A 72,089-nucleotide genomic window follows, 5' to 3' on the forward strand; every position below is an offset into this window, starting at 1 on the left:
TATGCCAAAATATTCAGTCCATGGCTCTAGATTAGGGATTCCCAACCTTTTTGACTCACGGAGCCCTTTTTGGAATCACTATCTATGGTGGAGCCCGTAAGAGGCCTATAATTTCTAGTTTTCTTATTTTGATTCTACTTTCTGTTTCTTATTCTTTAATTTCATTCAATTTTTATTTCTTTCATTTTCCTGGAGCAACACCTGGGAAGTGCAAGCGGAGCATTAAGGGTTCCAGGGAGCACAGGTTGGGAACTGCTGCTCTAGATAATGAAGATAGAGAACTGCTTTTTGAAGACAGGAGCAGATCATGTATTCTGCTATGGTAACCATCAATGTGAGTCTCCATGGTAGTGCCAATGATCCAAAGTCATGCTCTTTCCAAAGCTGAAGTAACTGTTGGTAAAAAACAGAGTGTGATGGCTACCTCGGTTATAGCAGCATCAGGTAAGATAAGCACAATGACTTCTATTTCATCAGCGTCTGTACTTGGATCTTAAAATCTGAGCAAAGATTACCAGAAAAAGTCCTTGTGCTGTAATTTTACATACCCACAAATATTTTTACTAGTTAATTCTCACTTGCCTTTCCAGAAAGGTTTACTGAGCACTGTTTGCTTTTTAATTTATTTACTGCATTGATATAGTGCCTTTATAGGAGCCTGTACTGCAGCCTCTCACTCACAAACCACAAGGTTGTGAGTTCAATACCAGCAAGGGGCTCAGAGCGTAGCATCCTTCTGAGGTCTCAGCACATCCTCATTCCCTCATAGACCTTATGAGTGCCTTTTATTTTTATTTGTAAGGTGAGGGTGCAGGGAGAGAAGTAGGCTGGACTCCTCTGTGCCCATCAAAGAAGAATTGAGAGAATTATCCTCCTGAGGAAAAGACTTTGATTTCTTTTTTGGAAGGTGGAGCAGGATGGAGAGAAGCCAGCTGCACCCCTCCATTACCCACCAAAGAAGAAATGAGAGTGTTCTTCTCATGAGGAGGAGACTGTTATTTCTTCTTTGGGGAGGTGGGAAGAAGTCAGTTGTGCCCGTCCGCACTTGCCAAATAAAAAATGAAAGTGTTCTCCTCATGAGAAGGAGACTCATTTCTACTTAGTTGGTGTAGTGTGGTGAGAAGCTGGCTGCATCTCTCTGTGCATTAATGTCACCATAAGTCAGAAATGACTTGAAGGCACACAACAATAGCAACTAAGCATTGTACACACATACTTTATGCCATTAAGGCAGGGGTGGAGAACACGTGTTCCTCCAGATAGACTGTGAGCCCCAGCAACCTGATCCCACATATCCAATGGTGAGAGATGGTGGGAGTTGTAGACCAACAACCTTTGAAGGGACACATTTTCCCCACCTCTGCAGTAATGAATATTATAAGCTCACGAACACCAAACGAAAATAGAATCAAAGAATTGTAGAGTTGGAAGAGACCACAAGGGCCATCCAGTCCAACCCCCTGTCGTGCAGGAAATCTCAATCAAAGCATCCCCATCAGATGACCATCCAGCCTTTGTTTAAAGACCTCCAAAGAAGGAGACTCCACTATACTTCGAGGGAGTGTGTTCCACTGTCGGACAGCCCTTACTGCCAGGAAGTTCCTCCTAGTGTTGAGATGGAATTTCTTTTCCTGAAGCTTGCATCCATTGTTCCAGGTCCTGTTCTCTGGAGCAGCACAAAACAAGCTTGCTCCCTCCTCAATATGACATCCCTTCAAATATTTAAACAGGGCTATCATATCACCTCTTAACCTTCTTTTCTCCAGGCTAAACAACCCCAGCTCTGTAAGTCGTTCCTCATAAGACATGGTTTCCAGACCCTTCACCATTTTAGTCGCCCTCCTTTGGACACGCTCCAGTTTCTCAATGTCCTTTTTGAATTGTGGAACCCAGAACTGTGGCACTATTACTTCTCTTGATCTAGACACTATACTTTTATTGATGCAGCCTAAAATTGCATTGGCCTTTTTAGCTGCAGCATCACACTGTTGACATGTTCAATATATGTCCATATATCTGAAATAAAATGCACCTATGAGAGCATAATGCTTTAAGTGTTAGACCACAACTCTGGAGACTCTGGTTCAATTCCCAACTTGGTCATGAGACCCACTGGGGGGCCTTCTGCAAGTCACATGCTCTCAGACTCAGAGGATGGCAATGGCAAAAGCCCTCTGAAGAAACTTGCCAAGACAACCCCATGATATATTTGCCTTTGGGTCACTATATGTTGGAAATGACTTGAGGATATGCAACAACAACATCAGTCCCCCTAATTATGATAAGATCTGGACATAGAAAAGAGGCTTATTTGAACTAAAATTCCCAAAGTTTTAGTTTAAAAGTATCTTTTTCAAGTTCTGAATAGAAGATGTAAGAGACTTGGGTCTGTGCTCATCTAAATAGAAGAGATTTCTTTATGGCATTGTAGAAAGCAGATGGTTTGGATGTTTATCGGCACAAAATGTTATGTTACCACTTTTCAGGAAACTATATGCTACAGTTCTTAAGTCTTTACACTGGGTTTCTGTAGCAGTAACAATATTTAAAGTTTTCAAATATACTAAACTTGAAGGAACATTTTTTTAAAAAGCCCCCCCCCCCCTCCGAAGGCACTCCCTTTCATTTTATTACTCTAGCCAGCATACAAGTTTCAACTCCTATGGCTTTGAATAGGAACTAAGAATGGGGAACTGTGGGTTTTTTTCTGATTTAACTGCTCTTATTTTTTGTCTGCTGTTTACCCCCGTGGGAAGTTATACAATGTTTTTAGTGTTAAAATGAAGGTAAAAAGAGTCTTGACTATCAGGCATTGGGTTTATGCAATTAGATTTGTTAGTTGTTCTCCTGTTGTGTTTCATGTTGGTGTTGTCACTGTGTTGCTACACCATAATTTGCTCAAGCTCTGCAGTGCTTCTTTATCGTACATGAAACTGTAAGGGTCAGTGATCCTCCGCACCACCACTTCCATTTCCTCATTACAAAAATTGACCTTCTTTCCGTTGTTTGAAAGGGCTCAGACCACTGTCATTCAGACTTCAAGACTGCTGAGCAGTAATAACAGTATAGAAAGGCGCTGCAATGGCACAAGCTGTCTGGCACTATGCACTTGTCCTGGAATCCATTTTGAATTTTTACAGCACAGTTGGCAGGCATGCTTTGCTCCCTTCAAGTGTACATTGTGTATTTTATGGAATCTTTCGCTTGCCATTAAATCATGTAAATATAGTAAAAGGCAACATACTTCACGAAGTAGTGCCAAACTACTGTTCCTTTGCAGATGACTCTGTGTGTGTGTGTGTGTGTGCGCGTGTGTGTGTGTTAGTACTGACTAAAGAGATTGGGAAATGGCTGTTCACAGCAAAGCTTACAAAGTTATTTTTACAACATAATTACAGCTATAGTTCCAATCCGCTAGTAGTTACCTACCATTATAGCTAACTTTTAAAAAAGAATAACTATGTATTGCGTTGTCAAAGGTGCTTACAATAGTTACTTCATATTGCATTTAAAATTCTAAAAGCTAGGAGTTCCTGGCCTGTGGTAGGAAACAATGCTCTCAAGTGGGAAACATATTAGAGCATTACATTCTATTTCTGCATTGGAAGGCACAAATTGTTTTGAGTAGCCCATTTCTCCAGTGCCTGACTTCCTTCACAGCCACTGCATTCATGACCTGTTTCCTCCAGCCACCTTTCCCTAAGGTAGTGTACTCATTCCAGATTACAGACTCACTCTACTCCCATTTACTTCTTCATAGCCTTCAAAGGGGCACCTGCTAACACTGAAACTATGTAATATTCTTCATCCACCACTTGGTTAGGCCACCAGCATCACTCTAACCTGCAACTATTTAGTCTTCTCTCTCACTCCTCCATTAGACCTTGTATTTCATTATGAACAAGTATTGCAAGTAAAGTTACTTGTACATGTTTTACAAAGCTTATTACTTTTCTCTGCTCAACTATGTGGGTGGGTGCACATGTTTGTGTGCTTGTATGCATGGGTCTAGTTGCTGTTTAGCTTCTTCTTTGCTAGATTGATTACTCTGCTGGAGAGATACACTACGAGCTCTCATATTTTCCAACACATTATGGGTCCAGGCATGAGCAGTTACTCAGATTGTTTAGGCTTTATGAACTTTTCTTTACTTTTGATAGTGCTTTTCTTCTCCCCCTATTTAAACCCACATGCTAACATGAAGTCCCCCCTTTTTTTTGGGGGGGGGCTTCTGCTTTTTGTGAATTGATAGCCAAGTAAAATGTCCAAACCAAAAGGCTGGATTGTTGTTAGAAAACCTATGAAAAGGCTTCATGGCAATGGTATCTCTCCATGTACTCACAGGTAGTGCAACCAGCATGGCTCAGCTGCTCTTAACCAGATCTCAAAAGTATAAACACAAGGAAGCCATAGTCTTTTAAAGGAAAGAGCACCAGCAACTAAATACAATCCGAAGCCACCTTCCAGAATTATAGATTTTGGCTGTACCAGTCACAGCACATTCTCTGATACATTCTTTGGTATTATTGATAGGAACACTGTAGAAAAAGTGGACATTTTGTGAAGATTCAAGATTTTGGATATGATAATATGAATTGTATACAACCTGATATATTGTGAAAAGTACAGCATATAATGTCTTGTTTTTTTCCTGATGGACATTGCAATAAGCTTAGTGTGTTCATTCTACATAAAAAATGGATTTGATATACATATTAAAGGATGAAAGTGCACAATTACTAACTAAATAATGTGTTTGCTCAAGCATTTGAAAATGATGGCATGTGATCTTTAAAAAAATCTCAACAAGCAAATGTGGCTCAAGCACAGAAGCAAGCCTTCATCTGTGGCACGGGACTCTTGGACTCTCCAAAACTGTTCTTCAACTTCAGAACCAGAAGTTGGATGCACTGTCAAAATAAATGCATGAGATAATAACAATGCTAGCAGATGTAAAAAGGTGGTGCCAGTACTGCAGTCACAAGGTTGTGAATTCAATCTCAGGGCTCCAAGGCTGACTCAGCCTTCCATCCTTTTGCAGGTCGGTAACACGAGTATCCAACTTGTTGGGGGCAATTGGCTTACAGATTGTAAACCTCTTAGAGAGTGCTGAGTTCACTATTAAGCGGTATAGAAATTTAAATGCTACTGCTGTTGCTAGAAAACTTGTACTGTATTGAAGAAAAAGCATTGAGGTCCTTGTTTCAGCCAACAATGGAAAGGAAAAGCAGCAAAGTGCTAGATCTCATACACAGTAACCAATGTAATGCATTGAGTATGTCCTTATTTGGCAGAAACAAATGTGCTTTAATGTTTATGGATGATTTTTTAAATGTATTGTGTCACCTACCTGTTGAGAGAGAAAAGTCAAGCCCAAGGGATGCTGCAGAACTACACTGCATGGTTAGCACCATATTTGGGAGGACTCCAAAAGCAATCCAGACAAATTCTGGTGGTGAGTATCTCTCACACCACATGTGCACATTCCTCAAAGAGCATGGCATTTTGCACAAAAGAAATGTCAACTGAATCTCTGAGCAGAATGGGATTGCTGAAAGAAAACTGAATTTTCCACTAGAATTGATAAAGTGCATGTTGGCAGATGTTCATCTTTCCAGCAGACTTTGGTGTGATCCCATGATGACTGCAACATATCTTTAGAATAGTTTTCCAGTCAAAGGCACCACATAAACACCATTTTTATAGTATGGGAGAGTGTCAGATATAAAGCACATTAGAACTTGTGACTGCAATGTATGTGTATACATACCAAAACAAAAGCTGCACATGCTATATGCCAGAACAGCTTCTTCTAATTAGTTGGATATAAAGTAATAAACTTTATAGGGATGTGGCGGGCAGTTCATGGCCCAGGTACCGCATGATGGGGTGAGCTCCTATCACTAGTCCCAGCTTCTGCTAAACTAGCAGTTTGAAAGCATGCAAATGCAAGTGTTCTGTGCAGTCATGCTCGTCACATGACCCACAGAGTAGTCTCTGAAAACACTGGCTCTTCAGCTTAGTAATGGAGATGAGCACCTCCCCCTACAGTCGGACATGACTTGACAATCTTGTCAAAGGGGAATACCTTTACCTTTAAGGTAATAAACGCTGATGAAATCACTGCACTACTAAACACATTGGTAGAATTCAGAGACACAGCCATGTTAACCTGGAATATCAGTATGCAAAGGGATCATGCAGCATCTTTGAAACTAATTCAGGTGTGCATATTACAAGACCCATGGTTCACGTTGATGAGTGAAGGAGAGTTGGTAGGAGAGAAAGCTGTAACAGATTTTCTTGAAAATAATAAATCTCTGCCAAATAATAATTTGTACAGAACAACAAAGGAAAATGTCTGTACTTATGTACTAATACAAGCCCTGACTTAATGCACCCACAAAGAAGGACTAGAGTTCAAAAGGTAGCTTGGTACCTAAAAGGGAATATGGGCTTTATACTGAAACTAACTTAGGAGAAAGGCAGGATAAAAATAAAATAAAATAAAATAAACTACCACTATTCCCAAACTGGTATGCCGCATTCATCTAGACTGGGCAGGAGATGAAGCAGACAATCCATCTGCTTCTTGGGTATTTTTTTTTAATGGGAATGGGCCTGTTTTGGGGGCCAATCACAAACAGTAGTGTTATTTTCCAGTGTCAGAATACATAGCAACAGCAGTGGCATGCAGATATTTGTTATGGCTTGATCAACGATTGACTTTGGATCAAATAACCAGAAATCTGTTGAAGTGATGGTAGAGAACAAAACTTGTATTAGACATGATCGAAACAGAGAAGATGATGCAACATGGCAAGCACATTGGATCAACATATAGCAACGTGCTTAAATGGACTGAGAAAGGAGTAATCAAGGTCCAGATACTGAAATGACAGCTGACATTTTAATCCTGCCTTCACTAAGAGACAGCTTAGACAACCTGTGAGTCAAGATGGTACTTCAGGGGTGCATGCAGTTGGAAAGGAGTGTTAAAATTAGCAACATTTGCTAATTTCTGATATGTATCATGGCGACTTACTCTTTCTTTGTTTTCCCATACTCTGTCTCCCTCTGCACCACTCTAACTTGCAGCCATTTTCTTTTTCCTCTCCCTCCTCTATTAGACCATGTATTTGATTATGGATGAGTGATATAAATTTACTTTTTACATATTTTACAAAGGAGACTAACCTTACTTCTTATGTATTCTAGACCCTTTGTATGTGCAGACAGGTGTGGGGTTGTTGTTTTTTCCAGCTTTTCCTTTGCCAATTTACTCTGCTTGAAATATCTACTAATATTTCTCACATTTCCCAGCACAACCTGGGGGAGTAGAAAAAGGTCTAAGTCAAGGACACTATGTATATAAAATAAAACAAAAATCATAATATAAACCTATAAAACCCCTTAGTTATCCCAATGCTCATGAATAAAATAAAGCATGTCCCCATACATCATGAAGATGCAGGATGTCTTTGTACAGAAAAGTGCCAGTTGAGCAGGGTTGTTTTTTTATTTTGTTTTTTCTTTTAATATTAGACCAAATGTAATAGTTTTTCCCTTCAAAAGTGATTTAATGGGGTCAGGTCAGCTAGATTCTCTTGCCTGCAGTGTGACTATATTTGGTTCAGTGATTATGCAAATAAAAGTACCACTAACCAAGATGTGCATTATATATAAAAACTGCTGATATTATAAGCTGTGTGAGCTCAGCTCAGGCAATTCACAAAGCACCATCAGAATCTCTTACTTCAATTGCTGCTCTAGAAGTCAATCAAAGGCCCAATAATAGTTATTCAGAATCAAAAAGGAAATTAATTGCACAACGTAAAATGGATGCAAATGATAAATCTCTCACATGTGTGACACAGAAGGAGAGAAACTCTTGAAACATGTATAATGATTTAAATGTACGTAACAGTTTTTAAGCAGGAATGCACTTAAAGCTAGAGCATAAAATGCAAAACATCTTTTAATCTTTTTCGAGGGAGGAAGGGCAGAACACTTTTTTTAAAAAAAGCTCATAAGAATATAAATATTTGTGCAAAATTGTTAGAAGTTGTCCCTGCCTGCTTGTGGAATCTTCATAAAAATTGGAAGCATGAAGGGATGCTCTTGTGGAAAATGTGCACCAGAAGATTGTTTATTTTAACAAGTTACCTATTATTCCCCTGACGTTGAGTCCCATATTTCTTCATATTCTAAATACGTAACAAGATAAATACCATAAAATATGTGTTTGTGGGGTGCTTTCCTAGAGTTGCTAAGATTGGTGTTGGTGTCATCTGGTGCGGTAACTCATGGTGTCACCACCACCATTAATCTCTTCCCATCCCACACCATACAGAATCCTTAGTAATGTGTTTTTGTACTAATGTTATTCATAAACCATATTTTTTGTATATCACTGAATGTAATGGCAATAGTTGTGGCATTAAAAAAGGTAAAGGTAGTCCCTTGACATGAATGTTTAGTTGTAACTGACTGTAGGGGGTCATGCTAATCTCTGTTACTAAGACGAAGAGCCAGTGTTGTCTGAGGACTACTCTGATGGTCATGTAGCCAGACTGACTGCATGGAATACTGTTACCTTCCCACCAAAGTGGTATCTATTTATCTACTTGCATTTGCATGCTTTCAAACTGCTAGGTTGGCAGAAGCTGGGACTAGTGACAGGAGCCCCATCATGCAGCTTTCAGGCCTCGAACTGCAAACCTTCCAATCTTCTTATCATCAGAATTAGCATCTTAACCTCTTGAGCCATCGCATCCCTGTGACATAAAACAACTAGCAAAATTAAAATTATGTCTTTAAATTAAAATATTATATGCACAGCCTAAATGTATTTACATGTACATAGATTCATGTGGTTAAAGTGAACATTTGGTAAGATTTAATTTTTTAAAAATAAAATTGAAAAAGAATAATAAAATTAAATTTAAAAAAATTTTTTTAAAGAAAACCTGGTGCCTCTCCTTTTACTGAGCCTCTGCCCACTCACATAATCTCTTCCGCATTTTAAAGGGACCTAGGTAAACTCCACAGCCAGTTTCTCAGATAAGACAGATGTTTGGGAAGCTGTGGTGTCACCCCCCCTTCAGGGTGTCACCTGATGTGTTCCATACCCCTAGTGCCTCCTAATGATGATACTGCCTAGGATTTGTTACAGGGCACCAGCAGTTAACTTTTTTCCAACTTACCAGAGACTGGCTAAATGGAATTAAAAAATTAAATCTTACCAAATGTTCACTTTAACCACATGAATCTATGTACATGTAAATACATTTAGGCTGTGCATATAATATTTTAATTTAAACACATAATTTTAATTTTGCTAGTTGTTTTATGTACCAATTGATTACAATTGTTTTTCTTTCTTTCTTGGAAACTGGCCAGGAACAGGCAGCCAATGGTTCAGGGACTGTCATTAGTCCAGGGACTCCACTTTGAGTAGCACTATTCTAGACTGTGGCCTCAGAATGCTCCATTCACTACAGCAGGAAAATGATATTGTTGTCTTCATCTAGCAGTTCACCCATGTTTTTCTTTCTCCAGTCATTTTTCTTACCAGAGAAAACCCGCTAAGGCAGAGATTCCCATCTCACCTTGCACCCACAAGGAGAAGAGGCAGAGGAGGAAGTGGGAGACTCTATCTTCACAGTTGCTGCTGCAACAACTTGGCCCTTAGCAACATCTTGCTGGGACCACAGGGACAGAGGCTGCTACTTCTTCTTCGTCCTCTTGTGTGTTTGAAGCAAAATGGGAGCAGCCTGGGAATTCTTGTTAGATGTGCTGCTGTTGTTTTCAGCATCACATCCCTTCTCAGGTCAGTGCTAGTTCCATTTAGCAGGGAGAAACCATGAAGCTAGCACTGAGCCAAGCAAGTGTGTGGTGGCGAAGGCAGTAGTGACTGCCTTTCTTGCAGTGTTCATTGTTTCTGCAGTCATTTCATCAACTTTCTGCAGGCAAGACCCTGCACTTATCTAGGCTGGTTGGAGGCTTATGAATGCTTTTGCATATTTAACTTCCCAGAGTTTGTGCATCACTGCTTAGGGAAAGCTTAACATGGTAAGTATAGTTGTAGTGAGGGGGCTCCCTTAAGAGAGAGGGCTGAAGGGGCTAATGAAGGTCAGGTGGGAGAGGTGGGGCAAGAGGCAGACTTAGGGAGAGAAGAGGCCGTACCAAGGGATATAAGAGCAGGAGAGAGACGCGCGGGGAGAGGAGCACGTGGTGGAAGAGGTGGTCGTGGAGTTGCGGTCGGGGAAAGGAGAGAAGAGGTGACTAGAAAGCCCACGAGGGACGGAGGGCCTGCTGTTCTGCAAGCCCGGTCAGGAGTGCGGCGTAAGGGACCTCACAAAGAGGTAGTTCTAAGGGACCCTAGGATAGAAGGGGACTTTCCCTTGTCGGACTTGGAGGAGTGGAATAGTGGGCCGAAAGACCCCTTGGAAGGGGCTTGGTGGGACCCGAAAGGGGAACAGTGGCAAACTGGGCCCGAACCCCGAGAGAAGGAGAAGGCTGACCTGGAGCCGCTAGAGAAGCATTCAGGCGGCCGGCGCCATTATCACAGTTTGGAGACAGAAGACAACGACTGAGGCCGACGCCAGCCTATGGTCTTTAAGTTACTCTAAAGGGAAAAGTTTTGTTTGTTGAGACACTGTTGAGGGAACCGGGTGTTTGTTACCATTAAAGTTTGTTGCACTGGCCCAGAATCTCGAGGGGATTACTGTTTCGCCACTCGGAAGTGGGAGGAGTTGAGGAGTTGCCCTCATTATGCAGCCAGCCACACCAGCCCCGCCCACAATAGTATAATATTTGCTACAGTATTTACTTATAGTAGCATGGCTACAGTGTTCACTGGGTGAACTTGGGCAAGTTATGTGCTCTCACCCTCAGGGGAAGGCAATGGCAAACATCTCCTGAACAAATCCTGCTATTAAAACCCCATGATAAGTTCACCTTAGGGTTCGAATCAGAAATTGACTTGAAGATTCACAACAACAAAGTAAATATATTGCTTCTTCTCTTATATTAGTGTCATAATGGAAGAAGCTTTGGCTTTTAAGTTCAACATTTAGTAAGTGTACAGTTGTGTTTGCAACATCAGCTTGCAACTCTGTTGTAAAATCAAAGCATTTCTAAAACATAACAATTTCAGTTCTTAATCCACAGGGCTCTGCTGCAAGAAAGATCTTTTCAATCAGAACCAAATCCTTATATTTTCTGGCCCTTCTTATCCACTTCCTCATCTTTATTATTATTATTGTTGTTGTTATTATTATTATTATTATTATTATTGATAGTACTGCTACTACAATAATGTTGGCTAGGGATGCAAGTGGATGTGTGTGCAAAATAAAATCCTTGCTTAGCAGTAGTGACAAACTGCAGTGCAAACACAGTTGGCAGTTGATGCAATTCACATTTCACTGCAAACAATATATGAACTCTGTGGGTCTGACACTTCACACAATATGTTCTTTGGCTTTTAAGAAAACATTATTTCATGTTCTTACTCTAATCAGTCTTGTCTGCCATCCTGGAGAACAGAGAGGTTCATTGTTATATGCAGCTGTCATTTGTCCCATCTCCTTGCTCTTTCTGACTTCAATATCTTTGTGGTATTTAGTGAAAGTAATTTTCACTTAGAAATTTTCTGCCCTTTCAGTAAGTGCAAGTGTAGCACTTCATCAATGGCCAAAGAATTCTGAGCTATCTGGGATGTATCAGGACAGTTGATAAAACCTCACAGAGCAACCTATGATAGTACATCCCATCATAAATAAGGAAAAAAGCAGAAAGGGCCTTTGTCAGTGTTTATCTGTAGCGCTTTTATTCTTTGCCCTTGATTTCCTCTTCAGAAAATTGATGCACCCTTAAATTGAAGCAGGAGGCTTGACAGGTGATGGTTAGGGTGATAACTGCTCAGATTTCATCAGCCAGTGTTTTTCTGGTGGCGCAATTGTAGGAACTTTCAGCTAGATTACCTGTCATCCACTACATCAGATAAAAGAGGGAGACTTGAAAGATGCAGTTTCGGCACTGTACCTTAGAGGAAATGAAAAGTGCAGGTGAGGTAACAGTAGCTAGAAAGAAGTACAATTATTTTCTAATCAGGCAATTCTGTCAAGAATGTCAGCTGTCGAAATTGGCAACCATTGGACAAAATCCATTGTTACATTTGCATTGTTAAATTCATGGAAGGGCTGGGGGTGGGGTGGTTGAACAGCCCTCAAAAGGATAGTCAGTCACACTGTAGGTAGCATTTCATGCACTACCATTTGACTATAGTCATTTAATTTCTCTGTGGCTTGAAAGCATAGCACAACTTATATTTAGACTGAGAAAATGACCCACTATAACTTGTTTCAATATTCTTACTTCTTCTGGCATGTTAGTCTGACTATTAGGCTACTCCAAAATTTTTAACTATTCCACTGCTTGGTAAAAAAACTATCTTGTTGAGGTGCAATGGCTTACACCACAAAGTATAGCCAAAAATTACATAGGAAGAACACTGCTAACTGTTCATCATAAATGGCAAATGCAAGGTGTCTTTTTGCAGCATTTGTTGAATTTGAATTTAAGAAAAACAAACTATTTTCCAAGCGAATAAAACTGAACTGGGTAAAAAGAGAATAGATTTGGCATGGAGGATTTGTCTTTCTATCTCAGGGGCGCTGATCTTAGGACTGGCCTTGAGTAGCGTCTGCCTTCAGTTATTCTTAATTATTATGGAAATGTTAATTACTTTCTCCTAAACCAGGTGTTTCAATCAGAGCTTTGAAATTTTTGGAATACAACTCCTCTCTCCATCAGCATGGTCTACACTAGCCATGTTAACCACGTTGCAAGCGCCCCATATTGTTATCTCTAGTCAGTGGCATGACAAAGGAAGCATAGGAACCCATAAGATGGAACTGAACTCTGGTTTGCAGCCCAAGGAGCTGCTTCATGGCTCTAGTTTGCAGCCTTTTACTTTTCCTAAATTAGTATTTGGTCCATGGGCTGAAAAAAAGTTTTCCATCCCTAATTTATATCTCCACTAGGGAAATTTATGAATTTATGAATAATAAATTCATGAATTCATTAGAGAAAATTTATTATACAGAGAACAAAGGAACATTTTGGTACTGGAATCTGATGCAAGATTAAGCACCAGTACCTGCCAAGTCAAGTTCCTGCCAAGGCAACTAAGATTAGTGGGGCTAGAAACAGATAGTCAGTTTTTACATGTCAGCTTATATATTTTTTTCATGTTTTCAGTGTCCTTGACAAGTACTGGTACCCTACCTTTTATCACATTAAATTAAAAGTATTGATTTGGTATTTTTGTCCTCTGGAGATAATGTCCATTTACAGTCCAGAAAATGCAATAGTTGAATGGATGTGAGCTTGGAAGCAATCAGGAAGGTACTGTCCCTTTTCAGAAGTTATTCCCCCATGCATTCAACAAATGAATATTCCATACTGGTCTCATCTCTGACCACTGCAGTTGGGTTAGGGGCAAGGTCTGAAGAAAGAATCTTTGTGTATTTGCCTGCTCAGGATCATTTGAGGAAAAGTTCAAGAATGGGGAATATTACCCATTGAGCCAAATATGGTAATATTCCCCTTTCATACTATTTCAGCTAATGTTCATAGGAGTCAAAGTAATGGCAATATTGAAGAGGTGTTGTGCTGAGCTTGGAAAAGTTATCTTTTTGGATTGTTGTTGTTGCTAATTGTCTTTGAGTTAGCCTCGACTTATGGTGACCCTGTGAATGAGACATCTCCATTTATCCCTATCTTCAATTGCCCTGTTTAGGTCCTGCATGCTGAGGTCTGTGGCCTCCTTGATTGAGTCTACCCATCTGGCATATGGACTTCCTCTGTTTCTACATCTCTCTACCTTGTCTGGTATTATAGTCTTTTCTAATGAGTCATGCCTTCTTATGATGTGGCCAAAGCACAACAGCCTCAATTTAGTCATCTTGGCTTTCAAGGAGAATTCTGGCTTGATCTGTTCAAGGACCCATTTGTTTGCCATTTTGGCCATCCACAGTATCATCAGCAATCTTCTCCAGCACCTCATCTCAAATGAGTTGATTTTCTTTCTGTTGGCTTTATTCAATGTCCAGCTCTTACATACATACATGGTGATGGGGAATACAATGGCTTGGGCGATTCTAACTTTAGTGTCTCACTTTACCTCACCTCGTCACACCTCACATTGCTCCCCATAGAGTATGAATTACTTTTAGGAAACTGACTCTCTTGATCATCTGCCTCTGGACCTACTAATCTTTGTCTTGGACTTTGTAACTTCACTCCTTTTTCACTATTACTCTATTCTCATTTGTGGTGCTTCAAGCTGAAAGTTTTCAAGATAGAGTCAGTGTGCAGGCCCTGAGACCTACCTCAAGTGAAACATCCTCAAACAAGACATTCCCTCACACTAGTAAAATATACTGTCTCTGAAAAAGTAAATACAGTAGATTTATATTTTTGTCTATGACCATAAATAAATGTTGAAAATGAAGATGATGATGAAGATGATGATGATGAGTACAGTGGGTTCAGTTCTTTAGAAAATGAAGGTGTAGGAATTAAATCTTGTCTTCTCATTGTTTTCTTACTAGCAAAATAGATATTTCTGCTTTTTAATCAAATAACATATAAGCAAGGAAATGTTTTTTCTTAATAGGATTCAAATAGATTCTCAGTAGGATTCACTCTCACACAAATATGTGGCATTCTGTGTCATTTTTAAGGAAGATCAAATAATTTTCACTAGAAGGGCATAATGAATTTGAATGAAAATAGTGGTATGATAAGCTTTATGCTACTGTTGAAATGTAGACATTATAATATCTACATAACAAAATAATCAAGGTAAGTTGGGAGATATATGTTAAAGCTTTTGTTTAAAGCATGTTGTTTAAAGTAGGCCACATTCAATGTGGTTAAATTATCAGAACAGATTTTGGGAAGAGAATGGAGTCTGCTCATTTTAATATACCTTCAGAAATATTTTACTTCTTGATGATGACAGCAGCTCTTACTGACAACTATTAATACATTATAAACACCCCATCAGAGTTATATAAAAACATGTCAGTTTTAAAGAGAACATCTTTGACAGCAAATTTTCTGATTGTGAAACAGCTGTGCCTCCAGTACAATGCATTAAGTAGTTTATTCCTTTTAGATAGTTAAATTGTGCATGAAATGTTTCTGGCGCAAGGGCTCCAAATCTGGCCTGATTAGCGAACATCTGTTACATTGGAAAAATTCATGTCTACCCTAATTAGCTGTCAGGCTGATGTACATCAGCCCTGATGGTGAGGGATCCTGCGCTGTTTAAGTCAAACAGGTTTCTCTCCTATCCTATCACCTGCCCTTTCAAATATCTTTCTCTGAAGTGCTGCTGTAATTAGAGATTATTGAAAATACAATAGAGCAGGTTATGGTCAGTTATAGTCCCATCTGTGCAATTTTTTCCCCACCCACTTCCACCCAAACTTACGAACTCAAAAGCAAAGTAGATTGAGCAGCCATCAGACAGCCAAGGCAGTTTACAGCATTGCTAATCCTAATCTACTTTATAAGGAGCTATTCACAGACTGCTTTAAAGTGATTCCAGTGAGACCATGCTAGTTTAAGTGATTTGTGGATTACCCCTTAAGACTGACAGAGTAGGTTCATTTTCCATGAACCTGCTCCTTTGGGGAGAATGAATGGAAATCTTACACTGCAACCCTGTTTGTCCATTTGTCATTTTGGGAAAAGGGGAATTCTGAATAATTTATTGTCTGATCTATTTTAAATATGTTTGAGCTTGACTTTCAAATTCTAAAACATTCCCAAGGCAAAACTGAACATAAAACTCAGAATGAATCTGGGGGAAAATATACAAGTATAAGAAGGAAAAAAAATAATCCTGTGTAGCTCTGAAATGTGTGATTTCTCAGAATATCCTTTCTGTCTATTGAAAATAATGTTAATGATTGTAATGTTATTTTACTATAATATTAATTATATTATAATGTACAACTGATATGATAAGTCATTTTGAACTGTTCCAGAATGGTGGAATTTACACTGCATGTGGACCTGTGTATGTGAGACCAGATCCAATAGTGCTTATAAAAGCACCTTAATCCTCAAAACAGGCACATGGATGCCTATCATAGTGCAGTAGTCATTACTTGATATAGGAGCCATGTATGCACCTGCCATCTCTACATTCCCACTCAGAGCTGTGCAGTGGTCACACAGGAAAGACCTATGGGCCTACTAGAGTGTGTGACAGCTAGCACATCGCAGTGTGTACAGCCTTAGATGATAGTCAGTGGGTCTAAGAGTTATACTGAGACCAACAAGAATCCTTGCCCGTATGCACAATCATGCACAAGACAAAGCACAATAATTAGAAATACAGTGGATCCTTATTATATGCTGACGTTTGGTTCCAAGATCCCCCGTGGATAACAAAATCAGTGTATAACAAGTCCCATTAAATATAATGACATAGCAAAATGGTGTCCCTTATAAAAAATGGAAAATCAAGGTTTGATATTTGAAATGTATACTTTTTTGGAACATTTTCAAACCATGGATGTTTGAATCTGTGTATAAGAAGGGCCGACTGTACATAATTTCCAGAAATTTTGAAGCCATGAGGAAAGTGGTTTGCCGCTCTTTTATGAAAGGAAAACAACCCCACAAAAATGTTTGGAAAAACTTGGAAAAACTTGCTTATGTAGAGAGATCTTGTAGCACCTTTGAGATTAATTTGAAAGAAAGAAGTTGGCAGCATGAGCTTTCATAGACTTCAGTCTGCTTCCTCAGATGCTTTTCTCATAGACTGAAGTTTACGAAAACTCATGCTGCCAACTTCTTTCTTTCAGTTAGTCTCAAAGGTACTACAAGATTTCTCTACATACTGATTCTACAGACTAACATGGCTATATCTTTGAAAAAAAGTGCTGTATTAGTAGTCTTTAAAAATTAAAGATACTTTGATACTTCAAGAACATATAATATATTATGTCAAATTTGGTTTGACATAAAAATTCATATCTTGGACTATTAAATTTACACTTTATTCAGAGAGTTATAATAAATGGAATTGTCTTTTTTAAACAAACAAACAAACAAACAAACAAACAAACACATTTTTGTAATAAATGGAGCTAAAAGATCCTTGATGGTAAGGAACACCTGAACTGCATGGAACCTATTTGGTTTTAGCAATGTATATGCTGTAGGGGGAAAACATTTAAAAAGTGGAGAGTTTGCTTTTGGAAAGAGTGGCAATTATAAAGTCCATTGTAGGTACATGTACTATTCTCCCCTTTGAATCTCAAGCATAGTTAGAGTTGATTCATAGAGGTATAATGGTGTAGTGTGAAAGGACTTTAGGAGATCTGTATTCTGTCAGCTGTCTTTTGTTCTGATGCTCACTGCAGATGATTCACTTAAAGTCCCCTCTTCTTCCTTCTTAGGATACTTTTTCTTGAAACTGGACTTGAATTAGACAGCCCATCAAATAAATGTCATATTCAAGTATAGGACTGCCTTTGTAAAGTAAGACACTTCACCAGAGTCCTATTAACGTACTATGCCTATAGAATTATATAGAAGTAGGCGGTGGCAACAAACAGTGCAAACACAGTTGCCAAGACGGACATCATGCATTGGAGAAACATGTTGTTTGATACCAGCAGATTTTTTTCTGGCTTTCCTTGTGATGACAGTGCAGCACTGGAAAAGTGTGACTAATGATGATGAAGAAGGAGAAGGAGAAGAAGATTGCCTGCCTGTTCCTCAATGTTATAAGGCTTAAGGCAGCTTACAAAAATTGCAACAAATGCTGTACAGTTAAAGCCTTTACAAAGACATAAGAAAAAGTTAGTACCTATATGTAAAAGAACTGTTAGAACTGAACTATCCATCCTAACCCTGGGAGTGGCCATCTGAAAGACAGGGACGTAGCCAGGATTTTAGGAAGGGGGGGGGTGTCCAGACTAAGTGCCACCATTATAATGGGGCTTGGGCACAGTGGCGCAGCAGCACGCACCATTCATTTTTCTAATGGAAAGGGGGGGGGCCGGCCCCCCAAGCCCCCCCCCCTTGGCTATGTCCCTGTGAAAGATCCTCTCCTGTGTTTCCAACAAATATCCCTGGAAAGGTGAATGGCTTTGAGACAAGGGCTTTCACCAAAGACTTTAGAGCCCAAACAGGTTCATATGATGCTAGCATAGTACATCAAAAGGATACTTGCCATCTTTGTTAAATCTTCCTTCCCTTTGCATAACTGTCCCTCTGGCTTTATAGTAAAAAAGGAGCGGAGGAGGAAGGGGAAGAAGAAAAGAAGGAAAAAGAGGAGTAAAGTTAGGAAGTCCAATCTGAATTTCCCACTTCTTAAATTGCTTCAATGTTCCCAATGTTGGGAGAAAGGTGTGATATCGGCTTATCTGCACTGTTGTGCAGACCAGAGCTCTCTGACAGAGATGGCTGTGTGTCTCACAAACCTACAGTTTCCAGAATTCCATAGCCAGATTCCCTCATGGGAACACTCTTCGTCATGATAGCATAATGAGCTACTGTAATAAGTGGAAATGGACTCTTTCAAACTACACAGTTATAGCACGATCATTCAACTTAACCTTCCATGGCAACATCCTATGGAATCTTGGAATATAGAGTTTAGGGAGGGGTTTAAAAAAGAAATTCTTGCCTAGAGAGCTTTTCTAGTGGTTCTCCAGATTACAAATCCCAGGATTCCACAGGATTCAGCCACAGAAATGAAAGTGGAATCAAAATGCTATAACTGCATAGTTCAAAAGGACTGGAAAGCAATGCTGTGTGAGCCAAATATTTGAGTATGTTCATGGAGTCTTTGCCAGCCAAAGTGGGTGTATAAATCTGATAGGAACTATATTCAGCTTATCAACTGTAATGCAGTCTTGTCCTTTTCATGTTGCTTTCCACTTTTCTGAGCATTATTGTCTTTCCTAACAAGTTGTCTCATGATATAGCCAAAGTACAATAGCCAAAGTACAATAGTAATTTGGGCTTCTAGGGAGCATTCAGTCTCAGACCCATTTGTTTAGCAGACCACAGTATCTATAGATGTGTCCTTTGGTAGCAACCCCTCCTACCTGCCATTAACACAGGGGTGGGCAACTTAAGGGGAGGAAGGGTCAATTTTAATTTCCACATACTCTGCCCCAGCAGGCCATATCTTCACATTTTCAGCTTAGAATTGGCCCAAATGGAACCAGAGATTGACAGGTGTCATTTCCAGTTTCCACTACTTGAAGGGAATGGCTGGTTTCTATCTAGATAAGTGGCTTTGGACTAAAGATGGGTGCCACTTGTAGAGCTAATTTGCAGCTATTTTCAAATGTTCTTTCACCTGAAAAAGATTCTTTTTAATAGGGGTGGGTGGATGTTTTGGCCTCAGAAGGACTTGGGGGATACAAAAAGTAAGCATCTTTTGAACACTCCTGTTTCCAAATACTAGGCTCAGACAACTAAGCAATGCTTTTGTCCTTCTGCTCTGGCTTACACCTGGTATTGACTGACTCCTGTTAGAAAATAAGTGGTGTGCTTGTCATATTTTTGACCTATAATGCTACAAGCTAACAGTGCATTCCTATGATGTCTACTCAGATATAAGTCCCATCATATTCAATGGGCTTTCTCCCTAGTGAGTGTATAGAGAAATGCAGCCTGAGACATTTAATTGAATGCATTATATTGGACTGGGCAGCTAGGTCTGAAGCTCCCATGAGTCCTAGCCAACATAGACATTTATAGAAACTGCTCTTCAACATTATTTAAAGGGTCATAGCTGCCCACCCCTGCACTATATGAACAGTAAGTGGAAGACATGGAGAATAGTAAGACTGCTATCCCACCCTTTCTTCACACTTGAATTCCCATAAATTGTTACCACTGGCCACAGTGCTGGAGCTTCTGGGTATTGAAATCCAAAGCACAGCAGAGATTTTCCTCCCCCAGTTTAACCTATTTGTCTTTAATATGAACAGGATTAGGTGATAAACTTCTGGGTCTTTTTTTAGCATAGAATCTGTCATTACTCCACAGCTATTCATATGAGTAAGAAATAATATGCTGTGCATGGATAAATGGACATCTGTGACAAGAAGGCTTTCCCCAGTACCCTTACAGTAATGCTGTTGTGATCCACCTGTCATGATTTCCCCATCTTTTCTGATGTAAAGGCAGAACACTATATGAGATAGTTGAAAGGGAGCAAGCTGACTATAATGTCAATATTGCAAGGGATAAGTTCAGTACAGGAGCCTTTCTATTGCAAAAGTCATAAATAAATGCATGCCCAATTTGGGCTGGGATTTGGCAACGTCATCTTCCCAGGTAGCCATAGGATTGCTTGCTTGCTTGCTTTATTGACAACTGATTATTGGTGATGTGTAATTGTTTAATTGTTACCATAGGAAACTTCATTGGCATATTAGTACTTCCTGAAAATTGCCAGAGCAGTGTCAGTATGGTGTGGTATGTTGGAAGCCTGTGTGGTGTAGTGGTTTGAATGTTGGACTAGGATACTGGGAGATCAGGGTTCAAATACCCTCTCAGCCATGGTAACCCACTGGGTGACCTTGGGCAAGTCACATTCTCTCTGCCTCAGAGGAAGACAATGCCAAATCTATAAACACTGGCGAGAAAATCCTATGCTAGGATCACTTGAAGTCAGAATCAACTTAACAACAATTCAGCGAAACACTGCTGAATTATGAAATCAATAAATGCTACACTGCAGTCTTAGGTTAAAACAATCACCCTTATTTGGATGAATATGAAAGGTGCCTTTCAAGATAAGAACTTTTCTGAAAATTACTTCCAATAGTCAATATACAAAATAAATAACTGAAGTTTGAAAAACAGTCAGCCATGATACCAAAAATTAATGATAACCAGTTTTAACATTAAAGATACATCCATCTGAGTCAATTGATGGCAACAGCTAAAAATATTTTATCAATTCATTATTCCATTGACACAAATGAGATTGGTGCCCAAGTATCAGAGACCTAAATTTTCACAGGTAACCATGAACTGAAATTATCTAAAGGGGGAAAAGAAACATTGCTAGTATAAGTGTGTGTCCTTTAACTGGAAGGATTCCTAGTCTATATTCATTCTAGATAGCATATTGCTCTTTAAAATCTACAGAATTCTAAAGTTCAGTTTCTAAGTAGACATAATTTTCAGAACCCATGACATCAGCAGAATCTCTGCAACTTTCTTTCATTCTTTAAACCTATCTTCTCTTTCCTGAGGTCAGCTGAAATAAACACTGCTAGTTTGGTCTCTTACTACCTTTCAAGGAAAATAAATCATTAAGTATACATGGTAAGTCAGTTTTGTTCACTGCTTGACAAATTTATCTCTGTCTAAAACATGGGAATAATAGGAAGAGATATCAGTTACCCCAAAAGGCATCATTCTTTAACACTTGCTGGGCTAACATTGATACAGATGTGGCTGTATCCTGTCTTTCCAACCAATGCTCAATGCTCGACCAATGCTTTCCTTAAATAAATAAAAAAAAGCCTCCCCTCCCCAGATTGTAAAAGCATGGCTCAGGCATACACATTTCACTTCCTGGCTGCAAAGCAGGTATTGATACAATTGTCAACACTGAGAAGCTAAAGATCAATACAGAAGTGTTCTTGTTGGTTGTTGGGTTTTTTTAATATCAGTGTATGTAAGGAGTTTTGCAGTATGAAGCACTGGCTTCCTTGAAATGACAGGAAAGTAAAATGGAGCAAATCTAGGGGTTAGAGTGGGAAGAAAACTAACTGGTTTTGTAGGAAGAAAAGTTGGGGAAAAAATTAAATGTAAGTTTTGTGTTGACATAATCCAGGTTAAATCTAAAGAAGAAAAATACTTACTTTTGTCAAATGAGAGGCTATTTTATCACTCAGAGAATGTCACATCAATTGTAAAGCCATCAGCCTCCAGGCTTGTTGGTGATTGCTTCATATTTACTGTTAGTCCAGCAATGGAGATGGTACTTTTACAGTCTTTGGACAGACTAGAGAGTGTGACATTTAAAGTGTTGATTTTTGCAGCACTTATGTTAATTGTTGTAATTTTCCTGATGAACCACCATTCTGGTTGCCTGATGCAGCCAAGATAGTTTTACATTTTCTATGCAGGCCTCCTTGCCATTTGGTCTGTGTAGTGTCAGCTTCGAGTGCTACTGAAAGCAGACAAAATTGCAAGCAAATTGCATCAGATTGCCAACATTGTGAAAAGGTAAATTGCTTGCAAATCTATTTAAACCACTGCCCTATTTTCATCAGCTTCAGTACTTGGTATTCATGATTGCTTAATTGGCGACCTTTCCTATTGTGTAGTGCTTTATGGTGTAATGGAAAGCGATCTTTACCAAACCAATTACCCTTTTTTTCTCAGCACTACATTATTGCTGTGATTGCAACTGCCAGTCCTTTGTAAATGAACTTTCTGATTTCAATGATGTTTTTAAAATGTAAGATAGAAAAAAGTGGCATTCATATTGTGTGATGTTCTATTTTGAAGCCTCTTTGTAGTCACCATTGTCTGGGAAAATGGACTGAAGGGTTACACAGTACCTACAAATATCCATGTAACTATTATTAATATTATTATAATGTCTTCCTTTGTACCACAGCTCAATTAGGAAAGGATAGGAGAAATATTTTGTCACTCTGTCAAGTGCACAGGAAGTGCTTTTGAGGCTTCTTTTTGACACATACATTATCTCCACTAATAATACAAGATTCCTTTTTGAGGAGTAAGAATAAGTACACAAAAATCCACAAAGTCCCTCTTTAAAAAAAAACCGCACATAAATTAAATAGACATATTAGAATCCCATGATTTTAGAGTGTTGTGTATATTAAAATAGCATGGGCGGCGTAAAGTGGGGGTAAATTTGAATGGTTCCTAAGTCTAAATGGTAGGTGCCAACTATGCCTTCCATAAATATAGAGAATGTTGAAAGGCACACATATTATATTTAGATATTCATACGCCATTATTAGCAGTTTGATTTCAGCAATAAGTGTCCATTTGTTTTGAACATTTGAACTGATTTGATTCTGTGAAAAAGAAACTCCCCTCTAAATTACTTAGCTTGTATCTTTGTAACATATAATGTGACAGTGCCGAACTCAAGAGAGTTTTAGTCTTGTGTATTTGTTTACACGATTTCAGAAATTATATCATTACTCATAAGTGGCAATGTAGAAAAAGCTCTACAAGTAATTTAGTCATGCTCTAATAGAGATGGGAAGGTAGCAAATGGATACATCATTATACCCCCTGCAGACATGAATTTTGCTGCAGCAAACAAAACAAAACAAAAAATGGAAAGGAATGGTTTTGATGCAACAAACTAGCAGTTTCCCTCTTTGGAAATAAGAAGAAAACAATTTGAGAGTTAGTATTGCCATCAGTGGAGAGAAGGAAGAATAGGACACACACACACACACACACACACACACACACACACACACCTGTAAATAAAATATAGAATAGGAGTGGGATTTCCCTGCAGATGTTGCTGACCTACAACTCCTAGCTGTCCTAGCCAGCATAGCCAGTGTACAAATGCTGGGCACTGAAGTTCAGCAACATTTGGAGGGCTCCACAATTTCTGACATTGGTGCATGCTCCCAACCATCAGTGCCAGCATTTAAGTTGTGCTACTGGGAAAATATTTTTGGCTGCATGTTAAATTGTTGTTGTGTCCCTTCAAGTTATTTCTGACTTATGATGACTCTAAGGCAACCCTACCACAGGATTTTCTTGGCAAAGTTTGTTGAGAGGGAGTTTGCCATTGCCTTCTGCTGTGGCTGTTGTTGTTTTATGCATTCAGGTCAACTCTAACACATAGCAATTCTGTCTTAAAATAATCTTGACAAGATTTGTTTAGAGGAAGTTTGCCATTGCTTTCCTTTTAGGCTAAGCAAATGTGACTTCCTCAAGGAAATTTGGTTTCCATGGCTAAGCAGGGATTCAAACCCTGGTTTCCAGAGTCATAGTTCAGTGCTGAAAGCACTATGCTACACTGGGCCTAATATGCTAAGTTAACTTAGGGGCTACACAGACCAGCCATTGCATGACACACACCCCAACTCTGTTCCCAAGTCGGCGTGACGCCGCATGCTACACCACACAGTATGTGGCATCACAGCGCTCTTCTGGCGCTGAATCTACATGACGCAGCACCAAAGGAGCATGGAAAAGCTGCATGCCGACAGCTATGGCACTGTTTCCGGGGCACAAAAAGGTGAGATCAGGGCTGCAGCATATAGTTGCCATGGCCCCGATCTGGCACTAAATGGGGTTTGTCGAGCCCCTTAGCATGTTACTCAGCTATGACTTTTTAAAATGGTAGCAGTTACTGCTATAAAATTAAATTTCATATTCCTCTGTTAGATATCATGTTCATATTTCTGTGTTAGATATCCTGCATAAAGTGTTTTTATACAGATGTTATGAACCATCTAAAAAAGATATGCAATTGATCTGATCAGCAAATTACCATAGTATACTAATGAGCTATTGTTAAAGTCTGTATGCATTGAATTGGAAGAAAAATAAATATTTTAAAAATGGAATCTGAAAAATGCTTTTAATAAAAAAAACTGTATTCATCTAAACAATAACTAATTCATGGTTGTTAGCATGAGTCACAGTTTAATAAAAGAAACTGTAAGAAACCAAACTGAAATGTTGTTTAAAAATATTTCTGTTATTTGACTCACATTCATTTTAGGATTGAATAATATTATACATTTCAAGTAACTCTTCAAATGTCTTCCATCAGTTCGGGGTGGGGAGTACAAAAGCACAGCTGATAAGGAACTTTGTAATTTGATATTACAGTATGCATAACTTTGCACATATATAGCTACACAGCAGAGGCGCTACAAAACCATCATTAAGAACTTGGAAGATGCATATCAGGGTACACTGATCCTGTTGTATATCAGTCCTGATATACAATAGTCACTATGTTGGCTTTCCTATGTAGTAACAGTATGGCAGCCCCTTGCTGAATATGGACATTGAGGAAATGCTCAGTTCTTGTAAACATTAGTCCACTTATGAAGACTGAAGTCTGGATGGCCATCTGTTGAGGATGCTTTGATTGATATTTCCTCCTGCATTGCAGGGTGTTGGACTGGATGGCCCTTGTGGTCTCTTCCAACTGTATGATTCTATGATTCTACTGAATCATGGCCCTTGTTCTTTCCCAACCAGTTTATACCAAAGGATCCCGAAGACAGCTGACACATCACTGCAGTAGCAATATAAAATAAGCAGGAAAGTGAAGATTGTGCATCAGTTGTTGGGCCATTGTAGGAGCTGGTGCTGTGGTCAGCGAGTTCTCTCCATGAATCAGGCAGCCAGCTTTCCCCCTCCATCTGCTCTTTTTTTCCCCACAGTTAGTCTCAAAGGTGCTGCAAGGTTCTGAGAATGCCACTTCAACAACTTCTGCAGGTTGCACAATTCCCACTCAGAATTTTGGGTTGCTCTTGCACTTTACATTGATATGGGCAGAAATAGCCCCTGCTTCATGTTGTTTGAACATTGTCCTCCTGCTTGGTTCCACAACCTTATAGTAATGTCAGTAGGAGACCATGTGGAAAGACTACATGACAGAATGACATTGCTTCTGATTGCCAGACAAGGAAGCAGTGCTGTCTTAAGATAGAGCTGTGCCATTAGCATTGGCTGGTCCCTCCATCCTGATCAAGGGATGGTGAAAATGTTGCTCTCTTAATGATGGTGAATTGCAGTCATTGTCAACAGAACCAATGGTGAGGGATATTGGGAGCTGCAATCCAACATCAGGAGGGCCACAGTTGCCTGTCCACCATCTATATGATTCTTGGAGTAACAAGGGGCCAGCGTACAAGGAAACAGAGTGTGTGTGCTGTTATGGTAGCTGATAAATCATAACTCAATAGAACTGTGATATTCAGCAGCTTTATTTACTCATACAAAAGTATAAGCAACATAGCAGCATATTTGAGACTAACTCTGAAAAAGTTGTAGCATGAGCTGTCATAGACTCAGTCTACTTCCTTAAATGAATGGAGCCCCAAGAAAGTTCATGCTACAATCTTTTTTTTCTTCGCAGTTAGTCTCAAAGGTGCTGCAAGATCCCTTTGCATACTGTATGATGGTTCCAGTTAAACTAGGCAGCTTTGCCATCCTGACATTGTCATTTTTTAATGCATCATGCAGACTGTGGGCATCATGTGGCCTTCAGTTATGCCTCCCACTCCCCCTAGCTGGAAAAATAATTGTCCCATAGTTGAGAATTGCCACATCTGGTGTTAACATGAACAGAAATCCTTCTCTAAGGCAACACAAAAGGCTTTACTCTAGTTCAGGGTAAAAGGACTTCGCCACTAAATTTCTGATTACTTGCAGTTTTAAATATATACCACATTTTTAGATAGAGGACAATGCTTGAGGGAGGCAAAATTGGCTCCTGAACCTACACAGTTGCTACCCTTGGCCTAATGAATAAATATTGAGATGTGTAACTAGGAGATGACCCTACAATCTATGAAGATTTTCATACCAGTGTTTAGTGTGGTGTTGGCACTTGTAAAATGGGGGTAAAACATTTAGGAAGCACTTGTGTCTGAAAGCCTGATATGCTTTCTAAATGTCAGGGAATCATCCCCTCACCTCCAGCGTCCCTGAATCGTTCGGGGAGCAGCCATTTCCCATTAATGGAAACAGGGACGCTGGAGGTGAGGGGATGATTCCTTGATGTTTAGGAAGTACATCAGGCTTTCAGACATACGTGCTTCCTAAACATTTTACTGGCATTTTATAAGCTCTTACCCCACTGTAAGCACTGGTATGAAAATCTTATATGCTAAGTTGCAGCTAAAACAACCATAAATTACAACAAAATTATGTCACATAGGTGAAAAACAGAAGATAGCCACAGTGAACTATATTTGCAGAAAACAATTCTAGATACATATCGAACAGTAACTAGAACAAGCCAAAATGCAATCAAAAAGCACATAAGGTTTTGAGTTCTACATAACATTTCCTTGGGCTAAGTGGACCAAAAAAACAGCAGAGAACTCAAAAGCTTACATAATTGATTGTTGCATGTTGGCTGGTCATAATGAACTCTGTGAGGACAAACCACCATGCCACAAATGATTCTGAAAATGTTTGAGTTAAATAACTGTGAATCTGGGATTAGGAAAAAAAAACCCTCCTATTTTCACATGTAGGAACTTTTTTCTTTACTTGTTTGTAGGGTGGAGGATTTTTTAAAATACATTTTAAAACAGTTTAGTTCGCATCACCACACATACTGTGGTCCTAACCAAGAGCACGGAATCTTTCAAACTACACAATTATAGTGCTATGTTCTAGTTTAACTGCTATGGCATAATCTCATGGAATCCTGGGATGTTGCAGTTTGGTGAGACACTTGAATTCTCTGGTTGTGATTTTAAATCTCCCAATGTGGGTTCCGCCTCCCCAATTTGCTTCAAGTGACACATTCAAGTCATGTGCAATTTAACTCTGGGACTAATCAGAGAGTATTAGCCTAACCTCAATATCTAATACTTCTTTATAACTATATTTGAATTAGCAAAAACTGGACATGTTGTACATCTCTACATTTTAAAGAAAGAAACTGACCACTTCACCTGAATGTCAGTGATATGATACAGATATTGTTTATCTGTGGCTTTCTTTCCAGATGGATTAATATTAATTTATATTAGATTTTTAAAAATCTTTGTATACATGTATCTGCTTTTTAAACTGCATTCCTATAACTAGAAATTGAATGGATTGTCAAAATAGTTGGATACTCTTACTGTAACTAAAAGACGTATACTGTAAGGTTGGAGAGACAAATATTTACCATCTAAGATTCAGTGGCTAGTATATTTTTTGCTTTAATCACACATAACTGTGAATTCTACAGATGCCAACTCCCAGGAAATATTTTTGGACCTATAGACCTATGATCAACTTATATTAACGTATGCAAAAGGGACTTGTAGCAACCTTGAGACTAACTGTGCAAAACTGTACCATAAGTTTTCATAGACCTGATCTATTCCTCAGATGCATTATATTAATGTGTTTGCCTAATTCACAATCATATATTTTCTGTTTCTTCCCACCCTCTTTTTTCTCCCCCCTTCTTTGTAATCTGTGTTGTAAACATTCAATTATTTTTAAAAGCCTCTCTGAGGGAGGGCATGGAGATTTGCATGAGGAAAGGTAAACCATACTCCAGTTGTCCTGATTTGCCAGGGACAGTCTCACATTAATCTACTGTCACCGTACTTTTTCAACTGCTTTTAAAATGTCCTAGTTTCTTTTTCCTCCTCCTACATTCTCACTTTGTCCTCAGTTTAGTTCAGCTGCTGAAAACTGAAGTAATTTGCACTCAGTTCAGCTGAACAGAGGAGAGAAGTAGAATCTTTTCCTTTCCTGTAAGCTCAGGCAAAAGTAAACTGTTGCAACTTGTCCTAGCTTTTGTGTCCTAACTCTTTAATAAATTTCCCCATCTTAACTACATTCTGATGTTTCTTCTCCCCATATGTCCTGGGTTTCAACTGTGAAATGCTGGATGGTATGTAAAAATGTTTTATACATTCTCTTATATAGAAGTTAGCATACCAACCAGTTATCAGTTTAACTAGGTTGTTTGAACTGAATGCAGTTTTCAAGAGCTCTTCAAAGGCTGTCCTACATACATGTTATAAGGTCACTTCTGGAGGTTACTACTGTTATGTGAGTAACTGTAGCCAGAGTAATCCTCTGCCTTCATGGGATTGTAGTTGATACACCAGCTTAAATATTTCATAATATTGGTGACACTTGGGATCCCATCATAAGGGAGAGATCTAACAGCAACTATTATTGAAGGGAAACACAGGACAGTCCCCTGAGAAGATGTGGAATATCATCAGTCAATCCAAGCAGACTACATATCAACATTTCTATTCCATGTGGATGAAATTTCAGTTTATTTTCTTTAACCAGACCAGTAGCAATCTGTGGTGCTAGCTGAGCATCTGGTTGACTCAGATGGAAGGAGAAACAGCACTGGGCATCATCCATGTATTTTGACACCTCATACCAAATCTAATATAAACTGTGGATGCAAAGATTTTTCAGCTTGGTAAAATTCAAGTTTTACCATCTGTGTAATTAGTTAAGCATCCCCAAATGTTGTGACAAATATCAAATTTTCAAAAGCATCCAGCCAAATGGTTTTATGCATCTTTGGCAAGACTGATGTTTTTTCAAAGTAAAATTTAACTCATTTTGATATACGTGCTTCAGCTCTAATCATAACATACTATGTATCTAACTTTTGATATGCTTGCATACAACTGAAATCTATGTTCTTTAATTTGCTCTTGCTCATCCTTTCCAAAAGGAGGTATGTGGATGTTTTCACTTTAATCACCAAGAGCTCCATGTATTTCTAACACTGCTAAAATTATGAATATACTGTATATGCAAACAAAATATTACTTATAACTATTTTAGTTTACCTTCCCATAGTGCAAGCCATTTTTATACATTACAAGTGGAAAAATCTTCTAAAATTCATCTTACAAATCAAGTTGAGAATAAACGTTCCTTTCCCACATATCTGCCTTCTTGATACAACTTTCTTGTCCTTTCCTTCAATTCCATCTTAAAATCCCAACTCATAGTTCCTCATTGGACATATTTATTATACAGTAATTGAAAACAAAGAATTCTTAATTAAATATCTGGTAGCATCATAACACAGGTTCTCTAATTGCTATTAGTGAAGCCAGTAATAAATTTGTCTTTCTATAAATCTGTTATCTCTGTATGAATTAATTGTTATTGTGTTTGTATATAGTGTAGTGGTGTACTGGTAATTAGAACATTAGATTATTAATACCTTTATAGCTATCAATTACTCAGCTGTTTACCTAAAAAATAAACATGAAGGGACAATTTTTATGTTCTTTATTATTCTGCCCCCCCTCCCATGCATTCCTTGAGATATTAGTTGTGCAACTTTCAAAATTGATTTTCAAATTTTATTGTAGTTCTGAGAGGTGCAACCATCCCTGGGAATTTCTCACTTGTGATTCAGTGTCTTTCCCCCATCGTTTATTATGGGATACTGTATGATATGACTTTCCAGCTTTCAGAAGATGGTCCAGATAGATTAAATAGTTCCTTCTGATGACAGAACAAAGTGCAAATAAGAAATGAAGGATAAGGTAAATTAGATATCTGAGACTTCATTTCTCCTCACTAGCAGTGGGAATTGTGAAAACTTTCAGATTTTGTTGGATTGTAAATCCCAACAGCCCTAGCCAGTACAGTGGGTCTTAGGGGTATGGTTTCAGGACCCCCATGGATATCAAAATCTGTGGATGCTCAAGTCCCATTAAATACAATAGCATAGTAAAATGGTCCCTAATACAAAATGGCAAAATCAAGGTCTGCTTTTGGTATATGTGTGTGAGTGTATAATATTTAACTGGGGATGCTTGAATCCATGGATTAAAAAAATCTGTGGATACAGAGGGCCGACTGTATAGATGGGGCCAGTTTTGCTGGGAGTTGAAATTCTAGAGACTTGCACAGTTCCAAACCCTGCTATGCCCACTTACCTGGGGTTAAGTCCGACAGTGAAGTCAGTGGTGCTTACCTCTAAATTGACATCTGTACAAGTTGTTGTGTAGGGAGACACTGTAATTGATGAAAACATTTTTACAGTAATAGATGGAAGGAACCTTGTGTCACCTTTCTGCAGGGTTTCTGTTGCTTAGAAACAGAATAATAACCAATTTACACACAGGATGCAGGGTATGTGAAAAACATACTTTCATCATTCATAACAGATTAAGGCCTGGTTCATCCATCTCAGTACAGTATAAAGAAGCTGAAGCAGAAGGCCTGCAGGATCAAACATTGTAGAAAACTTCTTTTTTCTTTCAAACCCTTAGATAGTGACCATGCCATTATTCAAAACTTTGTACACTTTTGTGCATAATGAGAACCAATACAATCTTTTTTTCTCATATATTTATTTGTCCCTTATAACTGTGGTTTCTTTGTGTTTATGCAAATGATTTTAAATACTGTTTTTATTCCTGAAGTTTATTTGTAAAAGAAAAGAAACAAGAAAGCAGATGGGATCATAAAGGCAAGTTTTATGAGATGATTTATCCTATGTAAGCTTTTCAGCTATCCTTTTCCATTTAAAATCAAAGAAGATATTGGAAATTTTCTCTAGGATAGCCAGTGGCTGATTTAGGCTGCAAGCCTATACATTTTTATCTGGGAGGTAAGTCCCACCAAACTTAATAGGTATCATTCTGAGGTGTTGTTATTTTTTTATTTGCCATGAGATTGACTTGGACTTACAGTGACCCTATGGATGAGAGATTTCCAAGATGCATGATTATTAACTGTCTTACTCAGGTCTTCCAATCAAGGCTTGACTGAATCAATCCACGCATAGATTTCCCTCTTTTCCTACTGCCTTCCACTTTATCAAGCATAATTTTCCTTTCCAATGAGACATGTCATGATATTGCATTTCTGAGATGACATATATTTAATAGTACTATAGTTTTTTGTGGTTTTTTCGGGCTATGTGGCCATGTTCTAGAAGAGTTTCTTCCTGACGTTTCGCCAGCATCTGTCAGGAAGAAACCCTTCTAGAACATGGCCACATAGCCTGAAAAACCACAAAAAAAAACTATGGATGCTGGCCATGAAAGCCTTCGACTTCACATTTAATAGTACCGTTGGTTCACAAAACACCAGTGGAGAGTCAGTTGGCTGGATGCTCACCAAAGGAAATCTCTTGTGTCTCAAAGGAGGACTCACAAAGGGTTCTGTCATGATTTAAGGGCTTTCTTGGAGCTCTTTCACACTACACCTAAAGCATTATGATTCCATTTTAACTGCCATGACAACAGGCTATGTAATCCTGGGGTCTGTAGCTTGGTAAGACACTAGAGCTTTCTGGCTGAGAATTCTAAATGAAACCCTGCAAGTCACAGTTGCATTTAAAGCATCACCCAGGGAAAGCGTGACTCATTGTTTGATAGCAAAAAAAGTATGGATGTCAAAGAACAAAGTGAAACTAATTTGTTTAATATTTTCTTGAGTGTTTGCATCTCTAAGGAGCGAAACACATGGGCAGAAATAAGTGACTTCCGGCTGCTTTGGAGGCATGCCAATTAGATGATGCATGTCTCCAAAACAACTAGAAGCTGGGCTGAGGCTGTGCTCTGGTCTTTTGGACAGGAGCAAAAAGGAGCCAGGATAATCTGGCTCCTGGAAGCACCAGTCAGCTCTTTGAGCACTTTGGAGCAGGTTGTGCGATCAATGGAGTTAAGACCTGCTTCTGGCCAGAGCGGACTCAGGCCTCTCTTTCCTACCCAGTGGCTCTGGCCCTAAGTTAATAGATATTTGTGGGTAGCTAGTAGAACAGATGTGTGATACAATTATTTTAAATGAATAAGTGAATGTATAAAATTCAGATCTATAAAATATGCAATAAAACCTCTCTGAGGACCTCTTATGGTATCACATGTGTGTGCATATCTGAAAAACTAGATTGTGAATCCTACACATACAAAGGAGACATGATAGTTTGTGGCTATCTTTTGCATATAACTCAATATTAATCCAAAGTTTGCTCTGTAAAAACTGTGAAAGCAACTTGAGCGTACTAGTATTTTCTCTTCTTTGAAAGAAAAGTAGGTTCCCTAACTCTTCTGTATGATTTATTTTAAGGCCAAAGAACTGATTAATAGGAGCCATACTATATTACCAAAAATGTTGCATGGGAAGCTATCCCGAGAACTGGAATCCCATCTTTTTAATGCAGAGGATCTATATTCCATTCCCTAGTGTATAAAGTCAGCACAGAAGCAATCCCCTGTTACAAGATAAATGGCAGTGTGGAAACAAGTGAGCTTATCCAACAACTGCCTGAGCATCACAGTCAGTGTCTTTTCTGTAATTATTGCATTTAATACAGCTAGTTACTTGCACAAAAGAGCTTCCGGATATAGCAATTTCCACCAAGGGCTGTTTAGGAATGTGCAGGCCCATCATTTAGCTCTGATATTGTTGGCTTGTCAGAATTGATCATAGCTCTTGATGGAACACCTCTAGGTTTTTTATGGAGTGCATCAAAGTGACATTTCACATTGTTTAAGTAGGAGTGATCTGTTAGTTTATATTTTATCTAAAACTGCAGAGCAGATGACCTCCCCGAGGGCCTAAACACATGAATCCTCTACACATGTTATAATTAATAGGGGAACTGGGGGAGAAATTCATAACAAAGGGCTAAAGAGCTGGGCAGAGCGACTTGTCAAAAAGAAGGAAATTCCACTACAGATTAGCTTATTTTTAAGCATGTCAGGCTCTACATACAAACATGATCTATAGCTTCCTTGTGATGTCTGTTTAGGCCTAGGTGCTCCAGGCAGAGTCAAGAGCGTTGTAAATTTTGTCTGAGTCAGGGCAATTCTGATTGATCTCTGAGTGTAAAATCGATAAGAAGACACTGTCATTTTCTTAAAGGATGAGCTCGAAAAGGAAAATAAATTAAGACTCCACTGAATGTCTATCTCCCATGCTCATTAATTCAGTGTGGTCTGTACTTTGTTAATGTTATGTCCACAGCTTTAATCTTCCAGGTGCTCTTCCTTCAGATAGATGACAGCAACCCTTTATTATGTTATGTATATTTCATCTCCACGTGGGGGAAATAAAATCCCTCTTCTTTTCTGGAGCTCTTGATTAATCCATTTTCATATTTTTCAAAACTCTATCACTTGGGTACTGATTAACTTAAAAATGGGAAGCCATTGTCTTTTTTGCATGTCCTTCATCAGAGCTTTACATACTGGCTGCTCATTTATCTTGGGTTGTTATCACAAAATAACAACTCCTGGGCATTTCCTCCTGTGTGATTCACCACAGGAAGATTAATTTACTTTTACTCTTTTTCTTCTTCTTTCTTTTCATTCACTTCATTTTGTCTACCCAAGATTTTTGGAGCATGCTTTAACTTGCTTGGGGGACTTAGGTTTACATGGCAGGGGAGGGGGAGCTAACAGATCATATAACTTGTCCAGTACCACTTCAGTGACTGTCTAACATTTTTACAACACGTGCCTTAAATTGTAGAATAATTACTGTCTAGACAACATCAATTATTTCCCTGAAGCAACAAACACCAGCATTTTCACAGCATTTTCTTCTTTATACTTAGATATGGAAATTAATCTCCCTGCTTTCTAGATTTCATAAGAGTCTTTGCCCTAAATTTCTAAGATGGTGTCTTAAGTCCAGGGTCCTTTCTAGCAATTAAGCATAGCATGTGACAGATTCAGGTTGCTATGTACACCATCTACACTTTGCAGATATATATCAAAATAACAGTATTAATTGTATTTATTCTCTTACACCAACTGATTATCTCTGTAATACAGATACTTCTAAAACTGAATTAAAAGCTTCATAACTGAAAGCAAAGAAAAAGTTTTATATTTTCTGTAAAATAATTTAAGTCTGCAAATCTGACAGGTTCAAAACACCATTTTGTGGTTCCATCTATGGTTTAGAATTTGTCACAGATTAGATTTCCTAGTGTGAACTGTCCCATCCTGTGTGGAATCCTGGTATATAGTCATTCTCAATGTCCATCTAAAAAGAGCTGTTCCCATCAGAAATAGCTTTTCCTGTAAAATTTCAGGATAAGTTCACATGATTAGTGAACAAATAAGTAAAATGATAACGGCCTTGCCTAGATGCATGCCATTGTAATGTGCATTGACCATTTGATTCAGTATTATTTGTGTATTCCATTTCATGCCACTCTTCCTGTAAAGAGTTCAGGGTGGTATACATTGTTCTCTCTCTTGCTCTAATTTTATCCTCAATACAGCATTGTGAGGTAGGTTAGGCTGAGTGATCCCAGCCCTTTCAGTGAGCTTCATGGCTGACTGGGTTTGGAAATATGGCCTCTCTAGTCCTGGTCTAACCAGAGAACCACTATATTACAACTTATCTTTACTGCAAGTTTTCCAATTCCTATACGTGTCTTACACGATCACAGAAAGAAACAGAAAAATCTCAAATGATGTAAATCCAGTGTAGTATTAGACAGAACTCAGAAAAGGTGGACTACATCTCTGAACATCTTCTGTAATGTTAGTTGAAAGATTAAGGTCTCTTATTTTAATTGTCTCAAGCATGCCTAGTTTGGGATTGGATTTAGGCAAATATGTTCTATGAACTTATAGTTCAAGTTCTTGGGGAGAGGTAAAGGTCTTGGAAAGAGGTGAAGCATTTACTTACAGTTTTACTAACACACACACGAATCGTCTCCATTCTAAATCCTCTCAAAGCTGATTTTATTCAAGAAAAGCAGCCATTAATCTTTTGTCAGATACACCGGTGTGTAGCGTGTAGTTGCACCCTTGCTCCCTCAATGCCTTTTCAAAGTTTAGTTATTATACATTTTTCTGTGCAGTTGACTTGTTATATCGATGTGGAGCCCACCTGTCATTTATCACTCAGGTTCTCAAATGCTAAAAGTGATAGTTTTCTCTCTGTGTCGTTGGTATTATCTCCTATATTTTGAGCCAATTGCTAGTTCATTAAGTTCCCCACAGAGAAGTTCTTTCAATGTACCATCATTAAAATGAATTGTAGCCTTACTTTATAATACAGATGTACAACAGGCAGCTCACATACTCTGGAAGAAAAAACGGAGTCACTTTTCCTGGGCTTTCTGGGAAAGCTAACATTTGGAAGTCCAGCTGTTGCTTTAGATTATTGTACTTTCAGACATAAAAGGTAAGAGACAGTGCTCATAGACATAGAAAATGAGACACAGAAAAATAAGCATAGAATAAAAAAGACACTTGGTCAACTATGTGCTATTTTATGGTCAGAGTGATGCTGCTGAAATAGTTTTTACTCTCACTGCTTTCTGTGATTTTCCCTGAAAGCTTACTCCAAACTATATCGGTGAACCACCTCAGCTCCTTTAAACACCACTCAGGTAATGCAGTATATCAAATAACCAATTGTTTCCGATCCTTCTTCCTTAGATGAGCCAGTGACCTTCTTTCATCATTGCTACTTCATATAGCAAAACCTACCCCACCCCCACCCCCTGCCATGATCTTCCCATTCCTGCCTTGGGAAAATATAGAAAGAATATAGAAAAGAACCTTCTTGTGGTCTGTACACTTTCTCTCACGTTACAATTTTTAACTGCAGCATCAAATTATGCAAATCCAGTTATGGATAGTACCAATGTTGTTTTCTAGCAATAAGCTATAATAAACCAAGGTACATGAGTGAGATTTCACAAGTAATTATTTTAATGACATTTCTCCATTATGTTTCTATTTCTAAGTTTTTCATGAGTACCTATCTCTTGCTTACGCACACACATGTGCGTGCATGTGTGTGCACACAGCATTTCCTGATTAGACTCTCACTATCCTGATGTACTCTTACTACAAGCCTTCTTCAGTTACGTCTCAATTTTCATTCTACTTTCTGTGCTAATTTTTTGCAGCCCTATTAAATGTATTGGAAGGTGGTGGTATATATGCTATATTTCCAGCTGTTTTTAAAGGATCCAACTGATGTTTTTGGCAATCATTCAATATTCTGGGCTACATACTCCCTTTTCCTTGCAATTATCTGGAATACTGTATTGTGTTCCAAGCAAAATGATAATGCCTTTGGTCAACATGTAATGGAGGATGCTCCTGTTCAGAGAAAGATAATTCCTCTTTCTCTGAACAGGAGCATCCTCCATTATGGTAAAGGATCTAGAACGTGTTTTTAAAACACCAAGAAAATTTTAAAATTTTCTTGGGAGGAAGAGGAGATGGAGAGAGAAGGAGGAGATGGAAGCTTACCACCTCTCAAATTGTCAAACTGACTAGCATGTCTATAGGGGTGGGTGATCTTTCTGAGCACAGGAGCCAACTGGTTTAGCATGAGATTCTAGAGATAATTTTTTGAAAAAGAAAAAAAACCAGTGTTATTAAACGGGGGCCTAGGCTATCTGGAGGACTACTTTATTTATTTATTTATTTATTTATTTATTTATTTATTTACAGTATTTATACCTGCCCTTCAGCCCTAAAGGCTCTCAGAGTGGCTTAGAATTAATATTTTAATTAGACGGTTCTCTGCCCTCAGGCTTACAATCTAAAAAGACAAGACACAAAAGGAGAAGGGAATGGTGGTGGGGAAGGGGATCAGGTCCAGCTGTTCTTCTCTCCCTCTGAGGCCTGGACCAAGGCAGATAGACTGGAGGAAGGGCTCTGCTTCTTAATTGAGGCCGGGCCTGATGGCATTAGGCCTGTCTTTTCACTCCCTCCAGACCAGAAGATGACAGTTGGCAAGGAGGAAGGGCTCTTCTTCTTCAGGCTATATCTCCCCATATTAATCTGCCTGGGCTGAGAGATCATCAGGAGACACCCTTGATGACCTACCATGGAATAATGAGACCAGACACAAGAAGCTAGGTAAAACAAGGGTAACTTTATTGACATTTGTTAACACTTCCACAATAGGGGGAGCAAGCTGGCATGGGCTCACTGAGGCCAGGTGTTATCCATTGACTAACTCCCCAGCCTTCCCTTGCTGAAACACTTGACCCTAGGAGTCAGTTCATTGGGCTGGACTGTTCCCTGGCCAGTCATTTGCAGGAAGGCAAACCTAGGCATTCCCATTCAAGCCATATAACTGTACAAGTGTGAGCAAAACCCCAGTTCCATCTCATGGGTAGAGTCCTTCTCCATTACCAGGGCACAGAGCCCAAGTGAGATGGTTCCAGAGCCATACCCCACACCAAACGGGGTGCCATGTGTACACTGAAATGGTTACATTCTCCCCCACTGCCTGCTAGGTGGTGTACTAACCACTTAGACCACCACCTATGCCAATTATTCCTAGTTCCCCAAAGTACAGTGTAGGGGTAGGCAAACAAAATAAAAACAAAACAACCTTGTCAAAAGGGGGAAAATTCTAACCCAGCCCTGGTAGCAAGGACAGGAGGTGGGGCACACTGCACATGGAGGAGTTGCCAGACCTTATATTTACCTGTGGCTCTGCTCCCACATGTGACATCATGGCATGTAGCGCCACCCATGAGGGATCCTGGTCTCCTCCCATGGGAGGCCACCAAAGCCAAGGCCATCTTCCACAGCACTGTGTATGGCAAGCATCCAGGACCTACTTCTCTCATTCCCATCATCATCATAAGCATAGTTGGTGGGATGTGCGAGAATGTTTTTGCAATGGCTGCCCCTATATTCTGGAATGCTCATTTGAGAGTGACTAGAATGGTCCCCTCCTTGTTGTCCTTCTGTTGTCAGGCAGAAAACATTTGTAGCTCATCAGGCTTTTAAGGCAGAATGTTTTAAACTGTATTCTTTTAAACTTAATTAGGTTGTTAAAATATTCTTTTAATTGCATTTTATTAAGTGTAGATTAATAAACACTTCTCTGGGCATTTGTAGGTTCTCCAGCATGGTTCTATGGTCAACATCTGGCAGATGTTGACCATAAAGTTGTGCTGGAATACCTAGAAATTCATAGAGAGGTAAAAATAATAGTGTTTTTATTTGCCATTTTCCCACTTTCATGGAGATTCTGCACTCATACACCATATGTGGAAGGCCCACTGTGTTTGCAAAACTAATGGAAATTTTTATAAGATATGCACATCATTCAGCATAAATTTGCTAAAGCTATCAGATACCATCTGATCTTAGAAACTAAGCAGGGTCCACTGTTTATTATTTTGATAAGAAACTGCCAGCTAACAGTGTAATGCACTACATTTAGAGAGAGGAACAGGCAAAATGAGTTCTGAATCTCTAAGAAAACCCTATTAAATTGATGAGGTTGCAATAAGTCAACAGGTGATTTGAAGTCACATGCACATCATAGCCTGGTGCCATGCAGATAACGTATTCCATTAATCTGTATTCCAAGATATGTCATGATAAGCTATAGAATGAAGGGAATGACTTCTATGTCAGTGCATTTATGTCAGTAGGGTGGTAAATTCACATAGGTCTGAACTTTGAATAAGCTATCCAAAATACAGGAACCTATATTCAAAATTGGCTCAGCACCATGGACAGCTCCTTCCAAGTTCAAATAAAAGTCCAGAGCAGATTTGCTTCCTCTCTGACATGGAAGTGGCCAGCCACCACTGATGATGGTCAAATGCTTTCTTTCTTTAACACAGATATTTTATTCCTAAAAATAGGACCAACTGAATATCAACAAGTTTGATTGACTACTGAAATATTTCTTATGAGATGCACCAAAGCTTCATGATTTGATAAATAAAAGGAGACCTACTGACAGCCATCCATCACTACATATGTGTAATGAGTTGGGCAGTAGCAAATAAAAGTAATGCAGTTACCTGCAGTGAATTACCTCTGTAAGTGTGTGAATGGAATTAAAGGTCAAAAACAACAACACAAGTAATAGCATTGTCTCTTTGAGTATAATGACTAATGTCTTATGGTTGTTCTTCTGGTAATTTCTTTTAAAGTATATGTATAGATTTTCCAAAGGCATTTTGACATTATTAATATTTTAAGCCATTGCCTCTTAAACAATCCATGACATTTGGAGTGTAAGTGAAAAGCGTACATGTTCATGGGGTGGGTGGAGTTGAGAGAAGAAAAGAGATGCAGAAGATTAGTGGAAAACTGGATTGCATAGTTTGTTAGATACCAGTCTAACATCAGAGCCATTTTGCATTATATAGTGGTATGATTCCACTTTAAGAGCTATGGCAATATTCTATGGAATACTGGAGTTTTCACTTTAGGGGGATATTTGGAAAATTTAGCCAGAGATCTCTAGGACCTCACTAAACTACAAAGCTTAGGATTATATAGGATGCAGTCATAGCAGCTAAAGTGGAATCAGTGCTATAATATTATACTGTGAAAAACAACGACAACACTCTTCTCCAAACTGGAAATTTCTAGGTGCTGGAGACTAGAAATCTCACCATTCCCTGGGGAGAGCAATTTAAACTTTTAAGGATCACTTAGAAGGAGCCAGATACAAAATGTGCCATTTGGGGGCAATAAAGTAAACTATTTGTCAACTATGCTATTTTTTGTTCATCAGTGTTATGGCTCCTACTATATATACTCACGTATAGGTCTAGACATTTTATTTTTAAAAAATGGATCTAAAAATATAGGAGTTGACATATCCATGGGTCAATGTAAGTACAGGCTGAGTTTCCCTTATCTGGAATTCCAATATCTGAAATTCTCCAAAACTCAAAACTTTTTAATAAGTGGCTGAACTATTGACATCTTTGCCTTCTGATGTTTCAATATACACAAACTTTATTTCATGCACAAAAATATTAAAAATATTATGTATAAAATTGCCCTCAGGTTATGTGTATAAGGTGTATATGAAACATTAATGTTATGTTTAGACTTGAGTCCCATCTCCAAGATACCTCATTAAATATATTCAAGCATTCCAAAATCCAAAACACTTCTGGTTCCAAGTATTTCAGATAATGGAGACTTAGCCGGTACTGTACTTTAATTTTCATCCAAAAGAAAAAAGGAACCATCCCCTTCTCTGAGTAGAGTTGTGAAAGGTGAGAGCTTAGTTCAACCTGGGAGCACCTAAAGAAAGCATCAACACCCTCTACTTTTTCTCCTGCAGCAATGCTTCTGACCTTTTTGAATGTCTGGGTGGAAAAACTGTGGTGGTGGCAGTTCTTTGGTTCTTCTTCTCAAAAGAATGCTGAGATGAATCAGGCTTTGAAGGATTTGAATAAGACAACTGTGTATGTTTGCCAGCTCTTCTGGGTTAAAATCAGGCAAAGTTATCACACTAAAGTTAAAGGCTATAATCACTGCTAATGTAGTTGCCAGTTTCTTTGCTTTGCCTTTTCATCCTTTTTGACATGTGTGCATTTTCATAGCCTCGCCTGTGTCTGGTCACCTCCCTCCCACATTGCACAGTGACAATTTACCACAATTCCCTTCTCATCCATTTATCCATCCTTTAGGGTGAGCACAGTTATGCCTAGTGGAATTTTGTAAATTCTTTGGCATTGTTTCCCTTTGCTCTGTCCTTTACATCCTTTGTTATGTCCCCCCAAGTTTCACCCTGGACTTATCCATGGGTCATATCAAAATCCATAATTTTGTCCCCCAAACTTGCCTTTGATTTATACATGGTTGACTTATAGCTGAGTATATACAGTAACTTAATGATTAAGTTAACATGCCCCCAGCATATTCAAAAGCCCCCGTACCCAAGATTAACATAAATTGATTGGATATCTGAGCTCACTAGCAGTTCACTAAACCTGCTAAATCATTTCTAGTAATTTTCCAATCTTTGGTAAAGGGCTTCTTACAAATATGCAAAATCTGAGACCCATTTTTGTCCAAAGATGTTTCTCATTTAAATTGGGTGGCAGATCATTCCTGAAGTCCTTAGATCGAATGTTGTTCCAATATCACCTTCTTTGGATTCATGTATGGAACTGATTGTGCCAGCATCTTAATTAAAAGTGTAACTGTAATAATGATCTTATTTCGAGTCTGTCTCTATGTGGCATTTTGCTTCAAAGGACAGGCAATTCAGACAGCAGTTATTCTGTGTGGATCAGCAGTGACACAGAGCACTTATGCCATAGCCAGGGTCAGTCAGTACATTCTTTTTTTCCCCGGCTGGTGCTTGTCAATCATTTTTGTTTTCTGGATTAATTACGTGTCCTTTCGTTAAGAAAAAGACACTCTGGTTCTTTGCCATTTCAGTATCAGCCACGGCTATAGCCAGGCTTGCCTATGTTTCATTTTAGACAAGAGCCTTCTCAATGTAATGGAAACAATATGAAAGCCTTGCTTAATGATGCAGATTCGTTATTGCAGTTTTACATAAGAGCACAGAGTGAACTCCTGCTTTAAAGGTGAGGATTTTGCTTTAAGGCCCTTCCTAGCCCCATTGTTTCTTTTCTTTTCAGAGGCTTCTGTCTGGGGAAGGGAAGTTGAGGAAGGCTGGGGCAGTGACTTTTTTTTTCAGCACCTGCATCCTTAACTATAAGTTTAGTATAACTACCTTCCCTGAATATTCTGTAGATTAGTCACATCATGATCAGATAATCTTTTTAAAATAAGATTTTTCCAAATAAAATCTATTTGTAGACTGGTGTGTGTGTGTGTGTGTGTGTGTTGTGTGCCTTCAAGTCATGTTTCCAACTTATGGTAACCCTAAGGTGAACCTATCATGGGGTTTTCTTGGCATGATTTGTTCAGAGGAGGTTTGTTATTGCCTTCCCTGAGACTGAGAGTGTGGGACTTGCCTAAGCTCACCCAGTAGGTTTCATAGCTGAACTGGGAATTGAATCCTGGTCTCCAGATTCATAGTTCAACATTCAAACCACTACACCACCTTGGGTCCCAGCTTAATGTCCTTTATTTAAATGCTGACAAGGCTTTCCAGATTATGACGAAATGTCCAGTTTGTGGAGTATGATAATGCTATTTGTAACCCCTTTATGGTCACAGCAGTATGTTAGCCAGTCCTTAGGAGACAATGTCTCCCAAACTATCTGATCTTGTAGACTGGTGTCCCCCCCCTCCCCGCCTCCAATGTGCCAGGAACTGGTGCTGTATATGTGCCTCATCATCATCATCAATCACAGCAAGTGGCTCACAGGACAGTGTTTTGACCAGCAACATCCAGTCCTAGAGAATGAATTTATGCAGTGAGGGGTTTTGCTTCACAGATTTTCCTTGTGTGGTGCAAACGATAGTTGAACTGTATCATTACAGTATTAGCAAATGTGTGATACAATTATCTTTCTCCCTTACCTTTACTGAGGCATTTGATTTCTCTCTCTTTTAACTCTTGATTTCACATTTTTCTCTTCCTCATCCTCTTTCTCATCCTCTTTCTTTATCTCCCCACCCCCTGCAATGCCTGGTTAAAAATCCCCCCTTCTCTTCCGTTCTCTCCACTCCTTCTGCATCTATTTATCCTGCATGTATTTATCTTTACCCTGGTTACCTATTTACTATCTTTATCTCTTCCTTGTATTCTTACTTCTTCCCCTCAATAACTTCTGGCTAAATGGGTTCTCTTTCTTTTTCTAGTCCTTGCCCCCAGCCATTCTCTGGGCTCATGTTTTGGCCCTGAGGAAATGCGATGCTGCTGATCAGGTAACATTACAAGAAAATCAAAGATAGTCTCACACACCAAGGACATATATAGGTTTGTCCGTAGCTTTCCACTCAGCCAAATGCATCTGTGAAGGTAAACTTAAGTCTATGAAAGCTCATGATGTCAACTTCTTTCTTTCAAGTTAGTCTCAAAGGTGCTACAAAATCTCTCTACATACTTACATAAAATGTTATCTGACCTTTTCATTACAGCCCAGTTAGGCAGCTGGCTGAGATGACTGGTCAAAAATACCTTAGACTGCATCTACACTGCAGAATTAATGCAGTTTGACACCACTAACTTCCATGGCTGAATGCTATGGAATTCTGTGTTTTGTAGCTTTGCGAGATATTCAGCTTTCTATGTCAAAGAGCTATGGTGTCACAACAAACTACACATTCCAGGATTCACTCGCACTGTGCCATAGCAGTTAAAGTGATCTCAAACTGCAGGAATTCTGAAGTGTGGCAGCAGCCTTAATAGTAGTCATTAGCTGAGCAAGGTTTTGAATAAAAGTTTCCACCATCTATGTGCAAATGTTGTAGAACTCTAAACAATAGGCTGCATCCAGCCTACCAGGTTTTCTCACCAAGAGTACCAGAGCTCACCTCAGGCTACCCCTCCTCTCAACCACCCTCCTGTCCATACCAATCCATGTTTACATTTCCACAGTGACCTCACAGTGAAAGAAGAGTGCCTTTCCTGCATTCTGAGACTGCTTCTATTGCTTTCTGTGAAATAAGAAGAAAGCTTTCCTTTTTGTAATGCCAGAAAGGAAAGAGAGAAAGGAAGGTGGGGAGAGACAAGTGATGGGATGAGAAAGAAACAGGGATAAGAAGGCATGCTGTGAGGCAGATAAGGGACAGGAAAGGATGTTATTTTAGCCCGACTCTGCTTTTGGCTTTGGCCACATTCTCCCTGGCATGTAGCTGGATGATTACACAGAAACTAGAGAGCCAGTGTGGTGTAGTAGATTGAGGGTTGGACTATGATTCTGGAGAACTGGGTTTGAATCCCCGCTCGGTCATGTAAACCCACAGGGTGGCATCACTACAGAGGTGCAGACCACAGTAGGTGACACACCCTAATGGGGTGACACCACTCCTTCAGACATCTGCACTTTGGCAGAAATGGGCTGTGGCATTCTCCTGTATCTCTTTTATATGTTGAAGAGATGGTATAAGTAGGTGAGGCTCACTGGGAGGAGAAAGGAGACGCCCCAGAAGGTTTTTTTAAAAATAAAAAATTCAAATATTAATTTTTAATTTTTAAAGGTTTTTTTTTAAAAGGAGGAGTGGGGGGGATGACAGGAATGGGGGGGATGACAGCATGAGTTACAGCATCAGGTGACACCAACCCTAGTGACACCACTGTGGATGACCTTCGATAAGTCATACTCTCTTAACCGTAGAGGATGGCAACAGGCAATGGTAACTCCTCCCCTCCAAAGAAACTTATCAAGAACATCCAGTGAGAAGTTCTCATTGCCATCAGATGTAATGACTTGAAGACACACAGCAACAACAGTGTGTATCCTGGGCTTAAATGGATCTCCCACCTACCCTTTAAACATGACACTATACTGGTTCTTCATAGACTCAAGAGGCCTGGCATATTCATTCCTGAAAGAATGTCATTCTCCATGTAGTTTTCACCAGTTCATTAAATGTTGAGACATTTTGATAAGGGACATTAACTTTTCTGATTCATGCTTTTCTTTTTCAACTAGCAGTGACTGAGCACTCCTGCCTCAGTTTGGAAGGACACATTTGCTAAAGACTGAAAATCTCAATTAAAAAAAAAAGTTAAAATAAAGACACAAAAATGGCTATGGGGAAATAATGTTACATGCCATTAGTCATGTCTGTGGCATTATATTCCTGCAATGTTTGTGATGGCCCACTCACTGCAAATAGCAATGGCTGCTCCAGCTGGAGAAAGAACTGCACTCTCCAAATGGCAAAAAAAATTACACTTTGAGTGATGGGGAAATGCAGCTTTCCTGAAACAGATGTGCTCTCCACAAGGTGATTTTTCTGGATCAGTCCACCAATAAAGCTAACTGCATTTTTTGATCATGCCAAAATTGATCCTTTGGATTGGACTAATTGATGGCTGTTTTCATAAGCCAGTCTTTATAAAGTAAAATTAGGCTGCCCTCTTATACCTACTTACTTAGGAATAAACCTAACTGAAATCAGAGGGAATTCTGAGTAGATATTTCTTGGGTAACACTTGAAGTTATGTGGATTGCATGGCATTGCAATCTAGCAAAACTAAACAACTCTAATGTTAGCAGTTGCTTCTTTCAACATCTCTTTGATTCCAGAAGACTGCAGTAAAGGTGGAAGAGTAAAGAAAAGTGGTAGTGCTTTCAGAAGGCTTTGTCATGGACAATTGAACTCTAATTAATAGGTAATCGGTGCAGCAGTTCATCTCAGCTGGTTTTGATGGCCATCTATCTTGGAATGCACCTTTAGGCACATTCACCTGCCCAGGTGGGGATTTAAATTTATTTATCTGAGTGTGAGGGATGAATGGCATCAAGATGAGTTTGGCAGAGTTTTTGGTTTCTGAGGAGATGTGGCAGGCCTTTTTAAAAGGATTTAAAAGAGCTACTATTGCTGGCAATTTTTAGCAGTCTATGTGCTTGCTTCTGTGCCCTTAGAATATTTATTGTACTTATAGATTTGTAACTAGACAGCTTATATGACAAATTCATTCTATGTCTTCAAAGTTCTTTCCTTTAAGGAAAGAAAGTGAGCTGATACTACTGTTCTGAATGCACTACTGTTTGCAAGTAGTACTGAAAGTAATAGAAATAGGAGATGGGAATATCACAAACAAGAAGATTTCACATCATCATTATAAGAATGTTGTTTGGATGGAAAAGTAAAATATCATTAATTCCCCCCTCCTCTTTGTTCAAGTAATAAAATGGTGTGAAAGGCTAACAAAGAGCCTATAGAGATTGTTCTTAAAAATTAAAATGTCTCAGTATAGATTTACAATGGTTATTCTAGGGTTTCTCGGACTATTTTTTACACTTAGATAATCAAATACACTGTGGGGTAGTGAAGGATTGGTAAATTTGGTAGGGAAGTGAAGAGGAAGGATATGAGGAATGAGGATGTGGTGAAATCTGGTGGCTAATCTGTAGTGAATCATTAATGAGATGTTGATTGTTTAATGAAAGGTGATAAATGTAAAGGAAGAAGTGTAAATATAATTTACTCCCCTGCCTCCTTTCAACTATCATCTTCTGGCCTGGGAGGGAGTGAAAGGACAGGCCCAACGCCATCAGGCCTGAAGAGGAAGAGCCCTCCCCTCCCTCCTTCCAACTGTCATCTCCTGGCCTGGAAGGAGTGAAAGGACCAGCCCAACACCATCAGGCCTGGCCTCGATTAAGAAAAAGACCCCTCCCTCCAGTCCATCTGCCTTGGTCCAGGCCTCAGAGGGAGAGAAGAATGCTGGACCTAATCCCCTCCCCTCACCATTCCCTTCTCCTTTTGTGTCATGCCTTTTTAGATCGTAAGCCTGAGGGCAGGGAACCGTCTATTATCCCCTCTGTTGTAAGCCTCACGGATTCCCAGTGATTGGGCGGCATATAAATAAATCCTATTATTATTATTATTATTATTATTATTATTATTATTATTATTATTCAATGTTAGTGGTTAATTGTTGTTTGTTGTTATTTATTGTTACTGTATGTGTGTATGGAAAAATTATGTATGTTTTATAATTGTCTAATAAAATTAATTAAAAAATACACTGCCTTTTCCATCACGTTTTTACTTTTCAACCAAGGAATCTTTAAAGTAATAGTTGTGTGTCCAAATGGAACCCCATCCTAGCTTTTGGACATTCTGTAGAGACAAATGAATATGCACAATTAAATCAGTGAATCAAGAACTCAAATTCAGATTGGAAGGTACTGAAACACTTAGAAGAATGAGATTTTGGTGAAATCTGATACAAAACAGAACACAGAGGCATATTACACAATAGTTCTTTGGGTTTTACAAATCAGTAGTTGTTCTGAAAAACTTATTAGCAAAATATCTCTCTGTGTACACTGTGATGTGCAAAGGAAATTGGTTATTGACTCACTGGCCAGAGCTTCATTCCTAAAGAAAGTGCCAAAGCGCAATGGTTTAAAGTTGGCTGAATCACTTGCCATCCATTTTGGAAATTCCTCTACTTAATTTGAGCTAATATATAGTTGTATGGGCTGCAGGGAGTGAAGGCTAAATCAAGGGATACCCTAAGGGTGCAGTGACATCACAGAGGACTTTATCATACAGGGACCTATGTGCTTCCATGCCGAAAATAGTTAAAGTGTTGGCATCATGGAAAAGCAAGCCAATTCACTAATGCTTATTACACACAGAACACAACATGGGGTTAAAAGCACATTATCTAGGCAAGAAAGTGGGTTGAAAGTGAATTTGGGTTTCAGATAGATGAGGACAAATGTGCATGCTCCAAACTATCATTTCCAAAAGTGCATACACACGTGCTACAGAGAGGGAAGGGAAACGAAGAGCAAAATCCTCTTTGCCCCAGAAGCTGTTTCAGAGGAAGGAACGCTGAGGTTTCCCTTTGCAAACTCCCTTAAAACCACACACAAACACACACACTAAAGAGAAAGAGGATGGGGCTGGTCCATAAACGTGCCTGATTCCAGCAAGGGCTGACACCCCCAGATGCTCTCCTTTTCCAAGACATGTCCTCCATTTCTCCCTCCTCTACAGGAGGAATTCCAAAATGTCCTCTCCCTCTGCCATCTCTCACCAGCTATTCCCTGCTGTAAAAGCAAGAAACCAACCATGCAAGGAAAAGAGGTGTTTTTGTCTATCCCTTTAAGAATAAGGCTTTCTCCCTCTCCTTGGCACAGCAAGGAACCCTGGAAATTTGGGAACAGGGAGGATTGGGGTCTTGGTTTTCAGACGGCTGCTATTACAAGATGAGAATGAATTCGCAAATGAAATGGAAATGCAAATACGGTAGTTTTGCGAAAATGCTTATTTCCTGATTCCCCTCACTTTCTGTCTGGAGTCTGACCGATTTGCACATAGCATCATCTGAAAAGCAACTGCAAAATTGCTTGCTAATTAGCTTACTTGCTGTTCACCACTATGATCTTTGGAATATCAGTATATAAATAAAACAAATTATTATTATTATTATTATTATTATTATTATTAAAATTGTGCCTAATGCCTTGAATGACTCTGCATTGTGACCAGTATAACCTTCCAATTTTCCCCATGTGAAAAAGCCCTAATTCTCAGACATCTGCCATTTGGCAGAAACAGGTTGCGGCATTCTCTTGTATACCTTTAAAATGCTGGAGCTCAGTGGAAGAGATGGTATGAGTAGAGGGAGGGAAAAGGAGAGGCCTTTGGTATTTTTAATAAATTTAAAAAAATCCTTTAAAAAAATTTCTTAGAAAACATCACATCTTACCAAATTTTCACTTTAACCACATGAAGTTATGCAAATATAAATATATTTAGGTTGTGCATATGATAGTGTAATTTAAAAGTATAATCTTAATATTGCTAATTGTTTATGTCACAACTGTTGCCATTACATCCAATGATATATGGGAATTAAGATTTATGAGTAGCATTAGTACAACAAGAACAACAAAATGTTACTAAGGATTCTGCATGGTGTCAATGGCACCAACCCTAGTGACACCACTGAAATCACACTTTCTTCAGGACAGAGACCTGAAGAAATCCATACTTGGTTTAGGAAACTGTGATATGATGTGGATGTGTAGGAACAAATATTTGTCATTTTGGTTTTTAGATTGAGAAATGGGTTTCCCAGCAATCAGGAAACCCAGTTGGATCAGTGAGAATTTTGATACATGTCCCCCCAGTTTTTGAGTATCTCATAGTGGTGTGGATGAATTATTCTGTCAAGGAAAAAATGTGAGTATATTTTAATTTTTTTAAAATCTTGCACACACACACACACACACACACACCACTGTTTTCTGTGCATAAGAGGTTTTTTTTCTGCCCAGTAAATACTGTTCCTATCCAGGAAACCTGTTTATTCCAGAGAAGACAATTAAAAACATGTTCTCTGCAGAATACATTCCCCACAATATTTGGGATGTTCAAATAAAGGGAAGGAATATTTGTTTTCTATCTTCCATTGTAATTTCTGCACCTAGTTTCAAACTACCAATGTCATCAACTACCAAGGATTTCCATCCTTTGTGTGTGTGCATGCATGTGTGAGGGCAGGCTGTTAATTTTCAATGGCAAATTTTTCCTTTGGTTCAGTACAAAAATGTTAAAGTGAAGATAGGTTAAATAGCCTTTGCAGAAGACTGAAAATTATTATTTTATTAACAGATATAGAAATGTTTTCTTTGCCTGGTCCTATGTATGCATATGGGCTGGGCAGCTGAATTGTGCATTTGTATTGCAGTACTACACATGTGCAGGTCTGCCATTCTCTTCCCACCTGGCAGCTGTGAAGTTCCTGAGCAAAGCTCTGGTGCCACAGCCAACTATAATTCCCAGAATTCCATAGCATTGAGCCATGGCCATTAAAGTGGTGTCAAACCAGATTATTTCTGTATTATGGATGGAGCTTCGGTCTCCAGAGTCACTCCCCTCCCCCAGTCAATGAATGGCTGCAGCATTGCATCTCTGCATCTTGGCAGCTGCTATGTGAGGAGGTTGTGTATGGAGTGCAAAGGGCTAAGGAATATGTTGTTGTGCTGTTGTTTATGTCTTCAAGTCAATTCAAACTTATAGCAACCCTAAGGCAAACCTATCATGGGGTTTTCTTGCCAAGATATGTTCAGGGAGGGGTTTGCCATCCTCTGAGGCAGAGAGGGTGTGACTTGCCCAAGGCTACCCAGTGGCTAAACCAGGATTTGAAACCTGGTCTCCAGAGTCATAGTCCAATGCTCTAATCACTACACCATGCTCACTCTCAATGTCCAAAAGGAGACATACATGCACATAGGTCACAAACATACAGACAGTGTGTTGTAGTGGTTTGAGTGTTGGACTATTCTGTGACTCTAGATACCAGGGTTCCAATCCCCACCATAGAAACCCATTGGGCAAGTCACACTCCCTCAGCCTCAGAGAAAGACCAAGGCAAACCCCTTCCAAATCTTGCCAAGGAAACCCCATGATAGATTTGCCTTAAGAGTTACTGTAAGTCAGAAATGACTTGAAGGCACACAATAACAGAAACAACAATATCACAAACAGGATTCCAGTTTTTCAATCCTCGTGTTATGGCATTACAAGCTTCAGGCTGCTGGGTTCGTGTGTAGCATGCTAGCATACTAATGTGGAGGCTGGTCAGTCCTCTAGACTTTGCTGAACTACAGCTCCCAACATTACCTATGCTTTCTAGGGAGTTGAAAGCTATGCATGAGACATTTGTGTGAAATATCATTTCTTATTGTCCTTCCAAAATCAACTATGTGTGAGTTAAACTGCAAATGCAGCAAGAGATATGAACGTGGAGAAATGAAATTTTACATTTACATTTTCAATAATTTTATTAAGTATTACTTCTGTTTTCTAGTATTTTTCTGGGATCCAGGTTCTACTTAAAATCAGTGTTTTCACAAAAAGAAAGGGGTAGGTTTTTTTTTTTTTGCATCAACACACAAACATGAACATGTGTATGCATATGCATGGAGGCTCACCATTAGGGTCACTATTTAAACACTGGCAATTGAATTATGGAAGTTTTGATCATCATTGCCTTTTTGCACAGAAAGATTTTAGAGAGGTATAAACCATAGCCTGTACAAGACAGAGTCATTTATTATAACGGTTCTTATTATTTTTAATATTATAATCATGATATGAAATGGACCAAAAAAAGTTTTTAAAATGTTCTAGAATTAAAAGGGTGGTGATCAGAGGTTGGACAAACATTAATGGCATCCAAGCCTGGTAAAACAAGTATGTATATATATTTTTTAAAGTAGCAGTTATAATGACTTTTCAGGAAGTACTTTTAACTCCTCCCCCCACCCCCTTTGTGTTTCCAACCTTATAAAATCCTTAACGGATTAAAGAGTGAGAACACGTTTTCTCCATTACAAAATTCTCATTTAATCCTTATCCACCGCTTAGGCGATCCAATTAAATTGGACAAGATTGATGCGGGAGGCTCTTTGAGGTGAACATCATGTGTAAAATTGGCAGACAACAGATTTTGAAGAGCGCCCACCACGACTTGTCACATCATCTTTCCTCGGCTTCAGCTGCTGTGGTGGAGTCCTGGGCAGGCTGAGAATTCTTCTTGGTGTGAACACTATGGACCACTGCAGAGAAACAGAACTGTTACACAGTCTCCAGCAGAGTTACTTATTACACCCCTCTTCAGCCCCCTTCACCTGCCCTGGCTATTCAGCATAACATCACACCATAAAATATTCATGAATAGCCCAATGCTCCAACCGAGGACTCGCTTCTGCAGGTGGCTGTTACATCAGTAATTGCCCGATGCCTCCCTCCACAGCGTAAAATTGTTTTCATTATGTCTCATGCACACACACACACACAGCCAACCCAATCCCCTTGAGTGGTTTCCCAAGGGCTGGAAGGGAGGTGGCACTTCACTTAAACAGGCGCTTTTGGCTTAGATTTAGAGAGAGAGGAAGAGAAAGAACAGCCACAGTAGTAGCAGCCTGCTACTACTCATCATTAACTCTACTTCTGCCTTCAACAACCACCACCACAAAAAAAACAAAACAAAAAAAAAAACAAACCCCAAAGCTCATGTAAAGCTTTCATAAAGATTATCCTAAATGTCTCAGTTACTGGGAAGAGCTTTAGTGGCTTCAGCTGTTCTTATGATCCTTAAAGCTGCTTCAGCTCAGAGAAGAGAATCATTTTTCCACCTGACTGAAGTTCCCATGGTTTGCTGTGCAAGGCGAAAAGCAGGTTTCAGCAATAAACTCCTGCATTGTGAGGCCATAATGCACAGTCAGGTCCCCCCATTTTGATTCAAGGGTGTCTTTTTCTTTCCCCCCTGCGGTGGACTAATCACAGTTCCACTTTGTTTAATTGCAGCAAAGAGAGAAATGTGTTTAAGAAGTCATTCTGGCCTCCTTTAAAATGAATGCTCAGCTCCTTCGAAGACAACAAACAGGATGCATAATAAATAAGATTTAATTTTCAAATCAAAATAGATAGAAGTGTGATTTTCAAGGGTTTGAGGGGATATATATGTGTGTGTGTGTTTTAAACTGGTTGATAGAAGAGATGCTCCAAGAAAAGAAAGGGGGGGAAAAGAGATTGGGAACTTTGTCAAAAGAAAAGAAAAGAAAGCAGCAACAAGTGGGATTAAACTCTCTGTTTTTATGCAGCACAAGCTGTTTTTGCATGGTGGGAGGATCAGGACACGAATAAAACCTTTCCAGAACTGGTGGTTGATAGCCTGCTGGGCATTTTGCTTCTGATAAAAAAAAATCCTTGTAAGACTATGTCAGGCTCTTGATAATTGACACAGATTCATCTACCCTGGTTTTCCAACTAAGACTTGGAAAACCTTGGGTGCAATGTATTGTAAATTACAGCTCAAGGGTCATGAACTCCATAGAGCAGTGAAGGTTGGGTGGGAAAGCATTTATCAATCAAAGCATTATTTCTGAGATGGAACGGGGAGCACAAAACCTAAATTCCAAGCCAAGTATGCAGTTTGAACTCTGCAAAGGGAAACTCTCCACCTCAATGGGATATATCTGATTCCCAATGAATAAAAAAGGAAAGATTTTTTTAAAATACAAAGTTCATAGCTGGCTGACTAAACCTGCATCTTTTACTTGCTGGTGAATTTGGTTCCACTGGTGTTTTGAAAACTCTTTTAAAAAAAAGAAAAGAATATATGTGATGAATGTGATCCTTGAAATAATTGTTCACCCCTAAACTTATTCAGTATGCTTTGCTTTTGCATGATCTAGCTAAAGTTAAGTCTATACCTATAAATTCTCTGATCAATACTTTTAAAACTGTGAAAAGGGCTTAATTTTGTCTGCAATTTATTTATTTTTTTGACTAGCAATATCCTTCCTAAAAAGTTTCCCCAGAAGAGCAGCTAGATTCTTGGAGCATAACTCTTGTTTCTTTCATACACATACATTTACAAATCAGTTATGGCCAAACTTTCATCAAATGTCATTTGACATGTCTTTTGTTACCACCAGTCGCTGACTGTGAACTGTGAGGTCTCATAATTCTGGCCAAGTGTTTAGCATAAAATAATCTTGGAGAGCATCTGCTGCTGGCTTTCTCTCTGCTCTGGACTGAATACGCAGGTTTATTTGAAATAGTCAAAAGCTACACTTGGAAAGTAATTTTGTGTGTGTTGTATAATGAATGATGGAGTTCCTTTTGCTCTTGGCCACTCTGGGCCTCTTCTGAATACAGCGAATGACTGCTTCGAAATGAAAACCACAAACGTGTTTGAATGTAGTATTATGCCTAGTTGCTTTTTGAGTGAAAGGCAGCTTTAAAAAGTTAGGTATATCATTGCCAAAAAGAGCTAAATAGTATTGTCAGCATTTTGAGAAGGAATCGGTTCTTTCCCCAGCCCTCCATTCTGGACAGCTGTTAGTGACTTACCAAACTTTTCATATGGATATGTATGTTAATGACAGGCAATGAACTGGAGATGAAGAGCCCCAAACACAGACCCAACTCTTCAGTGGACATCAAAAGCCTTTACAAAAGGAGCAGTAAAAGAGGCAACGATGGTGGAGCCTTCACTTTTGTACACTGAATTAGTTCTGCAAGCAATGAAACTGATCTTTTCTCCTTGCCAGAAAAGTCTGGTGATTTTTGTGAGTCTCATTAGCACACGAGGCATTTGTGAAGATAATTGACTGCCGCTGATACTGCTGGCTGTCACAACAGTGTCAGCAGCAGTGTATGTGCTTTTTTTTAATAGTTTGTATTTCCCCACCCCACCTCTCTCTTGCCTTCCTTTCTTTCATGTAATGGTTCTGCAAAGACACAAACATATTCTGAAGATCTCCAATGCTGCGGTATGCATAGATGGCAGGGGGGAAAATAATGTTGTGACTCTAGCAGTCTTCCTTTTAGTTTCTCTTGCTGGCAATGGTATTACTATTATATGTGGAAACATGGAAAGGTTGTCCATTATGCATATCTTAGGTAAGCAACAGTCAATCAGCTTTGTGTGAGTTCGATGTGTGAATGTTTGTGAATGGGAAGGTGTGAGCAGAAGGCCAAAACTGGACAGCAGAATAAACACTACTAAACAAGAAAGCCATCTTAGGTGTTGATGTGAACTTACTCTCTCCCCACCCTCAACAGCACAGCCTTCTCTTTTCCAGGGTCTGAATAAAGGTGGAAATGGGGAGATCTGAATGCTTGATTTTAAAATCTAAGAGAAACATCACATGTGGAAAACTGCTAGAATGGTGGGAAACCTGGGTGTCACAGCTTGTTAGAACAACACCAGATTTCTTTTCTGTATTTCTGTCTATCTGTTTTGATGGATATGCACTCGACAAGCACTTCCTCTTCCACAAACTAACTTAAGTTTTTGCTTTCACTAATACAGTCATGTTGCGCTCAATAGATCCCCCCCCCCATTCTTAAGATTGCAAATTGAATTGCATTTACACTGAAAGCTTCTGCCTATGTGTACAAGCATCAGTGTGAGAGAATAAATTATGATCAACAGCATCTGGCTGTGTTTTTGTTTGGCAATTGGAGAGAGTGTCAGTGCTGTGAACAAGATATTTCTGCAGTTCCTTAATACTAGCATAAATGTAGAAACAAACTATAACTGGTTGAACTTTACTTCTTAATTCTTTCAGAGGGTAAACTATGGGAAGAGGGTACCTTCCCCCAAATTACCAAACTGTTAACTGTACTTGAGAAAAGATTTACAAGTGGTTTTATTGGGAAACAGCATGGTGTAGTGGTTTGAGTATTGCGCTATCCTATCCTACCCTCAGTGAATATATACATGTTATTTCCCTGAATACTTTATCAACCAACTTATTCCTAAGACATGGTTAAGCATGCAAACCTAACTCAATTATTCCACATTTATATCTTCTGCATGCTTCCCTCTGTGTGTGGCTCTTTCCTAAATTCTTTAAAAATTTGTCATGAGTTGAGAAGCCCAGGGCTAGAGATAATTAACACTCAGCCTTGAAGTCAAGAAGTATTGCTACTTTGCAAGCCTTGGGCTATTACTAGTTCCTAACAGAATGTGTCCTTTGTGCCAAATATTGACTCAGCTTCAGAGTAACTAGAAGCTCCCATTCTTGTAAAACTTCAGTTGTGTTGATCTTTGCCTTGCTCTCAGCTTTGTATCATCTTTACAGTTAAAAGTACTCTGTAAATTTAAAAGGGCTTTGAAATTTTGAGCTGTTTTTAGTCAAGCACAGACTCCTGGATGAGCTACTGAGCTATTGAACTCCATGAGTTATTGAGCCATTATTTATTAATAACCCTCTTTCGAATTTTCTGAGCATTTCTTTCTTTCTCTTTAGCATCTTCATCTTTGGAAGAATATAAGCTTACAAACACACCGGACCAGCTCTTTGTCAGCACACGTATTAAACAGAAAAATCATTGAGGTGAAATTAAATGGTTTCCCCTTTCAAACTGACAGCTGACTGAGTGAAGTGCTCATAAAAAAAGAATGGAAGACATGGTGTGATTAGCTCTGGGAATCTTCTGGTGAGGATACAATGCCAAGGTGAAAGAAACCTTGCCTGTATGCAAGTGGTCCCAGCTAAACATGACAAAGTATTTCAAGTGTCATTTGGTAAATCTGAGAACAGACCTAACTTGACTGGGCAAATTGCATATTACATTTGTAATGTTCAGTTCAGTGGAGGCTGGAAGATCCATGTATGTGGAACAGTGAATCCATTCTGGGTTTATGAACTATCCAGAGTGCTGGACACTATTGCCTTTATAGACTTGGCACCTTGGTTAGCTCCTGTAAAATTCAGATGTAAATCTAGAGTGCGTTTACCACCAGAGTTACAGAAGGAAGAAACCACCCTCTGTTTACTGTCATTTGAAGAGATCAGGTAGATTTATTCTGGGCCAGTAGTTTTCCGACTGTGTTGCTTGGCTCTTCATGGCTCTCAGTGACTGTATCCTTGGATAATCTGGTGCTTTTAACAGGTGCTCACTGACAAGATCAGTAAAGGCTGATTAACTTAAATGAAAGACAGCTCCCATTCTCTGAGGATATTACACTACAAGTCCATCCACATGAATATTTGAAGCATGTGCTAGGATGATTTTTTAGCTGGCATACAGCCAGCATCAAGGGTGTGGCTACCAACCTGCTCAGCAGACCATTGATTTCCAAATTACAGAGAATATTAATATTTAAATCATTGCTTGTTTTTGGCTTGGAGAGCCAGTGTGATGTAGTAGCTTTAGGGTTGGAATATGACTGTGGAGACCAGTGTTCAAATCCACACTCAGCCATAGAAATCCACTAGGTGACCTTGGACGAGTCACACTCTCTCAGCCTCAGAGAATGGCAATGGCAGACACCCCCCTTTCTGAACAAATCTTGCCAAGAAAACCCTGTGATAGGTTCACCTTAGGGTCACCATAAGACAGAAATGACTTGAAGGCACACAACAACTGTTTTGGAATCCTAGTGGAAGACAGCTGATTACTATCCATCAATGCTCAGTGCAGTTAGAGAAGACTGGAGAAGATCTCAGGAAGTGATTTATATGCTGTATTCTTGCCCTATATTAAACAGGACCCTTTACACATTAGAAAATTGTAGCATTTTGATTCTATTTTAATTACCATGGCAACATCCTATGGTTTGTAGTTTGGTGTGGCACTAGATTTTTCTGGCTGAGTATCGGAAATGTTCCTCCTTAAAGTGCAAATTCCAGGACTCCATAGGGTGGATAAAGTGCAATCATTGCACTATAATTGTTTAGTGTGAAGATGCCCCAGGTAACAGTCCAACTGCCTGACAGCTGCAGCACCTAACTTTTTGAAAGCCTCTATGCATTTTTCATTTTAGGAGTATGTTTATAAATCAGATGCTTTCTGAGCAAGCAAAGCTTAACTGCAAATATCCTTTTTCAATCCACTCAACATCCAATCATTGTGTCTCTGCAGGAGGCAATAACAATTTAGTAAACTGACTTCAAAGTAAGACTGTGATATTGATGGTCAGTTCCCATAAATAGCTAATATGATTGACTATTATCACCTTTTCTGAATAGAGAATAAGGGGGTGGGGGTGGATTTTGGCCCCCTTTGGTTTGTAAGCACGGGGGTGTGGTGAGTCAATATTATGATTTGTTGATACAGTCCAGATCTCGTCTTGCAACATTTAAAAAGCAAATACAGGCTAATGTCTAACTGCTGAGATGATAGAATCAGAACACTGAAAGCTGAAAATGATGGGATACAATCAACAATACTGTAGGTGTACATCTGATCATTACCAGACAAGAGCCTCAGCCAGTGAACTGATCTTAATCTAGAGGCAGGGCTTCCTACTGATGTCAATATGATGTCAAAGGAAGTTCCAAAAATATAATAAGAATCTTCTTATGAAACTATGATTTCCCCCAACTCTCTCTCTGTTATTAATACAGTTGCCCAGCTGCACCAGTATTCCTTTTTCAGCCACAAATCTTTCTGCTTGGACAAATATAGTTCTCACAATGCTCTTAAAAGTTGATGATACCTTTAACAGTTGAATTCCCCCCCCCACACACACACACCATATCTACATCAAATCATGGCTATGCCTTGATTTCAAATAGGCATGATTTATTGGCACAACTATAATGTCAGGCGCTGTGCTGAAGCTTTTTATGGAAATTGTGCTTCAGATGGGGCTTTCCCTGTTTGTTTCTTTGCATTAGAAATTAAGAAAGCACAACCCCGTTCAGTTAAATTTTATTTTACAATAGTTAAGTGATTTTGGTAATAAAAGGGGAGTGGGCGAAGGAGCAAAAAAAAAATAATAATACTGAATTTTAAATCCTGAAACATGTAGGCACTGCTTTACCTTGCTGTTTCTGCAGACCATAATTGCTGCAGTCTAGACATGGGAACAGATGCATTGTAGAGCTTTATTACATCTGACATTCGCCCTACTATGATACAGTCTAATTATTTAGAAAATATAATCCTGCGTAAATTATTTTTGATTTGAATAACAGCAACTGCTTGTGGGGTTATTAAACAGTATTTTATCAATTGTTAACTTTGAAAAACTGGGAATATATTAATCTTTCCCCCAAACTAAAAATCTATACAGATCACAGTATTTAAATGTACTGACGTTTTTTTCTCCTGCATGCTAATTAGATGATAGCTATTTTCCTCATTATGAAAGAGATTTGTAACTCTAGCATACATAGACCTAATCAGCATCCATGAAAATCTTTTCAAATGAAAGGTAATTTGTAAATGAAAAAAAAATCATTTTTTTCCTGAAAATAATGTGATATTTTATTCCCCGTGATTTAAAATGGAATTTAGTTTTAAACTGTTTCTTTTTTAAAAAAAATATACTTGATTGATACCACTTCACAGAAAAAGATGTTTTAGCCTGCATTTCCTCATAATATCTGACAATTGGCTCAAGTTCAGCAGAGGATATACAATCAATAAAAATTACATATTAAATTCAGTTGCATACTTATTTTCTGTAGAGATGCGCATCACCATGCCTGACTTTTCCTAGGACATAAATACATAATGCAACTGTGTCTTCAAAATGAAATGAAATAAAACACAAAAAATAAAATAATGATTTTTATGAGAAATATACAAACAATACCAGCAGCTTTGAGTGCCTTCCTTAGGGGAAAAAAATTAATACTAACCAGTTTCCTTCCCTTAACTAGAGGCAGAAAAAAGCATGGTACTGAAATTATTTAAATAGACAGAGCCTTTTAAGCAAGTAAACACATTTTAACTAGTATTTTTCCCATTCCCTCCATTCATGCCTACTATAGAAATTAGCCTTCACTCTTCCTTCACTTACACATGGATACACACACTTGCATGAACACAAGAAAAATTTCTTTTCTGCTGTCAGCATTCCTATCCAACAATAGTTAGATTAGTGGAAATGAGGGCCTCCTCAGAGAAAGGGCATTCAGCCACAGAAGGCTCCCTGCAGGAACAGCTGGTAGGGGTTAATGGCTGCTGAACCTCACAGCTAGGGCCTATTCTCTATTGTGTGTTCAACTCCTGGGAAGGAGGGAGACTTGTGACAGCTTCTGGGGTGTGGAGGATCAGAGGTGTAGCAGTTAGGTCACAGAGGTAGTGTTCGGAGGAAAAGGCTAACCTTGGATTGGAAACTGGGGAGGGGGGGAAATGAACTCTGAAACAGCAATAGCAAAAGCTTGGAAGCCTGTAGAAAATTGTGCACAAAACTGACACCGAGGATTATTTAGCAACACGCCTTATAACCTTTTAAATTCATATTGCACTTGTTAAAGGAACCATTGAGCGGAGATGTTGGATGAATTATTCATATCTTGAAGGGGACGGAATCCAAGCATAAGCAGGAACTAGTGGACATTGTTTACATTGGTGTGCTAATCTGTGAAGGTTTGGTCCTTGGAATGGCAGAAATACACCAGTCGGAAAGTTTGGGCAACCATTTAATACATTTCAATACAGAATGATGTGTAAGTATATCTTTCCCTCCAAAGCTGAGCTCCGTTCAACACAGCATTCATCTAAGATGTAAGGACCCCTCTATAGAGGGATAATAGATGTAAGAAAATGGAAGACTGAATATGCAGCTAAATTCAAAGATCATTATGAATTTACTTTTGAATGTTCATATTGGGTACAGACATCTTGGAGCAAAGATTGGACATTCAGAGGCACAAGGTTCCAAAGAAAGAGGAGAGATTTCTGTGCAGGAAGGACATTCAAGCTAGACAGAACCATGATGGGCCCCAGCCATAGGTTACATGTACAACTGGCCCTCCAAATTTAGGGGGAAGAAGAGGCCATCAATTTAATTTGTTATATCCAGGACATCTTGAGATATCATGGAGCTTATCCCTTGGGCAATAAAGCTGGTTTAGCTCTTCCAGCTTCAATTCTGGATCTAGGATGCCCCCAATATTATCAAAACTAAGTCCCTTCCGATCTAGTGGCAATGCCGCTGCCCAGATGCATCCTGGGTCGAAGCCTCACTCAGCCCACACTTTTTCAAAGTTGGGGAGCTTTTGACTTCAAAAAAATGGATGGCTGAGTGAGGCTTTGATCCGTGATGCATCCGGGCGGCAGCATCGCAGCTAGATCAGCGGTGATTTAGTTACAATAATATCCGAGGGGATCCAGGCTCCTGAATTCAAGATGGAAGAGGTAAGCTGCCTTATTTGCCCAAGGGATAAGCTCCATGTGTCAATTTGGAACACTTCACATCATTTTTTTAAAAGAGCAAGTTCTACGTTAATATTGCTGCTGTGACTGAAACTCCCTACTGTGTTTATTTCAGCCCATGCCATGTGGGTTGGAAGGGGAGGGAGAGCTTGAGATTGTTCCACTTGTGGTTTTCATCTGCAGTGCAACCCATGAGATATTTTCACTGAGTCCATTGGAGGAGTGCAATGCACTCATTAACATTCCCTCCCGTTTAGATTGCAATGGCTCATTGGAACTCTGACGCTAATGCCTGAGGTGTTTTAAAGCATACTTAAGAGGTGTTGAAGTGTGTCACACATTTTCGCACATCTTTGAACCTCGGAAAAAGAGGTTCCTCTTTATCTCTAACTGAAAAATGAACATTCAGCAGTCAAAGAGGGAACAGTCAAACCTTTATCCAGCACTTTTTTAAAAAAAAATCTGGTTCTTTGACTAGTTACAACTGATGATTTACAAAGAGTCTCATGGGGTTAGGATTATTTGCAAGTATTTCTTTACTCATTGCTGCCTATCCATGTTACCTGGAGAAGTTGACATTTATCTTTATCTTAAAGGCAAAGCCTCAAGTGTGGCATTATTTTGGTTCATAATAAGGCAAAAGTGGCTGCCAGAAGGTTTCCACTGTCATACTGAATTCACATGACATAAAATTTCCCAAAAGAAAAAAAGAATTCTCTATTTGTGAAAGTCTCAAGCTATTAACTAGCAATGTCCTCTGAAAGCAATAAAGCCCATCTGATAAGTGAGTTTAAATGGAAAGGGCATATTTCCCCCTTCAACAGGAAGCTGTCACTCTATTATTGTATGTTGTCAATATGTTTTGAGACAGATCAGCTCTGCTAAAAACATGAAGCTCAAGGGGTGTGGACATTTGCACAAAGACAGCCCAGAATGGGAAAGGCTATGAAACAAAGTTCTAAGTGGTACCATGTAGCATAACCATATAGTAAGGCAGCATGGACAAATGGGAGAAAGATTGCAGAAGAAATTTAATCAGATCTGTTAAAAAAACCAGCTTTCTACTGCTTAAAATAATAAAATAAAATAAAATTGGAGGGAGTGGCAAAACAATAGCATCTAGGCTTCATCTCTTTACTATTTTTCATCAGCAGTGGTAAATAGTTAAGAATTACTACAAGTAAAGCTCATTCAGCCATAGTGATAACTGCAATATTAATGTGAACCTGTGTTAAAAGATACTTTTAATAAAAAGAGAACGTAGAAAAAGGAGGGGCATTTGCTGACCTTATTTTATCTATATTCATTTGACTAACAAAAAGATACAAAGGAGTCTCAGTGTAAGACTACAAAAAAAATTCTCATGGCAGACTTCTGTATTATGAGTCTGTTAAATTTAATAAATAGAACATATCTCCCTGGGGTGCAGCAATTGATCCCAATGGTTGTCACTTCCACCCCCACACCACCCACAAATGTGTCTAATTCAGACTGATGAAACAAATTTGGGAAAGGATGCTGTTTACAAAAAAACAAAAACAAAAAACAAAAAAAACCACAGTCTTTTTAAAATTGCCATGCAGGACAGGCAATCCACTGCACAAGATGGGTGAAACGAAAGGGTTAAGCTTTTTCTGACTTTTGGATACAAAGAAATTATGACAGGAAGAAAATTGTGCCATTTTAGCATGAAAATGCTTGTACAAATACTGTCGTTCCTTCCTTCTTACTTTCTTTATAATGCCTCAACGATAGCTAAGATGACAGACATTTGACAGGTATCTGTAAGCATACAACCCAGGCAGCTCATTAAAGTTTTTCTTTCTATGCATCAGCTTTCACAAAGGCAAAAACCCATTAGCATTGACTATTTTGCAGATTAGAAGAATTAAGGGCTTCAAACATTGGCTTATACTAAGCAATGTCATTTGTGAAGTGATGTTTGCTTTATTATTTCCCTTTCTCTCTTTCTGAAACTAGACTGACATGACTTTAGCTCCACGTAGGGCGTAATGTTCAAGCCCAAGGACTGGCTCACCGATGAAAAGAAACACATTCCCTTTTTATACATGACTGGAATGGCAAAAAGGGGAGACTTTACATGTACTATTTAGGCTCATTAGAGTCCTGATTATGATAGTTCTCCGGTGTAATCTTTAATCGACTTTGACACTAGATTTGCCCCGTTACAAATCCTGTCATGCAAATTAAGTCATTTGTGTTGTTTGATATGGAAAGATCTGCTATGAAATGAAAGATTAGTTCACAGATGAGGCACCAGAGACTGCTGCCCTTGTGCACCGTGCAACTGATTACAAGGATGAGAGCATCCATTTTTACACCGCTGTTAACATTTAGGAAAGCAGATTAAATTAGTAGAGCTTATTTTTTGCTTCATATGCATGTCTGTTTTGAGTAAGATTTCATAACCCTTATTTTATTTTGCTACACACAATGGAGGCGGAAATGGTACAAGATGCAATATCATACTTGGAAAAATATATAATGTGATTTGTATATTTTTTTAGTGCTATGCCCTTGAAGAAGGTGGAATTCTCCCCTCCCTCATCCTTAGTGATCCAATATGGCTGAAATCTCAACACCATGTGAAAAATGCCTAATACCCCAAAGGTTGTGTCTATTTTCCATGGCATAAATTTAATAGTTTTCAATAAAGATTTGTAAAATACCAAGCACAGCTTCATGACTAGAATATAAACAGCCAAATTGGGTACATTATAAGTTTGGAACTGCTGCTTCTCAGACAGTCATTTGCTTTCTGTTTATGCTGCACAAGCTCTTTATGTAATGGTGTAAAATGTGTGATATGGTAGTGCTGCTTAAATTAGAAAGTTCCATTGTGGGAAAGAACAATTAGATAGAAAGTTCCACTGGGAAGAAAGCCCAATAAACACAAGATGCCTGTAATCAAAATAGTGTCCCTACTTTATAATTTATGCACATAAGTAAAATTATTACAAATTATGTCTGGACTGAAGGTAGCACTTTCTGCTTGGTAGAATGTGTCCTCTCAAGACCACCAAGAGATAAAGTGAAGGGATCAGTATTAGTTGTAAGCAAACTGTGGCAATTGCCCCAGACAGCAATGTTGAGAGCTGGCCGTAAGGCAAGGGTTAAGATCATGAGACATCTTGATGTTATTGAACAGCAACTCGTAGCAGTCCTAGCCAGCAAGGCCAGTGATGGTGAATGCTAGGAGTCGTGGTCCAATAACATTATGGAAGGTTCACAACCTTGCTGAAAGGGGTTGGAGAAGAGAGCTCTGTCTGCTTCTAGGCCTATCATACATCTTTTGAACTTTGCTGTCTTCAGTTATGATGTAAGATATTGTCCCATTATGCAGATGGAAGCAAGCATAATCTGTAAGCCCAGTCAGCTTTTGTACATGACATCGCAGGAGGGCGCCATGATGTTCTTCACCTCAGGCAATAAGATGGTTTGGGACAGCATCAATTGCATGTCAGATGAACCTGGCCAAGCACCATATGTAGGTCTGAAGTAGGTGCCTGTCAGATATGAAGAAACCATCCTACCTCTGTTTAGGTTGGTTTGGAGCCTGATATCTCAGTGCCACCCCTCCCTTTAAACAGTACTAGCATATGGCTATTTCAAACAGTTTCTTTCAGAAACAATTTTAGTTGCCTCTGTCACAGATTATTCAGCTGAAAATACATTGGACCTTTGAAAACTGGTGCTTCTTGTGCATCTTTACATTTTTTTATTCCTTATTCCCTCCCTGCCACCATGTACACATCTCTCTCTCTTTCCCCCAATTTGTTTCTCTTTCTATCTTTAACCAGAATATTTCAGTTGAATATACAAGCCCAGTTAGCTTTGTCAATGTACTTCTTTCCTGTAATACAGAGTCCTGCAGGTGTTACTGTAGTTATGTCAATTCAGCTTTTCCATTCATTTCATTTGCATGGAACCATGGAACTCCTTTGCGCAAAGGAGTTTCAAATGTACTTGGAAAACCCTATATCATATGGGATCATTTGTATCTTTATCCTTGAGTGCAATCTTTTCTATTTTCAGTTAGATCTTTAAACATTATAACACCATTACTGCTACATGAAATGGAGGAAGGGAAGGAGAGAAAAGGAAAGAAATGCGGTAGTACCTTTAAAACTAACTGTTTTTTATTTTAGAATGAGCTTTTATGAATATAAACCACCTTCTTCAGATGCAAATGTTATTAAGGTCTCAGATATAAGGCACGTTTATACAATTGTAGGAGTGGGATAGAATATTATCAGATCTAGAAAGAGGTACTGTATCGTCCTAAATTTTTGAAGGGCTGGGCAAGGCAATACAGGTCTTTCAGATCTTTACAGTAGTCAGTTAAAGTTGGTGTGTGAAAGCAATAAAGCCAATTTATTGCTTTCACACATCAACACTAACTGACCACTATAAAGATCTGAAGGACCGGTATTGCTTTGCCCAGCCCTTTGAAAATTTAGGCCAAGAGACATGGTTTGCATCTTACAGGATCCTAGTACTTTCTATACCACTCCTATCCACTGATTCCGTATAAATGGATTCAACCATCCACTACTTCAAAATATTTTCCCTCCCTCTCAAAAAATTCCGAAAAGCTAACTTTGACTTTGTTACTTTATAAAAACGACAACATTTTACTACACCATTGCCCTACACCTTGGTATTCTAGCCTGTATGCCCATTTTTGTCCTCAGCAGAAGCAGTGGTGCACTGGGCAGACTTTACACAGAAAAACTGCATGCAGCTCTGTAAACAAGGGGCAGGACAATGGGGCTGATACAGATTTGGCTTGGTGCAAATGGGGCCAGTCTGAAGCAGAACACCAGGGTGTAGATGCCAATCCATCTACACTGGCATTATGCTTCAGACTAGCCCCAGACTGACCATAATGGTAAGAAGGCCAAATCTGCATCAGCCCCATTGTCCTGCCCCTTGTTTTTAGACACCATTGTATAGAAGTGCCCTGGAAGCTGATATTCAGTTCAATCTGAGGACTCAGTTTTGGGAACCACTGGTTTAGCGCCCGAATGATATAGATTGAGATCTCTAAACAGGCTGAGATCCATACATCCCATATCCAGTCATGCACCTTATTTCACTCTGTTCCTTGTGTCACACATAGTTCTCAAGACACTAGGAGTTATAGGTAGTACAGTAGTGGGAGGAAGGTATTCTGTAGTCATAGTACTTCATAAAATCATTACATGAAGTTTTCTGGATTCTTGGGTATTTGGCATTCCATTCATTCCAGAGAGTGTTAAAACAAGTTGCATTTCACAAAGACATTTTACTTGCAACTTTTGTTGCATGTATTGGCATATATTTATACAACAGCATCAAAGAAATAATAAAAGGAAGATAATATAAGTTCAGTTATGGAGGATAGGTATGACCATATCCACTTCAAGATTAGGAGAAATTTAAAATAAAATAAAAAGATGGCCAAAACCCTCAAACAAACTAAAGCACAGTTAACTGACTCAGCCTCTTAATTCTTTTGTTTGCTTCGATAATGACACCAGTAAAAACAACTTGTTGTGTCACCACAGTGCTAGCCAAAACTAAGTATTCTTTCCTCACCAACCCAAGATATGTGCTTAAACCAGTAGCATACAAGAAGATGTGAACAAGACAAGTCTTTCCACCTTCTCTGGATGTAATAAAAGGGTTATATCACACAACCATAAAGGCTTTGGTCTCCTGCAACAAAGAAATGCATAATACTGATGAAATACTTTCTTGCTAAGAAAAAGGCCCCATAAATTTGGAAGAAGTTCTTCCTTCCAGTTTATGAGGAAGTCCTTTTATTGCCACATAAAGAGTCTCAACATTTTGCCTACACCAAGGAAACACATTGTAAGTTCTCTTCTCATTTAGATATTAAAGAATACTCAAATTGTCCTCAACAGATCAAACCCAGAAACTTCAGTGACTGAATACCCTGCTATTTTTTATAGCTTGACAAAATAATCTTTCAAAAAATCTTATACTCTTTCATACTTTTTTTTACCACTGATGGAAATGTGTAGCCCTGTCCAACAAGTTCTAGTAGCACTTCTTAAAATACATTCAATTCTAGGAGTGTAGTGCACAGCTAAAAACTGTGACTTACTGTTGTCGATTTCAATTCAAATTTGGCATACATCCAGATTTTATCACATACATTTTGCTGCTGATGCCACAAACTAGGTTAATCCTGGGTAACTTCGGGCTAGAATCCAAGCTCAGCTGGTCAATTTGCAAAGCTGGAAGCTTTCTGGGTTTGAAAAGAGGCTGGCTGAGCATGGATTCTAGCCAGAAGTTACCCAGACTGCATTCAGCCAGCAGCATCAGTGGCAAAATGCATGCGATAAAATCCAGATGTATTCCAAATTTGAATTGGAATCGGCATTGGTAAGTTCCATTTTTCAGCTGTGTGCTAAACTCCCTACACATAATCAAATATGATCTCGTTACTTGGTATCTTGATGCTCTTAGGCCCAGAATAGATGGGCTGAAAAAAGTGGCTCAAATCTGATTTTTCTGGAAGCAGTACAAAATCCTGCTGTCTGCACTCCCAAGGTGGCCCAAAAGGGCACCAGCTGACTGCACCGCATCAAGCTGTACTGCTGGGTAATTTTTTTGTTGCCTCCCCACCATACATGCAGACCATTGCATGAACGCACTGCTACCAACCCACACGTACCTCCTACATCTGCAATTGCATGGCCGCCCCTTTGATTGGCCACACAGTTGCACGTGCGATGCTCCACCTGTACAGGGCATCAGTAAGTTGTTGTGCAAGTGATACATTGGTAAAGCGCAATCATGGAGGCCTCCCTACATGCCCCCTTCACCCCCCTTCATTCCATGCCCCCTGTTGAACTGTCTGGTTCATATATATTTTAATTACATCCATTGGATGTTCCTATGCAAAAGCATCAGATTGACAGCCATTTTCTTTAACAAAGGTTATTGGGTCAGCATAAAGGTGAGCCTTCTTTTTAGTGATAAGATGCACACACACACACACACACACACACACACACACACACACATATATGACCTGCTTCTCTTTTGATTAATTCTGATATGCTAGACAGTGTTTGCCTAATGAAAGCAACCATGTAGTCTGTGTTACACCACAGAAGACAGATTAATGATTGAAACAAACACAGGTTTTATTCAAGGACCCTAAGGAGGATCATGTATAAAACATATTAACCCAAGAGTTGACAAGGCATTACAAATTTCCCACAGCTGATTGAATCCACAGATAATCTTAATATCTCCTTGATAACATTTGCAAAATGAAATTCTTGAGTACCACAGAAGCCATATTTTTTTCAGTGCCTGTCATCTGAAAATGACACACTATAAAAATGCCAGAGTCCATGAAAAACTAGAAATAAGATGTGTACAATTATAATAAACCAGAACAAGATACAGTTAGCTGCTAACTGCTAGATAAATTCAAAATCCCAAGAAGAATAAAGAATATACTTCTTAAGGAGACTGCATATTTTTGTTATCTTTTATAAAAACTATTTAGGATTTTTTCCCCTGTCTCTGCTAATATATATAGAACTATTGGAAGTGGTGATTCTTTAATTTATAAAAATAGCTTTAAAATTAACAAGTTGATCAGACTGTAACATGAGATGTTTATTGATAAAATGGGTCAGGCTAGGTGTGGGGGGAACCCACTTTACTATCACTGTATTCACACCTGTACTTACACTTTCAATTCAGGATATTTTCTTAGATTTATTTATGACTATAAATTTCAATTTCATAGTCACTCTTTCACAATTTGTTCTGTTTTGCTAAATGTCACCCAACCATTCGGCATCCTGAAAGAATGAAATAAATAAAGGACACATGTAACTCATCCCCCCCCCAGCCAGATAATTTTCCTGCTGCTTAAAGTTGCCTGCATTATAGTAATCGAATCCATAAAATGTAATAAGCAAAAGGTGTACTTTAATTAGCCAACTCATACTATGAATGAATAAATCGTGCATATGCATCTGCAAGGTAAACACATCAAATGTTATCTCATCATGGTCAGTGAAGATGGAGTTCATTGATTAAAGCGTGCATGCGCGTGCGCACACACACACAGACTTATATTCAGTATTCATTTTTACTATTATGACAGCCCATTAGCTGAGAGTATCCTACCCTACAGGCTGTAACCTATTCTGACATAATTCTTGGGGTGGGTTATCAGCTACAGATGCCATTCAATCAATCTAGTATGTAATACTACTGAGAAAGGATTTCTTCCATTACTATCTCCAGTGCTCCTATTAACCAGCACTAGAGCTCACTATGGACTAGGAGTCAACACATCTTCTCTAAACACTGAGAACTATGAGCAGTTCCAACAAGTCTGGAGAGGTCCATCTGTTGGAAGCATTCCACCTTGTTGTCAGGTAGCTTCCTTCTAGACTTCCAGGAAATAGTTGTCTCTGCAAGCCCATGGAGAAAACATGGAAACACAAGGACACCTAGTGAGCTCTAAAGATTTTTTTTACCACTACTAAAGTTTTAAATCAAAAGCAAACATTTTCATTCCAACTACATGGGCCAGCCAAGACATTTTGCTGCCTGAAACAAAAAACAAGATGGTATCCTATTTCACTGCATTTACAAAAGCTAGATTGGCTCAACACTGGCAGTGGGAGTGGGTATCTCGGATAATTTAGGGGGTTCACAACAAGTGTGTGCCACACACAGCATTGTCCTCCTAGAAAAGGGAAAGTTATGAAAGCTGAGGAGGAAAAGCCAGGGAGTTATCATGTTGTTATTGTGTGCCTTCAAGGCATTTCCAGATTATGGTTACCTTAAGGTATGGGTTTTCTTGGCAAATTTGTTAGGAGGAAGTTTGCCATTGCCATCCTATGCGGCTAAGAGAGTGTGACTTGCCCAAGGTTACCCAGCTGAGTGGGGATTTGAATCCTGCTCTCCAGAGTCATAGTCCAACTCTCAAAACACTACACTACACTACACTGTTTCTCAGAGTTATCACTACTTTTCCTCAAGATCTGCCACCTGGTTCAATGCTTGTTGAAGTTTCATCACCTACCTGGATTCTGCTAACCAGCAGAACATTTGTCCCTAACCACTACTGTATATGTTTACAGGAGCCTCCCTGAAGTAAAGGCAGAGAATTAAACTTGATCTGGCATCGCTTGCAGAAAAGTAGACCATAACTGACACATAGTTGGACACTATAAAGAACCTTCCTATATTCCTGATATTGTTTAATTCTTTTGTTTTCATGCCAGTACTTGGTCATCCAGGGGGCAGATCCAGTGGTATGTTGTGGGCATGCCTGCAATACAACTCTACTCCCTGGTGGTTGTCTAGAAACCTGAATATAAAAGTTTTATTCACTGGCAGTGGATGAGTTACATTTAAATAGACAATTTCACTGCAGATGGGAAGGGAAGTTTGCAAGGAATTCTACTGGGTATACTGTTTCTTTAGCCCAGTTCTTGATGGTGCTTTGAATTTGGAAACAGAATCTTTCACCAGCTATCTTTTCAAGCACTCAGATATATGCCTGGACATTCATTCTGTACCATCTTCTTTTTGTAACCTTTGCTGTCACACAGCTACTGAAGCAATATTGCCTCACATTTTCCACAACTGGGCAAAAACAATTTACAAGCTTGAACCGAAGTACAGAATTTTGGTCCTCTAGCTTTTGTTGGACTGTAAATCCCAGCTTCCCTTACCGTTAGCTATGATTTCTAGAGCTGATGGGAATCCTATTACTACAATGTTTGGAGAGCTACAATTAGTCACCCCTGCGCCTACAGATCAATTTCCCCCACATTTCTAGACAGTGAGACAGTCTGTATACTAAGAACTATAGTTTGATGTCCAGCACCCTGTATACACAGATAGAGACTTTTGAACCACAGAGCAGCCCCAAATCTCTAGTTTTTAATTGATATCATGTATTTGTTAAATGTTGTTGTTTCCCACCTTAATCCATGGAGAGAGATGGGTGAATGAATGGGCAGAAGCCATTTGGTGCCCTATACTAGTGTAAGTATGTTGGTGTACATGATAGCAGCAGGAAGGGAAAGCCTACAGTTAGGAATAAAATAAAGCATTGGAGAAATAGATTATTCAGAGCTGGCAGATTTTTCTTCTGTCTTCTTCTGCCATCACTGTATGACTGTGGGGAAAAAAAAGCTAGAATTGGTGCAGTGCACCAACAGAATCCCAGCCATTGGGATTCAAGTTATCCCATTTTGAGACAAAGGCAGGATATAAATCCCATAAATAAATAAATAAATAAATAAATAGTTACTCATGACTTCCTTGCTCCATTTATTTAAATGGATCTATTCAAAGCCTGACAAGGGCCCCATACAGACTGGCCAAAATAAAGTTGCTTCAGGTCACTTTGGAAGTATGCTGTTTAAATGATGCATGCGTACTAAGAGTCCAGAAGCTGTGCCAAAACTGCGCTCCAGTCCTTCTGGATTCTTGGGATGCATGCGTCATTTAAACAGCATACCTCCAAAGTGACCCGAAGCAGCTTTGCTTTGGCCAACCTGTGTGGGGCCTAAGTGTAGATTCATGTCATATGTTTGATGTAAAACTGGCATCATATATGTTTAAAAATATTTTGTTTTTAATTAGGTGTAAACTGTGTCAAGTTTGATATTCTAAAATGTACCACTCTCTAAGTGTTTGTAGATGAGTCTAAGGCTGCTGAAAATAAGTTCAAATAAATGGAAGTATTTGGTCATCTTCACTGCAGATTTTGAAATATGTAACAAATGAACATCAAGATATTTATGTAACCTATAATTACTTCCTCTTCAATTGGAATAATATGTGCTAACTTAAAATCCCTTTAAAATTAAATGCAGGTAAATGTGGGCATATACAATTTGTAGTAAATTGCTGCTTGTCTTTGAAATGTATAATCCCACATATTACAGTCAAATCTTATACATATTTAGAACAGTGAGTGTTTCCCCATGAAAACTCTCTAGGGTTATCAGTGCATCTTCAGCAGTCTTAGAACTTGCTCTGTCTTGTGCATATTAACTTACCCCAGATGTGGTTGAACAATAGCACATTTCTTTCAATAACCACAAGTTTAAATTCAGGAAGCACAGATGGTTGTTTAGATTCACTACCATCTGTTGAGATACCATTGTGGACACTGACAAGTGTGTCTGTCTGTTCACTGGGTTCAGGGAGCAAATAACAAGGGATGAATAACATTGGAGGTACTCAAAATACCATGATGTTTTCTCATTTTTGTTAGAAGGGATTATTGCTAACTTTGTACAGTGGACCCTTGTTATA

At 39.0% G+C, this 72,089-nt stretch overlaps 1 long non-coding RNA gene across 2 annotated transcripts; it reads left to right on the plus strand.

Annotated features, from left to right (window-relative positions):
• The first annotated feature begins 41,949 nt into the window (after positions 1–41,949).
• On the plus strand, positions 41,950–56,785 carry LOC121935443. Of its 2 annotated transcripts, none has more exons than XR_006104796.1 (3): positions 41,950–42,088; positions 49,165–49,289; positions 55,880–56,785. It is a non-coding gene; the product is annotated as an uncharacterized LOC121935443 (long non-coding RNA). The 2 variants fall into 2 exon arrangements; XR_006104795.1 differs by lacking the exon at positions 55,880–56,785 and adding an exon at positions 51,480–52,227.
• The last annotated feature ends 15,304 nt before the right edge of the window (positions 56,786–72,089 follow it).

Source organism: Sceloporus undulatus, chromosome 6 (genome assembly GCF_019175285.1).
Source record: "Sceloporus undulatus isolate JIND9_A2432 ecotype Alabama chromosome 6, SceUnd_v1.1, whole genome shotgun sequence".
Taxonomy (NCBI): Eukaryota; Metazoa; Chordata; class Lepidosauria; order Squamata; family Phrynosomatidae; genus Sceloporus; species Sceloporus undulatus.